Source organism: Gobius niger (genome assembly GCF_951799975.1).
Source record: "Gobius niger genome assembly, chromosome: 21".
Lineage (NCBI taxonomy): Eukaryota > Metazoa > Chordata > Actinopteri > Gobiiformes > Gobiidae > Gobius > Gobius niger.
In genome coordinates, this window is record NC_136872.1 from 4088247 (window position 1) to 4149194 (window position 60948).

The window sequence follows — 60948 nt, forward strand, 5'->3', positions numbered from 1 at the left end:
AATAGCTAGGCCTATATTATGTTCTTAACAATAGGCTACAAGTTCACATTTCAAATGTCTAATCAATGTCAAACATTATTTTTTTTTATCACAAAATCTCTGAAAACAGTCATACATTTTTCTTTCTTCTCCCTAATGGTTATTTTGTGTGTGTTTTTTTTTTTTTTTAACAATAACCACTTTGAGAACATAATAACATCTGAACATCTTCAGATTGTGAAAAGTTAGCCAGCTATATTCTGGCCCAGACGGTTATTAGTCTAGCCTAGGCTATTGTATATTCCCGGGTATAGTTTGGCCTAGGCCAGAATATACCCCGGTTTAATCTGGTCAGGGGTTCATTTGACCTGTTACACCGGCAAAAGTTTTTCATAGCATTGTTTTCTCTTTTAAAGGAATAGGCCAGCGTTTTTACATACTGAGATATGTTCTTACCTTAGCTTTGACGAGTTCTTTAGGACCTGTCTGATCTTCCCCCGTGCCTTCAGTCACGTAAACACAGCGCAGACGGCGTTAGCATTTAGCCTCTCCCTCTCTCCACTATAGCTCCAAAACAGGTCAAGATAGAAGCTACCAAGCTCTTCCACGTTTTCCCTATTTAAATATGGTTACGTGAAGTGTTCCACTACAAAGTATAAGTACACAAAATCAAACAATGTGGATTTTCTAAGCGGATAAAAGGGGGAACTATATTGTAAGGCGTAGTAATACCAGGAGTAGTTCGAAATCCGCGCAGTAATCTTCACTTCACTGCGCAGTAATCTTCAGTTTACTGTGCGGATCTGTAAATTCCTGGCCTGTCTTGAATGAACTGCACGTTTGAGATCTCCCCACAGTGGATCAATGATACTGAGGTCAGGAGACTGAGATGGACACTCCAGAACCTTCACTTTATTCTGCTGGAGCCAATGAGAGGTCCACATGGCCTTGGGCTTTGGATCGTTGTCATGTTGGAACGTCCAAGTGCGTCCCATGCGCAGCTTCAGGCTCCAGTGTTCTTTAAAAACATGCTGCATTCATCCTGAAATCAGTTTTAGACAAGTTCCCTGTAGCTCACACATCCCCAAAACATCAGTGATCCACCTTTGTGTTTCACTGTAGGAATGTTGCATCACAGGCCCCAAAAATTCCCATTTTGTTTTCATCATCGCAAATGACATTGTTTCAAAAATGTTGAGGCTTGTCTCTGTGCTGTTTGGCATGGCGTAAGCCGAAACTTTGTGGCATTTGCAAAGTAATGGATTTCTTCTGGCAACTCGAACATGCAGCCCATTTTTCACTAAGTGCCTCTTTATTGTGTATCTTGAAACTGCCACACCACTTTTATTTTTTTCGAGAGTTCTGTATTTCAGATTAAGTTATCTCTTTGTTTTTCTTTTCATCCAGAATTTTCCTGCCAGTTGTTATTGAAATCTTTGTTGGTTGACCTGACCGTGGTTTGGTTTCAACAGAATCCTCCATTCTTTCTCTTAGAGTTTGAACACTTTCAGTACCTTGGATATCATTTTATAACCCTTTCCCATTTTATACAGTTCAACTACCTTTTCTTGCCTTTCCTTTGACAATTCTTTTGCTTTCCTCATGACTCAGAAACCAGAAACGTCAGAGCAGCATTGGGTGAAAGGGTCTGTCAGGAGCCCAAAAACTCACTGACCTTTTATATAAACACATTAATTACAAACACAGTTCACATGCCTTTAATAGCCATTCAAACCCGTTTGTGTCCACTTGTGTGCATATTATCAGTGTGCATATTACCAGGGTATGCAAACATTTGATCAGGGTCATTTTGGTAGTTTATTTTTTACATTTTGATTTAAAAAGAGTGAACTCAACCACTAGCGATGAGTGAAAAAAGAAAAAAAAATGGTGTTATCATTCATATTCTATTGTAATATTACAATTTGCATATTCATATGTAAACATGTGAGCACAACTGTACAGTAGATATAGCCTTGGTCAGGGTAAGCTCTATACCTGCTCAAAGCCACCTCAAAGAATACTGACATTAGGTGATGGTGCTCTTGTAACAATCAGATACTTTTTAATGAGAGCGATTTTTAAGCTGTTTCACTGAAAACAGAACATTACCTCAACAAGGAGTCAGAGGTCGACAGCATTTACAGTTGGATCATCGACTCTGAACCGCGGTGAGGCTTAAAAGATGAAAAGTAAAGTGAAACCACATGTTCAGACGTGTCCATGTTCAGTGCTGCTGGACACTGGAGTACAGGCAGTCAGTGTGGTCAGTGACTCTCTGTCTCCTGGACGCAGGGTGGATGTTTAAGGCAGCATAGTTCAGGGAGTCCACTTCTTGGTCTTGGTGCTAAAGAAGATCAAAGAGATGTCAAGTCCAAGGGTTCACAAATGACTCCTTTTTTTTCTTTCCTTGTACAACCAGGATTAAGTCTGAAATTGCGAATAAACTTAAACATGACTAAATGTGTGTAAAGCCTGAATAAATTATGGCAAAAGCTTTTGCAAACCTTGATATTAAGGCGAGACGCTGCAGGTGAATCCTTTTTTTTAGAGTGGATTTTTGACACTTTTGTTTCGTTCTTGAATAATTTGTCAAATTTTCTCTTGTTTTTCTGTGTTCAAAGCTCAGTGAATAAGGCTGGGAATTAAAGGTCCTATATCATGCAAAATCGACTTTTTGTCACCTATTCTGGACACACCTGTTCTTTATTCTTATCTAACCATAATGTTACGGATTCACTTTTATAACCAACGCGAATCCCATCACGTAAACAGCGATGGACCAGAGTGGTGAGTTTATCACAACGCGTGTTAGCTTGTGTGCTAGCTTGTGTGTTAGTGTGTGTGTTAGCTTGTGTGTTAGCTTGTGTGTGTTAGTGTGTGTGTTAGCTTGTATGTGTTAGCTTGTGTGTTAGCTTGTGTGTGTTAGCCATTTATGAAGCTGTGTTGCAGATGTCAACTCCTTATAACTGCATCATGAAGTAACTTCACTTATTGCTGTTTATTTATAACAGTAAAGTTGTATGTGCAGAGAGAGGGGGCGGAGCTAACTGAATCAAAGCGTTGTGTCTTCCGGGTTTGAAAAATACCTCCAGAAAACACTTATATTAATCACAAAAATGAGTGCTCCATAGTGGTAGAGGTACAATATATCATATAAATGTCTATACTTAACTTTGGAATGGTTAAAATAGCATGATACAGAGCCTTAAAAAAAATTCCTCACTGAGTCGAGGACTGCAAATGTGGAGTCTCTAGGAGCTTCTAAAGTGGAGATGTTGCAAATGTGTAAGGAAACCCTAATTTGGAGAAAACCGACCCTAAAGCACATGTGTCTGCATATTTCTCCACTTTCACACGGCAGGTTTCTCGAGGAAAAATCTATGTTTTCACCTGCCGTGCCCCGCCTTAAAAGAACATTTTGCAACTCTTTTTTAAAATATTTGTGCATATTTGACCATGTAATGACCTCGCAGCTGTATGAGTGGTCAGCATGGTGCCTTTCATTCACAGTGGTCTCTAGGACGCTCCAGGATCAACTGTTTGGAAGGTTTTCTCTGCTGACGGAGCCTCTCACCAGAAACCCTATAAAACAATTGGTCCTGGAGCGTTGTAGAGACCACTGTGACGGAAAGCAAAAGCACCATGCTGACCACTCAAACAGCTGCGAGGTCATTACAAGGTCAAAGGACAAATATCAACTTTTTTTGTGCATACAACGTTGTATAACCTCTGAAGTAGTAGAAAGTGTTCACAACGACTCACCGCTCTATTCCCAGCAGACGATCCGTATTGGCATTTGAATTCTGCAATTTCAAGCAAAATATGAAAGAATCCCAATTTTACCAACACAAAATCCCATCGGGTTGCTTTAAAGTAAATGAATTAAGGTATTTTTCATTTTCAGGAGGATGCGATTGTCAGGAAAGCAGGAAACCAGTAAGACATGCAGGAGTGAATGTCAGCCTGAGAGACACTTTGATCACATTTTCAGGGTTTAAATCATTACTAGATCTTTACCTGTGGAAAGACTGTGGTATTTCTTCTTCATTGTGCAGAGCGAGACCCCCAAGACCACAACCAGGACCAAGCAGAACGCCAACGCTCCACTCAGGACGTAGAGACTGTAGTGTTGTCCTTCTGCAAGACCAGAACATGTTTGAATGACTGATACTAACGATCATGATCATTTATCAACTGGTTTATTGATTCACATATCATTAAATCTGTAAATGTTCATGATCCTTTTCTAAACATCAACCTGCCCTGGGACTATGGATGTAAATTCACATTTGGTTTAACCTGCAGCCCCAAGCATCTTTCCTGACTTTGTCTTGGTGTTGTCTTGGTGTTGTCTTGGTGTTGTCTTGGTGTTGTTGTGCGATGTCCCTGAACAAATAACAGTAAGCATGGAAGGCTGCTCTTAAATAACCCATTGAATTTGATATGGGTGAAGACAGAGTTCATTGTGAAAAATTCGATGAAGGGAGCGTCCCAACACGAATAGGGAATAGTGACAATGAAAGGAATGTTGCACTGTGATAACAGACACTGTGATAACAGACTGGCCGTTAGAAAAGGCACACACGGCTCACTCAACCATAGCAGGTTTGTGACTGAAACAGGTCAGGTGTGGACACAAAACTCCCATCCAGTTCCTTCCATTGGACCTTCTCCATCCACCATGACCTTCCTTTACATCGTCAATCTGCTCTATTGCACAATTATGTCCACACTCAGTGCACCTGTACATCTATGCTGTTGTTCTATGTCAAATTGGTGTTGTCTTTATCATAGTATACATATAATCTTGTTACACATGCCTTTATAGTCTTACACTTTTTTCAAAGTTTATTATTTAGCTAAGTTATGTGTTATATGCTTTATGTTTCTTGTTGCAAGATTGAGTGAAATAAATTCCCTGGCAATAAAACCAGTTCTGATTCTGATTCTGACCACTCCCTTTTCAAATATGGAAGTTCGTACGACCCAGCAGTATAAACAGCGTCCCCAGACTAACGCTGTGGCTCTATATGTCAGTTATGACTTTTTTTGTTTTTAACTGCCAGCCCAAAAATGTTGACTCTTCGGATTACATAGCTCACCATTTCCAGTCTGTGAGGAGTAGATGCTAATTTGCAGTTCCAAAGATTTAGTCCAAATGACAAAAGAATGGTTGTTGTTCTATAATTGTAACTTACCTTTTATCATGACCTTGGTCCCGTTCCCGAACAGGACGTGTCCACAGGCGGCCACAGCGCAGTAGTAGGTGCCCGTCTGCTCTGAGCTCACGTTGTGTATGGGGAGGCTGTAGACGCAGGAGTTTGTTGGACGGTCTGTAGTTCTTTCGCACTGATCTCCGTGGCTGTAAAGGACTCCTGTGGACGACTCCTCAGACTGTTTGAACCAGTGAACTCTAGGTTGTTCTCCACAGCTCCCAGTGTGGACGCTACAGTTTAGAATCACTGACCGTCCTTCTTCAGTGTCCTCATGAGGTTGTTGATAGATCTCTGCTTGGAAGTTCAAACTCTTTACAATCACAGTGTAACTTTTCAAGATGTCTATCTTATGGAGCACACAGGTCAGACACAGGTAAACCGCTGAGTCGGACACTTGCACGCTCTTGATTTGAAGGTCATTTGTCTCACGGCCCAAAATGAAGCGTTTGCTGCTTTTGAACTCCCCGTGCAAACTGTTGATATTGTGATATTTTGAATTCGTAGAGACGAGTGTGGGTTTCACGCCTAAACTTTGCTTGTACCAGAAATGTCTGGCACCGAGCTCTGAAAAATCTTCATGGAAGCAACGTAAAGTAATGTCCTCTCCAACAGTAGCTGAGAGGAAATGGCTCCTTTCTTGAGCTATAAAAGAAGTAACAACATAACACTTTACTTTATGTAGAAGGATAAACAAGGAACTGACAGCAATGGTAGAGAATTGCTTACCTTTACCCGCCAGCAGAAGAGCGACGAACAACAGCAGTTCAAATGGTCTCATCTTCTTAAGGGCTGCCACATGCACAATGCAAAGTATTGATACTGTCTCTGCTTTTTCCAGTCAAGCTTGCGTTTGATTGGTTCATATAAAGAGACTCCTTGCAATGAAGTGAACACGTCATGGGCGCTCTTGTTCCCTTCACTGGCAGATAGATTCACTGCCGTTATGGAACAACAACATTAAAAGACATTATATTTCTTTCATCGGCAGGTAGCTATTAATTCAATATTCTAAAGTTATGTTCTAGAAATATATGCATGTCTACATTCTCGGGCTGCAGCTGTGCTCATTGGGCAGCAACAAGACCCACTCACTTTCCACTGACATAGCAAGGTACAATTTAGAAATAGCTGCATGTGAGAGGTATATACCGGGGCTTTCTCGTCAGCACTTCAGCGGGCAGCTGTTGAGAGGAAGAGTGGCCTCTTGTCTGTAAAGATCTGTTTCTTTCTCAGTCCCTCCTCTGCTGAGGTGTTGTTGACCCTGATTGAAAGTCTTTAAGAAGATTCTCCAGAGCAGTTGACGTGTCCAACGGAACCAGCTCTTCGACGCATCATCCTCTCTCTACACTTTTGTCTTATCTTTGAGCTTTAAAAGAGACACAGCTCTCACAACTGCAAATATTTTTAAAAGCAGTTCTAACTCTTGTTGCAGTGTGTCAGCCATGTTCCGGATCCTCTGGAAAACTTCCTCCCGCTGGTCATTACCAAGAAGAGGCAGATGCTGAAACCAAGGCACCTGCTCTCCAACAGTTTTTTGCATCCTGAATCTTTCTACACACCGTTTTCAGTTTGTCCCGCAGTGGTGGATTCTGCACTCCTTTGAAAGGATTGGATCAGATTTTTGCTAGCGTTTGGTTGTGACGTATGTAATGCGCCCGAGTGAGTGAGTGAAACAGCGTCATAACTCTTGGGGCATTCCTTGCGTATTCCAAGGCTTCAATTTTAACTTCTGGATATTTGGAGCCGAGCTAGGACGGATTGAAGAGCTTCCATTACTTTCTTATCCGCCGCCATTGCCAAACAACAACCAGCAAATGGGGCGCAAATGCTTGACGTCACCTACAACACCCGCCTACCCCGCTCGCTGAATGGTAGGTTGAAATTCAACCAATGTAACTATTATATAATATAATTGACCGGAGTTTACGGATGGCTAATGCCAGGCTAGGACTTTCTTGATTTCATGATTGCAAAATGCACTTATCACATCAGCTCTGGAGAACACTCAGGAGGTGCAAATGGTCAGGAAGAAATGTGTTCTCAAAGATGAACAGGATAATGTGCAAACAAGGAAAAGGCAAAAGAATATAAACAATCAATGTGCAAATGGTTGGAACACAAGTTCAGGTGTGAAAATAGAAGAAGGCGAGTGCATCAGTGGTCTGGGAAAGAGTGAGAAGGTAGACCGGTGCTCTTCGAAGACTGGGCTGAGCTTTATAAGAATACATTTCCTGAGACTGGCTTGTAGAGTAGCTTGTGCTAAGTAGCGAACGCAGTCAAAAAAAGCAAAATAAAGTCTGAGGCACTCGAGTCATGTAGCAAAAATAAAAGTCCTTTATTGAGTATGGACCGCACAGGTCTTCTGCCCTGACGAAGACCTGTGCGGTCCAAACGCGTAGGCTGGTCCAAATTTATTCTTACAAGTTCAGGTGTATTTGAAGATGGAACAACATTGAAAAATGGTAAAACTAGCCTACTGATTGGCTTGAAACTTAGCCAATAATACCTCCGGATGCAGCAATGTCTTATAAGAGAATAAGAGAATAGAATGAAACTAAAAAAATCCCATTTTGGGGACTGACATTTACAGATAATGTTTACTGTCTTGGGCATGTTTGAATTTGGACTGGCTCGTGGTCTTTCTATCTGAGACTCTGTGACTTCCTGGTTTAAACCACAAACAACTGCTGCTTCTCAAAGGCAGGAAAACCTCTGAAGACTAAAGTAAAGCCCTATAGACACAAAGAAAAGCCTTGCAAAGTTCAGAAACAAATGACAATTGTAATCTTGTTTAGATCTTGTTGCTATAGGACTCATTTTCACAAGTGTATTCAGGGTGTGCTCTGATGTACAACTTGGACCGACTGGGGGTCTGCCTTTCTCACGACTTCCTGTTTCAAACCACAAGCGTTGATGGAAAGTTTCAGGCTTCAAACAAACACCAAAGACTAAAGTTTAAAACGAAAGATGAAGTAGTGATACCTTTGTCTATTGAACTTTATCAGTGACTTTAAACAACTTAAAACTACTACTACCTGAGCATTCCAGGTTTCATGTCATTGATAAAAGTGCTAATACATGCCAGTACCCGGCAAAAGTTTTGAATAGCATTGTTTTTTTTCTTTTATTGCAAGACTACTTCCATTGTAGATTCTCACTGAAGGTGTCCATTATTGAATTTGAAACCAAAAATAGTTGTCTGATTGTTGCTTTGATTACTGCTTTGCAATTTTGACATTATTCTCAATGGGCTTCAGGACTTCGTCACCAGCAATGGTTTTAACTTCACTGTAAAACCATTTGGGACAAGGACCTTATGAAGCTCAGTGAGAAAATGGCAAGAATAAAGGGTGGCCATTTGAAATAATTTATGTTGAAAATAAAGAAAATCTGATACTTTAAAAGTGTTTCCAAACTGAGAGCTGTACATTCTGAATAAAGTACTTGCTTGTTTAAGTATTAGGTGAAATGTCAGACAGAATGACTTTAGCTATTACAGGTTCATAGAATGTTGTTTGCCTGTTTTTTTCTTTTTTTTCATTTAGATCCCATTAGCTACTCTCTCTCGTAGTAGAGATTTTCAGTGATCATCAAGTGGACTCAGTTGGTTCGGTTGTGTGATTGAAAGGTGTAAAGTCACTTCACCAGAAATGGAAATAGAAAACATAAAAAAGGTGTTGCTAAAAAAACTAAAAGTGCATCTCTAGTGTCAGTGGAGTGCAGTTAAGGCGAGGCTTTGAAGGCTCACATAAAGAGTCTGGTTTAGAGCTAAACATTTTCATTCATCAGGTTGTATGACTTTTTTTTACTGGTGTTTAGACTTGCTGGTTCAAACCACAAACATGAAAGCAGATTTCAACAACAGAAGAAACTGGCTCATACGATGGTTCCAACTAACAACCAATCAATGTACATTGTGTCGGGCACTATTCAACGGGCCCCAAACTCGTCAAAAGGGGGAAACAATAATTTGTGATCTGTATCTCTCCCCAATGTCCACCCCATCTCACACTATACTGCCTTTAATACATTTACTTATTGATTTGATATGGGCAGATAAAAAGGGCTGGACACACTGGAGGACAGTCGTATGATGTACTATGTATCTACAACAGAAGCTCATCTGAAACATTGGTTCCTTGGTGGAGTTTATTGAACATTAGAAACACAGGACCAAAAGTAAACATAAAACAGTCATAAATCATGTATTTGTGACACAATATTGGCATTTTATAAAAGTACAATCAAAGCTACTCTTACAGAAATGAACCAAAATGAATAAATTGGATTCAAACCGTGTTTTGTTTAAAAGCATCTTAAACTGTTTCCATCTGTACAGTCAGGAAAGATCTAATCAGGATCTTTTTCTAGTTTTCTTGCTCCACGCTGAAGTAGACACATTCAGTCCACGTGTCGTCCCTTTGTTCTCGCCCTTCGCTCTTCGTCACCTGCTCCGTCGCCATGTACTGGAGGAGTTTGGGGAAACCCTGACCCAAAAACACGCAGAAGATGTAAAGAACATTTAGAATATTAATTACAATATAATTACAATCTGAAATGCAAACCAGACCTTGATCTTCGCTGTAGAATTTCTCTTGGAAGCATCTGCAAAGAAACGAGTCAGATGAGTTAGATACATATTCCAAAGGGTGGAGAAGAACGCAAGACACATTTTGGCTCTATTTACTCCCAGACTATCGCTATGAGTTCAGTAATGTTCTCCTTAATCATAAAAACTTGATTTTAAGAACCAAACTGCCACTGAGTAATTTTCTCCACTGTGAGTTCAGTTCCATCCTCTTTGAACGTTGAAACACTCTCATCCATCGAGATGTTAAAACCAACAGGAATCGTTACAGTACCTGCGTTGTTTTTCAAGCACAGGCAAAACGTGAGTCCAACGACCAGGCTGGAGGTGAAGGCAGTCACTCCACTCAAAACATAGTGGACCAAAGTAGAATCTGCATCACAACAATTTTAGTTATACAGATGCTTTGGAAAACACAGTCAATCGAGAGAGAGAAAAGGTTGAACTCACCTATTATCTTGACCTTGGTCCCGTTCCCGAACAGGACGTGTCCACAGGCGACCACAGCGCAGTAGTAGGTGCCCGTCTGCTCTGAGCTCACGTTGTGTATGGGGAGGCTGTAGACGCAGGAGTTTTTTGGACGGTCTGTAGTTTTCTCGCACTGATCGCCCTCGCCTCCTCCGTGGCTGTAAAGGACTCCTGGGGACGACTCCTCAGACTGTTTGAACCAGTGAACTCTTGTTTTTCCTCCACAGCTCCCAGTGTGAACGCTACAGTTTAGAGTCACTGACCGTCCTTCTTCAGTTTCCTCATGCGGAGGCTGGTGGACCTTTGTTCGGATGTTCAAACTCTTTACGATCACAGTGTAACTTTCCAGGAAGTCAGTTTGATGCATAAAGCAGCGTACGCAGTGGTAAACAGCCGAATCCGAGACGATGGAGTCACTGATGTACAAGTCATTTTTCCCATTGTCATTGTCCTGTTTGACACGATGACTGCGGAGAAATTCTCCATGAAATTCGCTCTTCTTGTCATATTTCAAGAATGAAGACACAAGTTCTGGTTTCCTGCCCAAACTTTGCTTGTACCAGTAAAGCTTGGCTCCCATCTGAATATCAAAATTGTGCTCCAAATTGCAGCACAACTTGATGTTATCTCCAACAGTCGCCGAGAGGAAACGGCTTCTTTCTTGCAGACCATTCATCTGAGCTGTAGAGACAATAAAAGAGACAAAAGCTACTCTTTACATAAATACATTTAAGTCATAGTAATAATGTTTAAGCTGTCACTCACCTGCAGAAGCCAACAACAAGCACTTCATGAACAGTACTTGTAAAGTTGCCATTGTCTTCATTCTCATTCCCCGTCTAACAAAGCATTTTGAACTGGTCTCGGCTTTTATGAAGTGAAGCTCAACCGTGATTGGCTGATTACAAGGGACACTGAAAAATAGGGTGTTGCCAATGAGAAATGAGATGGCTTTGAAGTTGCATTTGCAGCTCGGGTTAACCACACATACATGTCACTGCCATGCGGTTTAATTATTTATTCATGTTAGTCTGGATGAGGAAAAAATGGGTTTAAATTCCCTCTTCATGAGCTTCCTTGACCCAACAGCCATATGTTTAGTGAGAATAGTTTAGGTCAGGGGCTTGTGATCTGCATGGATGTGCATAGAGATTTCTGATATGAACGCAGGAGGGTGTGTTAGTATTTGGGTCATTTTTGTATTGATTCACATTAAAATAAATTATATTTGATGGGCTGCTGTTGCTACTATTTTGGCTATTTCCCAGAGTGTTTGTTGAGTTAGTTTAGTTTATTTGTTAAAGGAATAGTTCACCATTTTTTCATGCTGAGATATGTTCTTACCTGATCTTAGACGATTTGGTGCGTACCTGACTGATCATTGTGCGTGCCCTCAGTCACGCAAAAAGAGCAAAGATGTTTTTAGCATTTGGCCTCTCCCAATGTATTCCTATAGCTCCAAACAGGGTGAAGTTGGAAGCTACCACGCTCCTCCGCGGGCACGCACAAAAACCAGACAGGTACGTATCAACTCGTCTAAGCTCAGGTAAGAACCTATCACAGTATGGAAGTGCAGTGTTCCCTCAGTCACGCAAAAAAAAACCAAAGAGGTTTGTAGCATTGGCCTCTCCCAATGTATTCCTATAGCTCCAAATGGGGTGATGTTAGAAGTGTCCACGCTCTTCCACGGGCACGCACACAGACCAGACAGGTACGTATCAACTCGTCTAAGCTCAGGTAAGAACATATCTCAGTGTGGAAAAAACGGTGAACTATTCCTTTAAGCACACATGCAGTACCGATCAGAAGTTTAAAGGGACGATACAGAGTTTAAAAATGTTCCAGTCATGTCCTAATGTGTAGAATGAGCTCAGACCTGTTCACCACAACTGCCTCTAAAATCCTGCACTGTCACTCAGAAAGATGTGCCGTACATAAGCTGTATATAGAACCTGCAGTTACACATAAGACCTGAGGTGGCAGTAATAATAGTAGTAAATAAAACCGAATCTCTTCATAAACAAACACTTAGGATTCTAGACAGGAAATCATGGCAGTATCATCACTGTCAAATATTAACCAAACATACAATTTGAATATATAATCTTTAAATATATAATTAAGTCAGCCAATCTGAAGATACGGTTCAGGTTTGTCCAATGAACCTCTGATCAGAGTCAGAACAACAAGGCCAATAACAGCATTAGGACAATTGGCATTTTCTTTTCAAACAATCTCAGAATGGAACAAACTCTCAACTGCAATAAAACTATGTAAAGACTTAAAAAGATTGTGCCTGTACGTGAAACAACATTTTCTAGGAGCTTTATATCTGAGAAAGTCAGTGGTATAGAGCCGGCATGTGCAAAGTGCGGCTCAACCTTCTTGTTTTATTGGCACACATGGCCAGAGATGGTATTTTTACTGCAATTTTATTAATTGTAAAGTGTCTTTGAGTGTCCAGAAAAGCGCGATATAAAAACGATGCATTATTATTATTGTTATTATTATTTCCGCTATAGTTCCAAGCCTAAATAAAGGCGTGGTACGGTTTAAACCTCTCTTAAATGCACCCATGTGAATATTTGAATGCATTGATCACCGATCTGTGGCCCTCTGTGCTGTATACATGTCAATATGCTGCCCTCGGTGAAGTTTGGACAGCCCTGGTACAGTGGAACAAGTTTTCCCGTTGATGAACATTACTTTTTTTTTATACAACTGCATTTTATGTTTTTGTAATTGTCGGGGACTGCAGATGGAAATGAGCTCTGTCTGGTACAAAGCATCTTTTCTAAATGCTCCGGTACATGATCAAATAAATAAATAAAAACTTTGACCACACTTTATCTCATTACAAACATGGCCCTCAGCTGGGACGCTTTAAAGCCACACCATCATTGAAAAATACCTTAAAGAGGGGGTATTATGCTTTTTTCAATCACACAGCACCAGTCTATATCACACTACAATGATGAGCAAACCTTCTGTTGGTCTGTAAATGCAGTAAATTAGAATAACTGCCTTGTATAAAATGTCTCTCTCAAAATGGCTGTAGTGAATGTCTTGAAATAGGCCTCTGTCTCTTTAAGAACCTCTGACCCTTTCCGACACGCCCCCTCCACACGCTGTCTGTGGCATCAGTGGGGAGGGGGTTCTGCTGAGGAGCAGTGGTCGGTTACTCGGCTGGTGACGAAAGCTCGGAGGCGTCTCCAGAAGGTGGGGGCGTTCCTAGGAGGACTCAGGCAAAGCTATCCCTAAAATGGCCGCCATCAGAGTTTTTACAGATTACTCAAAAATACGTGAATGTGCCAAGGCAACACTTCAGGCATGTTTTTAATGAGGGAATGACATAATAACATGATGGAAAGCTCGAAAAAGTCAATTTTCTCATAATACCCCCCCCCTTTAAACAAACATGTGATTTTGCTGTGAGCGGCTCAGCTCTCCTAAGACGTGGCATAACATAATGGAGATGTGACTAAAATCAGCAGAATTTGAGATTTAAACAGGCTAGGTTCCCATCCAAATTCATTCTTAGATTACTCACTGCAGTAATAGCATGTATTGTGTCAAGCTGGTCACTAGGAGCAGGTTTTTGTACTGATGGCAATAGTAAAGTCCAAAATGTTACGCAGTGTGCCTTTAAGTTTTGCAGCGCCATTTTTGAAATTTGAAATGTGAAGCAACAAAACAATATGGTAAAAAAAAAAAAAAAGTGTAATAATTCTGCACACAGTGTATACAGTGGGGGAAAAAAAAGTATTTGGTCAGTTTCACATAGACATTGTATTGCATTTTGGCCAAATACTTTTTTTTCCCCACTGTATGTAGTTGTTCTCTCAAAAGAACAAACTGCAACTTCACTTAAACATACTTTAAAAACAACCAGGTCAACTTCTTTAGAGTGTGCCAAACGCCAACTTAAAGAACCGAGTTTTAAGACGAGATTTAAACATGGGTATAAGAATGTCTTATGAATAAAGTCAACTCATTCCACAACTTAGTGCTCAGGCGTTTGAGAAGGTTTGAACTTCCTCTGCCCACGCAGTAAACTCATCTACATATCAGGTTTGCAGCGCTAATAATACACACAGTTTCTAAGATATTATTGAGCCAGCGGATGTCTGCTCTCACAAAGCCTCTTCTAAAAAAAAGAAAAAAAGGTGTGACTTTGCAAATCTCAGGCCAAGGCAGCGAAAAGGACTTATGTAAGTTTTGAGAAATTGGGCGGGCAGTGGTCGCAGTGAGCATCCTGTTTGGTCGGATATTTCAGCCTAAAGTGTGAGGTTCATAGAAATTCAAGTCAGAGATGCCTGCGACGTTGCTTCTGTGCCTCCTCGGCCTGCTCCGTGGGGAAGTCGGTGAGTCTTTCTTTTTCAATTTACTTCAAAATCTTTTCCAGTTTGACGCAAATGTGTGTACTTACTTTTCTCCATTTCGATGCAGTTCACGGGTCCCGGTCTCCTCGTCGGAAAGCCATTTCGGTGACGGTCGAGATCGGCGACGCCCTGACGCTCCAATGTCCGCACGAGCTCCAGATCTACAAGTATTACTGGTACAAGCAGAGTCTGGGCGCGCTGCCGAGGCTCGTCTCCAACATCTACCTCGGCGCCGATAGCAAAGGGCTCGAGAACGAATTCAAAGCAGACGCCCGCTTCAAGCTGGGCATGGAGAAAGACCGGAACCATCTGAATATATCCGACGTGCGACCTTCCGACTCCGCCACCTACTTCTGCGCCACGAGCTCCTCCATGAACTTCGAGTTTGTGCAGAGCATTACGGTGTTCGTCAAGGGCGGCGCGATGGTGGTCCAACAGTCCCCGCTCGAGGGAGTTCGACCGGGACGTTCGGCGGTTCTGAAGTGTAGCGTCAACACCGGGATCTGCGAAGAACAACCAAGAGTTCACTGGTTCAGGGAGTCTGAAGAGTCCACCGCAGGAGTCCTTTACAGCCACAGAGGAGGCGATCGGTGCGAAAGAACTACAGACCGTCCAACAAGCTCCTGCGTCTACAGCCTCCCCATACACAACGTGAGCTCAGAGCAGACGGGCACCTACTACTGCGCAGTGGCCGCCTGCGGACAAGTCCTGTTCGGGAACGGGACCAAGCTGAGCGTTGAAGGTAAGATATGTGTGTGATATTAGTCATCCACTGCAGAGGAAAGGGAAACTGTTTAAGGCGAGACACTGCAGGAGAAAAAGGAAACTCTTTAAGGTGAGACACTGCAGGAGAAAAAGGAAACTGTTTAAGGCGAGACACTGCAGGAGAAAAAGGAAACTCTTTAAGGTGAGACACTGCAGGAGAAAAGGGAAACTCTTTAAGGTGAGACACTGCAAGAGGAAAGGGAAACTCTTTAAGGCGAGACACTGCAAGAGGAAAGGGAAACTCTTTAAGGTGAGACACTGCAGGAGAAAAGGGAAACTCTTTAAGGTGAGACACTGCAAGAGGAAAGGGAAACTCTTTAAGGCGAGACACTGCAGGAGGAAAGGGAAACTCTTTAAGGGAAGACACTGCAGGAGAAAAAGGAAACTCTTTAAGGCGAGACACTGCAGGAGAAAAGGGAAACTCTTTAAGGTGAGACACTGCAGGAGAAAAGGGAAACTCTTTAAGGCGAGACACTGCAAGAGGAAAGGGAAACTCTTTAAGGCGAGACACTGCAGGAGGAAAGGGAAACTCTTTAAGGTGAGACACTGCAGGAGAAAAGGGAAACTCTTTAAGGCGAGACACTGCAGGAGAAAAGGGAAACTCTTTAAGGTGAGACACTGCAAGAGGAAAGGGAAACTCTTTAAGGTGAGACACTGCAGGAGAAAAGGGAAACTCTTTAAGGTGAGACACTGCAGGAGAAAAGGGAAACTCTTTAAGGTGAGACACTGCAGGATAAAAGGGAAACTCTTTAAGGTGAGACACTGCAGGAGAAAAAGGAAACTCTTTAAGGTGAGACACTGCAGGATAAAAGGGAAACTCTTTAAGGTGAGACACTGCAGGAGAAAAAGGAAACTCTTTAAGGTGAGACACTGCAGGAGAAAAGGGAAACTCTTTAAGGTGAGACACTGCAGGAGAAAAGGGAAACTCTTTAAGGTGAGACACTGCAGGAGAAAAGGGAAACTCTTTAAGGTGAGACACTGCAGGAGAAAAGGGAAACTCTTTAAGGTGAGACACTGCAGGATAAAAGGGAAACTCTTTAAGGTGAGACACTGCAGGAGAAAAAGGAAACTCTTTAAGGTGAGACACTGCAGGAGAAAAAGGAAACTCTTTAAGGCGAGACACTGCAGGAGAAAAGGGAAACTCTTTAAGGTGAGACACTGCAAGAGGAAAGGGAAACTCTTTAAGGGAAGACACTGCGGGAGGAAAGGGAAACTCTTTAAGGCGAGACATTGCAGGAGGAAAAGGAAACTCTTTAAGGGAAGACACTGCAGGAGGAAAGGGAAACTCTTTAAGGGAAGACACTGCAGGAGGAAAGGGAAACTCTTTAAGGCGAGACACTGCAGGAGAAAAGGGAAACTCTTTAAGGTGAGACACTGCAGGAGAAAAGGGAAACTCTTTAAGGCGAGACACTGCAGGAGAAAAGGGAAACTCTTTAAGGTGAGACACTGCAGGAGAAAAGGGAAACTCTTTAAGGCGAGACACTGCAAGAGGAAAGGGAAACTCTTTAAGGGAAGACACTGCAGGAGAAAAAGGAAACTCTTTAAGGCGAGACTGCAGGAGGAAAGGGAAGCTCTTTAAGGTGAGACACTGCAAGAGGAAAGGGAAACTCTTTAAGGCGAGACACTGCAGGAGAAAAAGGAAACTCTTTAAGGCGAGACACTGCAGGAGGAAAGGGAAACTCTTTAAGGCGAGACATTGCAGGAGAAAAAGGAAACTGTTTAAGGCGAGACACTGCAGGAGAAAAAGGAAACTCTTTAAGGCGAGACACTGCAGAGGAAAGGGAAACTCTTTAAGGCGAGACACTGCAGGAGAAAAAGGAAACTGTTTAAGGCGAGACACTGCAGGAGAAAAAGGAAACTCTTTAAGGTGAGACACTGCAGGAGAAAAAGGAAACTCTTTAAGGCGAGACACTGCAGAGGAAAGGGAAACTCTTTAAGGGAAGACACTGCAGGAGGAAAGGGAAACTCTTTAAGGCGAGACACTGCAGGAGGAAAGGGAAACTCTTTAAGGGAAGACACTGCGGGAGAAAAGGGAAACTCTTTAAGGTGAGACACTGCAAGAGGAAAGGGAAACTCTTTAAGGCGAGACACTGCAGGAGGAAAGGGAAACTCTTTAAGGGAAGACACTGCAGGAGAAAAAGGAAACTCTTTAAGGCGAGACACTGCAGGAGAAAAGGGAAACTCTTTAAGGTGAGACACTGCAGGAGAAAAGGGAAACTCTTTAAGGCGAGACACTGCAAGAGGAAAGGGAAACTCTTTAAGGCGAGACACTGCAGGAGGAAAGGGAAACTCTTTAAGGTGAGACACTGCAGGAGAAAAAGGAAACTCTTTAAGGTGAGACACTGCAGGAGAAAAGGGAAACTCTTTAAGGCGAGACACTGCAAGAGGAAAGGGAAACTCTTTAAGGCGAGACACTGCAGGAGGAAAGGGAAACTCTTTAAGGCGAGACACTGCAGGAGAAAAAGGAAACTCTTTAAGGTGAGACACTGCAAGAGGAAAGGGAACCTCTTTAAGGTGAGACACTGCAAGAGGAAAGGGAAACTCTTTAAGGCGAGACACTGCAAGAGGAAAGGGAAACTCTTTAAGGCGAGACACTGCAGGAGAAAAGGGAAACTCTTTAAGGCAAGACACTGCAGGAGAAAAGGGAAACTCTTTAAGGTGAGACACTGCAAGAGGAAAGGGAAACTCTTTAAGGTGAGACACTGCAAGAGGAAAGGGAAACTCTTTAAGGCTAGACACTGCAGGAGGAAAAGGAAACTCTTTAAGGCGAGACATTGCAGGAGGAAAGGGAAACTCTTTAAGGGAAGACACTGCAGGAGAAAAAGGAAACTCTTTAAGGCGAGACACTGCAGGAGAAAAGGGAAACTCTTTAAGGCGAGACACCATCAATCCATCCATTTGTTCCGCTTTATCCGGGGCCGGGTCGCGGGGGCAGCAGTCTTAGCAGAGATGCCTCCCACGCACACCTCCTCCAACTGTTCTTGAGGGGACCCCGAGGCGACACCAGGCCAGCTCGGAGACATAGTCCCACCAGCGTGTCCTGGGCCTTCCGCGAGGCCTTGTCCCACTAGGACATGCCTGGAACACCTCCCGCGGGAGGCGACCAGGAGGAATCCGAAACAGATGCCCTAGCCACCTCAGCTGGCTCCTTTCGACCTGAAAGGCGAGACACTAAAGGCAAAAACTATTTTCTTTTCTGATAAATGTTGCCTCGTCAGAACAGTAATCCAACTCTCATGCAGCACATATTCATTCTTTCCTTGCGCATAAAAGAGGCGTGAAAGTGAGAGTAGCTCGGCCCGAGGTCGTCCGCCTTTACACTCGCTCTTCCCCATAGGTGAGTGAATCAAATCAAAATCAAATCAAATGTATTCATATAGCACATTTAAAACAACTGTTGTTGACCAAAGTGCTTCACAAAAGGTCTACAGTACAGAAAAAAAATATATAATAATAAGAAACAAAACGCAATATACAAAACAGCAAAGCACTAACAGCTCAGATTTGGCCAGATATGCGCTAGACAGTGTTAAAAGCTTTTGCATAAAAGTGTGTCTTAAGCAATGATTTAAACTGGTCCAGTGTCTGTGCAGCTCTAATGTGGAGAGGCAGGTCATTCCATGGTTTTGGAGCTGCATCAGAGAAAGCCCTGTCCCCTTTGGTCACATGGAGCGAGGAACCTCTAAAAGTAGCTGATCAGCAGATCTCAGAGCCCGAGCAGGGGCGTGACGTACCAGAAGCTCGGGCAAATAGAGAGGAGCAGCGCCATGGAGACATTTAAAGACCAAGTAAAAGTTTAAACCTTATCCTATAATACACAGGGAGCCAGTGTAGAGCAGCTAACACAGGGGTGATGTGCTGTTGCTTTCTGGTCCCTGTAAGGAGACGAGCAGCTGCATTTTGTACCCCCTGGAGGCGACGAATTGAACGCTGACCGAGACCAGTGTACACAGAATTACAATAATCAAGTCACTAAGTTATAAAAGCATGAATGGCTTTCTCAAAGTCACAGGCAGGTAGATAGTTTTTTACCTTGCTTAGAGTTTTAAGGTGGAAAAAGGTTGATTTGACAACATGATTTATATGTTTCTCAAATTTAAATTCATTGTCTACAAACACACCGAGATTTCTTGCAAAAGGTTGACAGAAGGAAGCTAGAGGGCCAGTGTCGCTGTCACAATTGTCGAGAACATTAGAAGAATTTCCAAATATTAAAATATCTGTCTTGTCTTTGTTTAGACTTAAAAAGTTGGCCTCCATCCATATCTTAACTTCTTGAATACAATCCAACAAAGGATTCAATGATCTCTTAGAGCTAGACTTCAGTGGCATATGTATCTGCAAATCGTCAGCATAAAAATGATAACCAACTTTGTGTTTCTCTAAAATCAGACCAAGGGGTAGAAGAAACAGAGAAAATAACAAAGGGCCTAAAATGGACCCTTGAGGCACTCCACAATGAATAGGTGACACAGATGAGAAACTGAAAAACGTCTTTTAAATATGAATCAAACCATTTCAGAACAGTGCCTTTGAGGCAGTTATTTGATTAAGTGCAATTAGCAAAGGCTTCATAGTGTTTGCAAATGAAACATGATTGTTTGCTGTAATACTAGCTTTGGTATAATGATGGTTTAAATGATATTCTCTAAATGTTCTTTTAGGTTGGGAAGCCACATCCGAGACTCTGTACATCTTGACTGGAGCGCTGATGCTGACCACCAGCCTGCTCTTCAGCGTGACCTTCTATCTCTGCTTCAAAAACAGCACAGGTAAATAACATGAGGGATTATTGCATCATAGCACACTATTACAACAAGCATCTCCAATACCTTTTCACTTCTGCAGAATCACACGAAAGAGATTCAGCTTCTTCCACAAAAGCAAAGGTATTGGGTTTAATTTGAGCAAACAGTGTAAGTTGAGTGGCAAACATCTTCTCATTGGTCTCTTATCAGGGTTCTCCAAAAGTCATCCGGTACACGGCCGGAGAGCAAGTGACTGTAGAAGCCAGAAGACGAATGGATGAAACGTGGAGTGAATGCACCTACTTCTCCGTTGATCAGTGAGAAGAATGAGACTAGAGAAATTTCAAATCTTCAGGACACTGGACGCACTGCCTGATGCATTTGTTTGTCTTTTGTTGCAGAGTGTAATCATAACAAAGTGACTTCTAATGTTCTGTCAGCATGTGTCCAAAGGCACGTAGATGGCACTTTTACTTTAACAGCTGGATGCATTACATTTATTTCAAATACTGATATTCTGATACTGAAACCGCACCACAAACAGTGCCTGCTGTGCAAAAACACCTGATGACAGCCCAGTCCGTTTGGAGCTGGATCCTAATCGCTGAACTTAGGATCCAGCAGGCCTGACCTTGCTTTGCTTTTTCATTCATGGCTTATGTAAACATTGCATCACCATAAATATTAATAATGAAAACTACTGTGTAAGCTACCTTCAGTTCTGTTGAACTTGCGTCTGTCCTCGTTGCATTAATATGTCATCAAATGATCTGTAATCTGTCAAAAACACAATTACAAATGTGTGTCATTTTCTCAACCGTCTAGTGCTGTCTGCCTCCAATAAACAACGATATCAAAACAGAGAAGTGACGTGATGATTCCTGCCTGATAATCAAATGATACTTTCAAAAACTATGTGTCAAACAAAGATGATTTAAATAGCCAGAATGCTCAGTCCAGCCACAAGGGGGCAGCCAAGATAAAACATAGAGGAAAAGAATTCCACTCGTGTCCAGCAGAGGGCACTGACACAATTAGGCATCAGGATATTAACAACACATTATAGCCATGTGGTAAATGGTCAGTCTGCCCCGGGGCGACTGTGGCTACAATTGTACCACATGACTAATGACAACAATGGAGAAGGAGAAGAGCTTTATTTATACAGCATTTCACAGACATGGCCATGTAGCACTTTGAGAAACTTTTGAAACAAGTGTAAGCCGTAATTATCATTTATTTGGCTACAGTCCTGTCGGGCTTTTGACCAAATTAGCACTATTTTAAAGGGACACTGCGCAACATTTTGGATTATACTGTTGCTAGCAGTACAAAACATGCTCCTTGTGACCAGCTCAGCACAGAAAATGCTATTTCTGCAGTGGGTGATCAAAGAATAGATTTTGATGAGAACCTATTTAAAGCTCACATTCTGCTGACTTTAATCACATCTCCATGGAGACGAGCTGGAGACTCACCCACTCCCGGTAAAGCTACAGTCATGTCTGAGGAGAGCTGAGCCGCTCACAGCAAAATCACGTTTGTTTTTTACATTTATGTTTGTATTTAATTGTATTTATTGGGTGAAATGTTGAGCGGTGTGGCTTTAAAATAACAGCTCATTATTATTCTTTTATTGAAAAATGTTTTGTCAATAGTATTTTCCTGTTTACGTTACAGCAGGGGTGTCAAACATACGGCCCAGATGCTTTAATCCGGCCCCTGCCCTGTAGAGCAGTGTTTCCCAACCAGGGGTATGGGACCCCTGGGGGTACTCGAGGACCTAGCAGGGGGTACTTGAAACTATTTCAGATTGAAAAAAGGTGGAAATTGAACATATTTTTTATAGGAAAAGCTATGTTTTTCAGTAAAATGTGTTGCCTTGGGAGAATGTTAGGTTTATTTTGACCGCAACATTGTCCTTTTTCTTACAACCACCATTTTTAAGTAATTACTTTCTAAATAAACTGCAACATCCCTGAGGTAGGGGGTACACGGACGACCATTGAAAGGCCCAAGGGGTACACAAGACAATAAAGGTTGGGAGCCACTGCTGTAGAGCATAAAATCCAGAGTAAGTAGTAAAAAAAAGTAAGTTTTCCTGTGCGGATCTATGAATTTTTAAAGAATAACCCGAATGCTCATTCTGACCACTAGGGGGCATTAAATTAAAAAAAGAGTTCCACATGTGTCCAGTAGAGGGCACTGACATAATAAGAGCTCAGGATATGAACAACACATTACATAGCCACGTGGTAAATGGACAGTCTGCCCCAGGGCGGCTGTCGCTTCAATAACAGCTTACCATTACCAAGTGTGGAGTGCATGAAAAATGACTATGTAGTACTTTGAGGAACTTGTGACACAGGCTTGTAAAGTGCAATACAAGTGTAAGCCGTTGTTATTGATGAAGCTACAGTCAAGTTGGGGCTTTGACCAAATCACAGATTATTATTATTCATTTATTGGGAAAATGTTCTCTATTGCTGGGTTGCAGGTTCTAGAATGTGATGATGTCATCGGGCCCAGCGGGGGGCAGGAGCCAGTTTTTCCTATTAACAGCATTACACTTTCACAAGTCGTAGCTCAAAAGAAAATTTATGAATTAGGAAAATTATCATTAATATCGGGTCGGTGGGGAGTCCTTGCCTCAAGTGGAGGAGTTCAAGTATCTCGGGGTCTTGTTCACGAGTGGGGGACGGATGGAGCGTGAGATGGACAGACGGATCGGTCGCTGTATCGGTCTGTCGTGGTGAAGAGGGAGCTGAGTCGGGGCAAAGCTCTCGATTTACCGATCGATCTACGTTCCCACCCTCACCTATGGTCATGAGGTTTGGGTAATGACCGAAAGGACAAGATCGCGAATACAAGCGGCCGAAATGAGTTTCCTTCGCAGGGTGGCTGGGCGCACCCTCCGAGATCGGGTGAGGAGCTCAGTTACCCGGGAGGAGCTCGGAGTAGAGTCGCTGCTCCTTCACGTCGAAAGGAGCAGCTGAGGTGGCTCGGGCATCTGTTTCGGATGCCTCCTGGTCGCCTCCCGCGGGAGGTGTTCCAGGCATGTCCTAGTGGGACAAGGCCTCGTGGAAGGCCCAGGACACGGTGGTGGGACTATGTCTCCGAGCTGGCCTGGTGTCGCCTCAGGGTCCCCCCAGAACAGCTGGAGGAGGTGTGTGTGGATCGGGAAGTTTGGGCATCTCTGCTGAGACTGCTGCCCCCGCGACCCGGCCCCGGATAAAGCGGAAGAAAATGGATGGATGGATGGATGGATCATTAATATCAATCACTGGGTCCATGATCTCTCTGTACAAGACCAACAATTTCCTCAAAAACAAAATAAATTTTCCTCCATTCAATAGCATTGGCCTTTAGAACGCTGTGATGTCACCTGCAACCCAGCTATTATATGCGACCCGCGACCCAACATGAGTTTGACACCCCTGCATTACAGTATATGTGGACCACAACTTGTGGGAGCTAAATTTTGACCCAACATGAGTTTGACCCCCTGCTCTAGTGCACAGTTGTTTAGCTTCATCTTGAGACTCACCTGTGATTGGCTAAAACAAGGTGCGCTTCATCCAATCAGGAGTAAATGTCTCAATAAGACCATGTCATCTGTCCAGATTGATTTTAAACTCTTAACACTCGCCTTAACCGAGCGCATTCTCTCCAGTTTGGCTTTACCCAAATCTAAAAGCTTCCAGCCTATAGGCCAGAGTAATATCCTTTGAAAACTAAGACCCACAAAACTGATAGTAACTTTTTTGACACTTTGTTGCCGCGTTTCTGACACCTTTTTGAAGCATTTTTGTCACTTTTTAATTTTTTTAGTTGTGTTTTTGTGGCTTTTCTTTATTGTGTTACTGTTGTGTTTCTGGCGCATTTTCACACATTGTTCAAGAAGCTTTTAGATTTGGGTAAAGCCAAACTGGACAACATAAGCTCAGGCCCAAGGTCAATGAGATCTTCTCTGTAATATCTGCATGATAGCGCATACTGTATATCCCATTTGTGCTGCCCAAAGAAAAAAGGAATTGATAGGGTTCAATTAAAGGAAGGTTAGAATTGCCTTTTTCTGCATGCGTCTTTTCCACCACATGCAGAGGGTCTTATGGAAACACTGTCTATCTCTTGCTCTACATTATTCAATGGTTTCAGACCCTCACTGTCCAAGTAAACAGGAAACTGCAGATGCGAGGCGTGCAAAGGTGTGAACAATGTGTCAAAAACACTGTGCACGGAAAAAAGAGGGCAGGGATTTATTGTATATGGAAGAAAACTAAAAGAACATGCCCACTTTTCATTCACTGCACACGAGATGAAAAAAAAGTGAACATCTTCATTTACAAGACACTGATTGACCAGATTCTATGGCTTTCCTGCAGCGTGTTGTAGCTGAAACTCTATGACAAGAACAAAGATCGACAGAGACAGAAGCTTGGTTTCAAAAGCGTTGTTGACGCTATAGAAACCCAGGCTCGCACATCCTCGGCCGTACTTCGCGCTTTGAAGCCTTGGGTCTTTGCAGCGTAGTGGTTTTGAGCAGGAAGTCGTACTCTATAAGTTTTGGAAACAGTCACCACCGCCAGTCCGAGAAGCGTATCTGAAGCTACCTCAGAAGGCTAAAAATATCCATACCCAAAAGAACACCGGTTGTTCTTTGAAATGCTTCTGACGAAATAGTAAACAATACGCTCGACATCTAGAGCTCTACGGCACTGGTGATTATTATCAATTTGAAACCTTCCAGCAACTTTGTGAATAAACAGTTGGCAATTCTGATTCTGAAAATTCACATCCGGATAGCAACAAGAACTGTCATATGACTTGTTGTGACCATAGAAATCACAAAAATGTCCTTAGTTCCATTGTCACAATACGGACGGCACGACACCATCTTGGCCCGTAATTATGTCAGCCATGTTTGCATTCTTGCCACATTTTAAACTATTTTATTTTATGACGTTGAATCAGGCTGTAATTGGCCGATACAAACAGTAGACGGCAGCCTTAACATCAAAATGACTACGTTATATTATAATATTTTAATATTTTTCCCTATTTCCTAGTGGGCTAATTTTAACTGCCGTTAATGTTTGTCAAACGAACGATAATCCAATGTGATTGTAACAATCAATTAGTGACTGTCCATTGATAAAAAACAGTTCCAAACTGCACACTGTCTGCTCGGGTCCATCCATCGCGGGGGCAGCAGTCTTAGCAGAGATGCCCAAACTTCCCGATCCACACACACCTTCTCCAGCTGTTCTGGGGGGACCCCGAGGCGACACCAGGCCAGCTCGGAGACATAGTACCACCAGCGCGTCCTGGGTCTTCCACAAGGCCATGTTTCACTAGGACATGCCTGGAACACCTCCCACGGGAGGCGACCAGGAGGCATCCGGAACAGATGCCCTTAGCCACCTCAGCTGGCTCCTTTCGACGTGAAGGAGCAGCGACTCTACTCCGAGCTCCGATTTGGATTTGCTCGGGTCGTGAGCCAAAAAGCTTTTGCCTGTGGGCTTCAAACCCCGCAACGCTAACGGCCGCTAACACCATATGAAAGGTGAAGGCAGCCTGTTACTACTGTACGGCGAGGTTTCACAGTATTTATACACTTTTCTGTGATTTCTTCATCATGTAGCCTACATATCATTAAATTATGTTAAATGACCATTGGATGTGTATTAGTGAATCTGATTTAGCATTTAGCATTTAGCTCAGAGGACACTTTAAGACGCAAATTTGTATCTAAAGCTAAATCTCCAACACCTGAAAACATCTGAATCACTCATAATTTGAGTTGTTTGGTGGCTAGCGCTAACAGCTACAGGGACAATACATTGAGCAGGCTAACAGAATCTGAAAAGTCTACCGGACTAGCTTATTTGCTAACTGTCTGTCTAAAGGAATCCAATTTAATATTTCACATCATACTGACATAAAAATGGTCAATTTGCCGATAATAGCATTTAGCCACTGCTAGCACTACTTAAGCTGGTGTTAGCATAACATCTGCATGTAGCATACTTTCACAGGTCGTCTTCAGGCTGCTTGTTTCTTCTAGTACAACCATTCTCAAAGTCTAGGACCTCCTTCTTATCAACCCGGAATTCTCTATTAATATGTTTACTCTATTCAAAGGATTTTTTTTTTTTTTTTATAACTATAGGCACAATACTGGTTTAAAGTGGTATAATGTAGATAAATGAATGTTCCCTTTCAAAATCTTTTTTTGTAGACAAGCTTTGGGGGGCCTCCTGACCCCACCAGGGGAATCCGGACCCCACTTTGGGAACCACTGCTCTAGTATTTGCCTTAGCTCCTCTGAATAATTCCATAAACCCCATCAAAAAGCAGTGTTGGTCCAGAGTGCAGCTCACAAAACTTAGATTTTTTTTTATCAGTGTCTGTCTGCCTTTATTAATGTGTCTTCTACTGTTTGCATCTGTGGGGGCTCCACCCACAATTACTGCGGTCTATTTGTAATGGAAATAGTAGAAGGGAAGCTGTGTACTGTGGCCAAACAGTGCGAGGTCGAAGTGCGCTACGTGGAAACACTGCGGAAGTCACCAAAAATAATAAACTCTTAAAATTGCAGTCTTATGATAGTTAACTTATCCAGGAGACTAATATACAAAATGCTAAAAGAGCCAAACTTTGCAGTAATCTACAATGTTTCTGGTTTAATGCATAAAAAAGACGCCCCGCGTGGACAAAGTGTTTTGCTATTATAAGGATATTATATTACTAAATTATATCTTTCTTTGTCATTCACTTTTTGTAACCATTCAAGTATTTGTGAAGGCCAGATTACAATATAAAGGTCTCAAACATCACATCTTGGCTACAGAAGAGAAAAGTGCATGTGACTTTGTTGGCTACACCTCATTGTGCAGTGTCTCCTTCAGTCAGCCAATCACAGGTGAGCCAGAAACTGAAAAGTAGAGATGGTATCGAAATTTTCCATTTTACACCAGAAAATGAGCATCATGGCACGTTTGCAAGCGCAGCTCCTCTGCTGTTTGATGCTGGCTTCTGTGGGTGAGTGCAGCTTTAAAACTGTTCCTCCTGCAACTTCAGCACTTTTTAAAAACTGTAGATTTTCCCTCTTTTGTCCTCTCTACAGCTCAGATGAATGGTCTGCAAGAAAGAAGCAGCTTCCTGTCATTAACTGTCGGAGATAACATCAAGTTGAGCTGCAAGTCTACAGGTGATATTCAGATTGGAGCCAAGCTTTACTGGTACAAGCAAAGTTTGGGCAGGAAACCAGAGCTTGTGTCTTCATTCTTGAAATATGACAAGAAGAGCGAATTTCATGGAGAATTTCTCCGCATTAATCGCGTCAAACTGGACAATGACATTGGGAAAAATGACTTGTACATCAGTGACTCCATCGTGTCGGATTCGGCTGTTTACCACTGCGTACGTGGCTTTTTGCACCAAACGGACTTCTTGGAAAGCTACACTGTGATTGTAAAGAGTTTGAACATCCGAACAAAGGTCCACCAGCCTCCGCATGAGGAAACCGAAGAAGGACGGTCAGTGACTCTAAACTGTAGCGTCCACACTGGGAACTGTAGGGAAAAAACGAGAGTTCACTGGTTCAAACAGTCTGAGGAGTCGTCCACAGGAGTCCTTTACAGCCATGGAGGAGGCGAGGGAGATCAGTGCGAGAAAACTACAGACCGTCCAACAAACTCCTGCATCTACAGCCTCCCCATACACAACGTGAGCTCAGAGCAGACGGGCACCTACTACTGCGCTGTGGTCGCCTGTGGACACGTCCTGTTCGGGAACGGGACCAAGGTCAAGATAAAAGGTGAGTTCAACTGGAGAATTGGCTAAACAGTTTGTCAAATGATTAATGTTGCTTGCTTTATTACACATAATTCATGGACATCAGTGAATAGAGTTCTTCCCATGTGTGGATTACTTGGGTTGTTGCCAACATTTGGCAGAAAACGATGAGTAAATCATGTCAGTAGCTCTGCTGAAAATGTTTTGCTTCATGCATGATTTTGTAGCTGTCCTCAATGTGGGTAAGTGAGGGTGTTACAATTGTTGTTTTTTGTCTTAGATATTCCCTGATATTTCGTTAAATTGGTCTCTAAAAAGGAACAGGCCACCATTTTTTCCATACTGAGATATTTTCTTACCTGAGCTTAGACGTGTTGACCTGTCTGTTTTTTGTGCCCATGGAAGAGCGTTCCAACTTCACCCCATTTGGAGCTATAGGAATATACAGGGAGAGGGCAAATGCCAACAACATCTTTGGTCGTTTTGCGTGACTGAGCGCACGCGCAAAGACCAGACAGGAACGCAAGAACATATCTCAGTATGTAAAAACGGTGGCCTGTTCCTTTAAGACATGCACACTGCAGGATAAGATGTTTCATTCTTTAATAAACTATCAAACACAATCGCCTGCATGAGTACATACACAATTTGATCAACTGAATAAAAGTTTAAAGTTCCCATGCCATTTCCTTGTCAGTTTTGGGAAAACATTGAAGACTCCAGGTCTGCTAGCAAAGACAGTGCCTTGGGTGCGCAGTTTTCTACTATCAACCCTAATCATTGTTGGATACCTCCCGCTAGGTACTGTAGTCCTGAAGAACATCCTAGCCCAAGTTCTGGAGATGTTTCCACACTGGTCGCCCCAGCCTAAAGCCCGAAGTGCAGTTAAAGGGATGTTTAAGGATTTCTGACATAGGGCCTCATTTCCTAGTTATCCAGAGTGTTGCTGGTACCTGGAGATATTTTTTTTGTAATTCATGCAGTTCTTATGTTCGAAGAGTTTCGTGGCGCTAGGCTAATGCAAAGCTAGTGCATGTCTATGGTATCAGCTAGCCTGCATTAAAAACAGTCTGACCCGCTCCACAGTGCACCTGAGGCAAATCACTTATAACACCCGACTAACCATATAAATGTTTGTGTCCATAGAATATTTTTTTGAATATAACTGACCTTGCATCACATGAATGTTTGCATTTTGAGGGACTATTTTCTAGCAGATCACTCCGCCGCTGCGTAGTTTATACAAACACGAAGCAAATGCTGCTCAAATATAAGGTATTTTAAATGCAAAATCGTTAAAATTATTCTATGGACACAGACATTTATATGGTTAGTCTGGTGTTATAAGTGATTTGTCTCAGGTGCTCTGTGGAGCGGGTCAGACTGTTTTTAACGCAGGCTAGCTGACATCGTAGAAATGCGCTAGCCTTGCATTAGCCTAAAACCACGAAACTCTTCAAACATAAGAACTGCATGAATTACAAAAAAAATATCTCCAGGTATCAGCAACACTGGATAACTATAGGAAATGAGGCCCTATGTCAAAAATCCTGAAATATCTCTAGCTTTAGTTATCTAGACTAATGTGGATTCTCAACTGGTGGGGACTGAAAAGCGGGTTGCTGAACCATTTGATGTAGATTGCAAGGCTTTTGAAGAGAACATTGCATAGAATTTGTTTTATATATATTTTTTTAAATAAAAACATGTTGATCATTTCTTTTCAGCTTTATAAACGTACAGTTAGTGTGACACAGTATTTTGTGGGACAGCCCTTGTCTGTATTTACTACAAGCAATTATGGGGCAGATAATCCAGGACACATTTAAATGAAAGAAAATAAACAATCTGCTCATCCGTGAGTTTATTTAGCCAGGATATTTTCCCTGTATTGTCAAAACCCCTTCTGCCCGTAGAAGAAGGTACAATTGGGACTGAACCAAACATGCCAAGTGCTACAAGAAATAAAATAACCAAACACTAATGATTCATTATTCATACTTTTTCCTTTTTCACTACACTGACTGAGAAATTCGAAGCAGTTCATTTCATTGTGTTGTGGTTTTGTAGGTGTGGACCTGGTTGTGTACGTGCTGAGTGGAGCGTTGGTGTTCTCCTCCGTCCTGGTCGTGGTGCTGGTGATCTCACTGTGCAGAGTGAAGAAACGATACAGCAGCCTTTGCTCAGGTAACAAACAATCTGAGTAGAAATGATCTAAATATAGCCGCTGTTGGTTAACCCAGCGACTCTGTGGCTACGTCTTCACTCAGTCTGTCGCAAAGATCCATTTCCCTTTATCGCTCAAGCTCTGTCACAGATTTTTCTTCTCAGAAAAGTCATTGATTTAATGGTTTCAATGGTTTCTGGGCATTTGGGGATTTTTCATGGCTAAATGTGTGGCTCTGAGCAAAGGAACATCACAGGGGAAAGATAGATAAAGTTACTCAACGTAATGTTATGTAATACTCCTTCATTACATTATCCAAATACAAGGAAGATTAGAGTCAGATCCAAGGACATGATAAATACCGTCAACTCAATCTTCTAGCTTAAAACAAATACAAAAATCTGTTGTGTGTTTCAGTTTCTCAATGCTAGACAGTAAAGGCTCTTTCACCTAAGATCTTCATGACATAATGATGCCAAGTTAAACAATTCAGCCGTGAACAGAGTGTCTTTCCAAAGATTCCCAATCAGAGGAAGAGCAAGTCTATCGTTGGTCAAACATAGTTGTTGTTTTCAAAGAATGACTGGTTCTCAACAGCCTTTTGGAGGGAACATTCCCTTCCGTATTACCTTTTCATAATTGAATAATTGTATAATTGTTTCAGATTCCGGATCTTTTAATGCTGTAATCAACAGGGATGGGAATTGATAAGATTCTATTGATATCAATGCCATCAATAACTTTACCTATCGATTCTGTTATCCATGCCTCACTAGTCTGTGTGTTGGGGAAAAGCAAGGAATGAATGTGCTTTAGATAAACTCTATCAAAAAAACCGCATTGTTAGTTTTCCCAAGTAAAAAGTATGAATGAAATAAAGCAAGTTTCCAAATATACTGTGGCTCCTGCTGGCCCGCAGCCTGCCCGGCATCCTTTAAAATATAATGGTCACATTTGTACATAGCTTTTAACAGGCGTCTGAAATATAGTGGCAAAGTTATTACGTTAGTTTTACCCCTGTTAAGCGGAGGTCACGGTGCAGCTGGCCTCCCAAGATTCAGACGTAGCAAAAACATGGCCAGTTCATCATGTTTTTGTAGCACCTAAACAACAGGACTCGGTCTCAGCCATAGACATATTATTAATAGACCGTCATTCCTCACTCCTCCCGTACTACAATGATCACATTCGAGGGGGAAATCACGGCGGATTTACAGACTCTTCCTCTTCAGCTCTGACGAAGCATGTTCCTAAAAAGGGCATAAAGGCGGGATCTTCACTGTAGACTCGGCCCTTGCGTGACGTGTAGTTCGGTCATAGCCGCGTAGCTCCAATGCTAACAGTCCGACCCTCATTAATACGAGAAAAAATGTTTAAAAGCTAAAATGTTTCTTACGAAAACCAGCCTGGTTTCTTTAATTGAAGCTAACCCAGCATTATCACAGGAGGAATATCTAGCTGTAGAAAGTTACTAAAAATTAGGCACCAGGCTCTAAAGTTGTTTTAACGTGTCTAAAGTGCAATGCTTTCCAATGGGAACCTAGCGGCTATATGGAGGTACTACAGCAATGGTGGCCCCTAGTGTTGTCGTCACAAAGCAGAGCAGCCAGAGGTCATTGGTCTCAGCCCAAACCCAACAGATTTTCATCTATTTCTGCTTTATGCCCACGACACTGGGGGCCGCCATTGCTGTAGTACCTCCATATCGCCGCTAGTGCCCCATTGAAAAGCATTGGACTTTTTCAACACTAGACTAGGCTAGATATTCCTCCTGTGATAACGCTGGGTTAGTCACAATTTATGAAACCAGGCGGGTTTTCGTAAGAAGAATTTTAGAAATCTCGTACCTAGTGAGGGTCGGACTGTTAGCATTGGAGCAGCGCGAGCTACACGTCACGCAAGGGCGGAGTCTACGGTGAAGATCCCGCCCGTATGCCCTTTTTAGGAACATGATTCGTCAGAGCTGGGGAGGGGGAGTCTGTAAATCCGCCATGAATTCCCCCACGACCGTGGTCATTATGGTAAACGGGGAGGAGTGAGCAGAAGCTGTCCATTAATATATACGGTCTATGGTTGCTACTTCTGTTGCAGCCCGTTAGCCAGAGCTGCGAGAGATCAGCAGATCCGCTCAAACAGTGCACTCATAGGGGGGACAGGCAGAGGTAGACCCGCTCACAGTGCACTGAGGGCGGGGACAGGCAGAGGTAGACCCGCTCACAGTGCGCTGAGGGCGGGGACAGGCAGAGGTAGACCCGCTCACAGGGCGCTGAGGGCGGGGACAGGTAGAGGTAGACCCGCTCACAGTGCCCTGAGGGCGGGGACAGGTAGAGGTAGACTCGCTCACAGTGCGCTCAGGGCGGGGACAGGTAGAGGTAGACTCGCTCACAGTGCGCTGAGGGCGGGGACAGGTAGAGGTAGACTCGCTCACAGTGCGCTGAGGGCGGGGACAGGTAGAGGTAGACCCGCTCACAGTGCGCTCAGGGCGGGGACAGGTAGAGGTCGACCCGCTCACAGTGCACTCAGGGCGGGGACAGGTAGAGGTAGACCCGCTCACAGTGCGCTGAGGGCGGGGACAGGTAGAGGTAGACCCGCTCACAGTGTGCTGAGCAGAGGTGCACTCAGACTCAGTTTTGGACCCGGGTTCAGAGCACAGTGGCATGGGGAGACAGCGGGCGTATGACAATATTGATGTAAATAAAGTTTGGAAAGAAACTCCAAAGTCAGCCAATACAGCGCAAATAAACGGAGCATTTGCAGCAGGAAAACGAAAACTTAGAATGGACACGTTTATAGAAATGGACTGTTTAAATTGTTGCACAAAGCGAATAAAGTCACGAACAAAGTGTTCTGCAACTTTATAAATGTTGTAAGAGTGCTTATTGATGATGTTCGTTTCATTCATTTCGCAGTTTTGTCAAACTCCGCCTACCTTCGCTTTGAGGGCTATGTGGCCCTGACCCGACCCCTCGCCGCAAAATAGAATTGGGACGGCCCTTTGTAACGCGCAAAACGGAGGGGAAGGGCAAAGAGGAGAGGCCGATGTCTCCCTGCTCACTTCAAAGCAGCGTCAACAGACTCGGAGACCTACGTCATTACACATGTGTGGGGGGAAAAGAAGAGTGTTTTCAGAGGAGGCGCATCGATAAGAAGGATCGATAATGAAGTAGAAGTACAGTTATGATGCTTTACTCAAACAGAACCAGGTCTACTTGAAGAACCGGTTCTCGATTCCCATCCCTAATCTTACATTACACAGGCTCCAACTGCAAGGGTTTTTGGGCATTGAAATGTATTATATTATTTAAATTGCTAATCCTTTTATATTCTTACATAGGTTTCCTTGGCTCTGGAAGAAAAACAATCCCTCCACTGGAATCCATTCTGATAGTGATGATAAAAAACACTTCACAGGGTTCAGGCATTGATCACAAGGCAGACTCTCAATCATTTCCCCCTGACCCACATTTCTAAATACAGCCAGTTTATTGTGACTTCAGTGTAAACCTCGACTGACTGAATTTACATTTGCGTTACAGAACTGAAATGCCAACCCAGAACTGCAGCTGCGACTAGAGGCGATGTGAGTGGGAAACCTTGTTATTATGATGATTTGTGTGATTGATGTGTTTTTAGTGTTCATTCCGGTCTTCTTACCTTTTTGCCAGGACGTGACCCAAGAGGTCGACCCCCTGAACTACGCGGCCCTGAACATTCACCCTGCCTCTCAAAGACTGAGATTCACTGAACAGACTGACTGTGTGTACTCCAGTGTTCACCCGGACTGAACAAACACTTCCTTTGTGTGCACACGCTCCTTTGTTTTGTGATATTGTCCCTGCTTGTCTTGTTGATTTGTGGGTTTGAAGATGAAGTGGACGTGTATTACACTCGGTTGATTTAAATGCACGTGTGGTTTTGTTGTTAACATAAAAATCTGTTGTTTTTAAAGCTCTCATATAAGCGTTATATTCAGTTATTTTTGTAGGACATGCTCTGTGATTTTGCTGAAGGATGACAGGCTTTTTTGTCATTCAATGCGCAAAGTACACAAAATGAAATAGTCACAATCTCTAAAAACTGGCGCTTAATACAGAAGTTAGTGTGAAAAAATAAATTGGTAAAAATAGTGCAAAAATTACTGTCGTCGGAACACTGAAGCATGCACAAACGAAACAAAGGTTGAAACAGTAGGATTTTTATGGGGAAAAAAGGCCAAAAGTGGGGCCCGCGGGTAAAATTTGGCCCGCCGAAACAATTCTGTTGGTCCGCCAGAGAGTGACCTACTTTTGCGCTGCGTGTGGTAAATACTAACTCTCTTCCATTCATTCTCAATAGTAAATATGGATGCAGTACACTTTTTGACCACCAGCGTCAAATTGGGGGTGCTGTTTCACTCCTTTCACAAAGTTAAAGAGGGGGTGTTCTGCTTTTTTCAATCACATAGCACCAGTCTATATCACACTACAATGATGACCAAACCTTCTGTTGGTTCTGTAAATGCAGTAAATTAGAATAACTGCCTTGTATAAAATCGCTCTCTAAATGGCTGTAGCGAATGTCTTGAAATAGGCCTCTGTCTCTTTAAGAACCTCTGACCCTTTCCTCCACACGCTGTCTGTGGCATCAGTGGGGAGGGGGTTCTGCTGAGGGGCAGTGGTTGGTTACTCGGCTGGTGATGAAAGCTCGGAGGCGTCTCCAGGAGGTGGGGGCGTTCCTAGGAGGACTCGGGTAAACCTATCCCTAAAATGGCCGCCATCAGAGTTTTTACAGATTACTCAAAAATACGTGAATGAGCCAAGGCAACACTTCAGGCATGTTTTTAATGAGGGAGTGACACAATAACATGATGCAAAGCTTGAGAAAGTCGATTTTGCATAATACCCCCACTTTAAGGAAACACTGTTGTGGTGTCAATTACAGAGCGCTGTAGCATCAACTTTCACAGTTTATCAACTTTTATTGCAAAGGTTGTTGACATCAACAACAGTACATGTTAAACATGACTTATAAAAGAATTGATGCTGAACTGACACTTTCAAAGTAATCTAATGTGGCATTTTCTTTGAGTTTCTTTGAGTCTACAGGTGTTTTTTTTTTTTGGGGGGGGGGGGGGGGGGGGGGGGGGGGGGGTTTGCACTAAATTCCCACAATGGTTGATTTTGTTTTGTTGCTTTTGCCATATTTACCACTTGTTTTAATATAGCATGTTATTTGCATAGATAGAATCAAATGCAAATGCAGGCTATTGAAAAAATACAAAGTAAATAAAATAAAGTAACTTTATAATTTGCAGTCATATGTGTTTTTCGTGCTTGACATCGCCGTGTTTGGCCCGCGAATCACAAGCACTTTTTCATTTTGGCCCTCGGAGGTAAAACGTTTGGGCACCCCTGCACTAATGGAAGATTTTTGAAACATAGAGAAGACAGACCTGATGACGCTGCAGTTAATGGAAGATGTGACAAACCACATCCCATCATGCACTGGCCAATCAGGCGAGATCTTGACTGACTTGAAGAGCAAAGGGGAGTTTGATATCTTTCACAAACGCGATGGCGACTTCGCTGACTCTGGTGTGGATTTTGCTTCTCTTCATGCGCGATATGGGTGAGCCGCTTCATTACTTGACAACGGATCAAACTTCATCTCATACATGTTGTCTTTTTTCCAGCATGTGTGCCTGTTCAAGAGACGCAGAATGTCCTCTCCGTCACACTCGGTGAGAAGATCGTTTTAAATTGCTCTGTACATGATGGTCAGCATGATGATAGAGTGTTCTGGTACAAGGAGATTTTTGGCATGACACCGAAAGTCATCACTAACTTCAAAGTATCCAATGAAAGAGGGGAACTTCATGAATACGACCGTCGCTTCCAACTTGACAACACAGACAAGAGAAATGATTTGCATATTAGTGAAGTCAATCAGTCTGACTCGGGCGTGTACCACTGCATCGGTCTGTTTCAGAGTCAAATTAAATTCTTGAATAGTGTCACTGTGACGGTCAAGGCCAAGCTGAGTGTAGAAGGTACAACATGCTCCTCAAAATTGCTCGTAAATGAGCGTGGAATGACCCTTAGACTCATGTCGTGTGTTCTCGTCTCATAGATGAAGGCTACTACGCTGAGTACCTCTTGGGTGGAGCGCTGGTTCTCTCCTGTGGCCTGATCTTGGGACTGGCTTTCTCACTCTACACCCTTAAAAAGAAATACAACAGCCTTTGTGCAGGTAAAGTTCCATTGAGTTTTTTAGTATTATTTCTTTTTAGAAAACCAGGAGAAACAAATTTAAGGCAGTAAGAGCGCCTTCGTTTCGTTCACAAAGTAACATAAAGTCATATGTGTGTGCGCATTTCGTGACCAGCGCACGTCAACCACATCAGATACAGAGTGACGGAAGCCTCTGCGTAAACGTGATAGTATCATTCTCTGTGATGCATTATCTTTGGGAGGAAGTTTATAACGAAAAGTTTAAAAAAAAAGCAAAAAAGAATGATGCCTCGATGAGCATCAGCCTTATCGAATATTAAAGTGGAGCTCTATTAAATTATTTATCCACTATAGGCCTATATTGTGACTGCAGTTATTTTCGGAAAAAACAAGAAGTATTTAGGCCGACTACTTTGCACTCATCAACTTTCATAGCCTGACAAAGGGAGGAAAAAGGTAGTGAAGCTTTAACCACAGCATGTTCGATATAACACAATTGGTTGAGGAACTTTGCTTGCTTCCGGTGTAACGTCGAGATGCACTTCTTTGTCAAGCTGCACTGACAGTATCAACACGCATGTGCACATGTCTTTGTCTCTCATTAAAAACGAGTTATTAACAGCTGGTAAACTTTGTCTTGCATAATATTACGTAACTAAAGAGCAGACGACTCTTTCCTCAGCAAATTTTAATACAGTTAAACGGTCATGCTTTCTGATTATTGACAACACTTTTTTTGGTTTTTAAAGCCCATATTTTCAACAGACAGATTTTTAAAGGCAAATTTTTTTAGCAGCTACGTCATTTACTAATTACATGTAGAATAGACTGCCTAATTCGACAGTAAAATTTATGAAATCATGTTTTTTGCTGAAAAAGTGGAACTCGATGGCTGAATGTAAAATGACTCGATAGTTCTGCACATGCGCAGCAACGAGAAGTAGTGCAACTCGACAAGCCGTCTGTTTCGATTGTACACCGGTGTGGAACCCCAAACTAATTTACAGTGTGAAAGAGGTCTTCTGGCAACCTTCACACATACTGTAAGTGTAACTGTCAAGATAACGTTTTATTGAGGAAATGCGGTGTATTCAAACATCATGACATAATAACAATTTCTAAAACTTTGTGCACAGTGATGGACACAGCCGGAGTTTCCATGTCCACCGGCCCGAATGGAGAGGTACGTTTTTTGATAACAGAAGTTTTGATGGAAGTTAATTTATACATCATACATCATTTACACATTTTCTAATTTTCAGGATGCAGACAGCCTCCACTACGCAGCTGTGAGGATCAACCCTCCAGCGAAACAGAGAAAACCTGAATCTTTCGACTGTGTGTACTCCACAGTGCAGCCGCACTAGGAGGGATATCACGAGGGTGGACTTTCACCACTTTTTAACGCAGGACCTAAGACTTTCCTGTTGTTAGAAGAGAATTCGTGGATGATTTAAAGGTTAAAAGTTTGTTTTATGTATGATGTTTTATCATTTTCTGCAATCTGTTCAATAAAGGACATTTAATGTGAAAATGGCATCTTTAAAAATGTGAATTATCTTTCATATTCGATGAAATGAAGATCCAGCAGGAAAGTGGTGACCCTATACAGGAGGCTGGTGCTAGATCTGCCAGACATGGGGCACTGAACACTTAAACCCATCACCAGCCCATTTGGAAAGAAACAGGGATAAAAGCCTTTTCAACATTGTCATTCACCTAAATAGTATGACTGACCCGAGCAATTTATGAAAGGGGAATTACAGATTCCCCTCCTGGAGCCGCCCCCTTAATGTGGTGAAGGGGTTTGAGAACCTGAATGATCCTGGGAGCTCTTTGTCGGTAGGCTCTCCCAGGGCAAACAGGTCCTATAGGTGGCGGTTCAGAAGCCCCTTATGAGAGACCAACAGGCCTGTTTAATCGTGAGGCCGTCCTCCCTTGGACCCACCACCTGCAGGAGGAGCCATAAGGGGCTGGTCCAATGTGATTTGGGCAGCTCCAACGCCAACGTGGAAGAAAACGGATGGATGGATAATTACAGATTGAGAATACAAAAAAAGTAGCTGTTTCTGCCAGTGGAAAAACAGGAATGAGTTGGTCCTGTGAAAAGTTTGAAAAGCACTGAACTAAAACTTCATGTATTTCTTTGGTCATGCTTGGTGCATCACTTTACCGCGGTTTCTCGGATCACAATTGGCAGAGTGCAGTGTCTCATCAGGAAACATTTGGAAATACACATTTAGAACATAAAGAAGAATATATAATTTCTGAGGAAAATATAGAAGAAATTAGCTGTTTAAAATGTGCACCAAACCTGATACACTCCTGATATATTCCATTGCTTTCTCATAGTTAGCTGTTTTGAACATTTCCAGAATATGACTTAATAACATCAACATAATAACACAAGTGAGAGGATAATTACACTCATAGAACATAGATAATACAGACCTGATGACACCGCGGTTAATGGAACATGTGACTAACCACATCCCATCATGCACTGGCCAATCAGGCGAGATCTTGACTGCCTTGAAGAGCAAAGGAGAGTTTGATATCTTTCACAAACACCCCGATAACCGGCACGCGATGGCGACTTCGCTGACTCTGGTGTTGACTTTGCTTCTCTTCATGCGCGATATGGGTGAGCCGCTTCATTGCTTGACAACGGATCAAACTTCATCTCATACATGTTGTCTTTTTTTCCAGCATGTGCGCCTGTTCAAGAGACGCAGAACGTCCTCTCCGTCACACTCGGTGAGAAGATCGTTTTAAATTGCTCTGTACATGATGGTCAGATTGGAGTGTTCTGGTACAGGCAGAGTTTTGACATGATACTGACAGTCATCACTAACTTCAAAGTGTCCGGCGAAAGAGGGGAACTTCACGGAAGACTTGGAAACGACCGTCGCTTCCAACTTGACAACACAGCCGGTGGAAATGACTTGCAGATTAGCGAAGTCAAGCAGTCGGATTCGGGCGTGTACCGCTGCATGGGTCTGTTTCAGAGGCAAACGATTTTCTTGCAAAATGTCACCGTGATGGTCAAGGCTAAGCCGAGTGTAGAAGGTGCAACATGCTCCTCAAAATTGCTCGTAAATGAGCGCGGAATGACCCTTAGACTCATGTTGTGTGCTCTCGTCTCATAGGTGAAGGTTGCTACGCTGAGTACCTCTTGGGTGGAGCGCTGGTTCTTTCCTGTGCCCTGATCTTGGGACTGGCTTTCTCACTCTACACCCGTAAAAGAGAAATACAACAGCCTTTGTGCAGGTAAAGTTCCATTGAGTTTATTTCTGCTTCCAATAATGCGGAGCCCAACACTGACTTCAAAATGCTCGAATTGCAAAACGTGAAATGATGCACGTAGTAGTCAAGTAGTCAAGTATTGCTGCTGAAATAAAGGCTTTTTCAGTCTTCTCACAAAGTAAAATAAAGCAATATGTGTGTGGAAAACTGTGTGCATTTCACGTCAACCACATCAGATACAGAGCGACAGGAGCCTCTGCGTAAAGGTGATAGCATCATTTTCTGTGATGCTTTATCTTTGGGAGGAAGTCAGTAGAAAAAGGTAAAGCTTGCGAAATGATCAGTGAGAAAAAGTCCCTCCCACAAAAAAAAAATGATGCCACAATGAGCATCAGCCTTATAGAATAATAATGTGGAGCTCGATCCAATTTAAGCTGAGAGACAGAGTGTTCTCTGGATCACCGTGGTTCGATGGTAAATGCTAGAAGATAGCAGATACTCTTACAAAATAAGTGCTCTTCAAACTTGTGGGGCCAGGCAGACCAAATGACAGAAGAGATGCCACAGCCCATCTCTTTTGTCATAAAGCTGTTACTTATTAACACTATCTCTATTTATCCACTATAGGCAAGGGCCATATGTCCATTCTGGAAGAGCACAGAAGGGCCACTGGCTCTAGGGCCACCAGTCCCGCCTCAACCAAGCTTTACCCAAATCTAAAAGCTAAAAAGAAAAGCATCAAAATAGCGAGAAAAAGAAGATGAAAACATGAGAAAAACACGGACAAAAAACAACAAAAAATGCTGGAAAAAATAATTAAAAAAACAACAAAAATATGACAAAAATGTGGCGACGTGACCAAAAGTTTCCGTCACTTTTGTAGGTCTTAGCTTTCAAATGAGGCGTTACATTGTTGACCAGTCGAGAAGCTTTTAGATTTGGGTAAAGCCCAGTGTAAAAAAAACATGAATCTAAATGGAGTATGGTGCGCCACAAGGTTCAATTTTGGGACCATTATTATTTATTATTTATATTAATGATTTTGCTTCTGTTTCTACGACCACCTTTCCAGTTCTTTTTGCTGATGATACCAATCAAAAAATAATAATAAAAAGCCGAACTGGGGAAAATGCACTCGTTCATGTGAAGGCGGGGGGTAAGAGGTTTAAACATGTATTTGTGGAAGTCACATTTACGGGCCAGGCTGGTCAGAGTCCAGGGCTGTTTTTCAGTCCAAGTCCACCCCTGACTATAGGCCTGTAATGTGAAAGCAGTCATTTGCATAAAACACTTGAGATGTGCTGGAGGTATTGTGGGAGCTAGAAGCATTTTGGGGCAGCAGCCGACTCACATACTGTACGTCTAACTGTCAGGATAACATTTTATTGAGAAAACATCATAAAAAGGTTACCACAAACTGATCTCTGAACAGAAAAATACAGTGTATTCAAACGCCATTGTGACAGAATAATAGTTTCTAAAACTTTGTACACAGTGATGGACAGAGCCGGAGTTTCCATGTCCACCGGCCCGAATGGAGAGGTACGTTTATTGATAACTGAAGTTTTGATGGAAGATAGTTTATACTCTGATTTTCAGGATGCAGACCGCCTCCACTACGCAGCTGTGAGGATCCACCCCCCAGCGAAACAGAGAGAAACTGAATCTACCGACTGTGTGTACTCCACAGTGCAGCCGCACTAGGAGGGATATCATGAGGGTGGACCACTTTTTAAAGCAGGATCTAAGACTTTCCTTTTGTTAGAAGCGAATTTCTTGGTTGATTTAAAGGTTAAAAGTTTGTTTTATGTATGATTCTGTTTCTTCATTTTCTACAATCTGTTCAATAAAGGACATTTAATGTGAAAACGGCATCTTTATGTGAAATATCTGTATCTCTATTCGATGAGATTAAGATCCAGCAGGAAAGTGGTGACCCTATAGAGGAGTCTGGTGCTAGATCTGCCAGACATGGGGCACTGAACACTTGAACCCATCACCAGCCCATATGGAAAGAAACAGGGATAAAAGCCTTTTCAACATTGTCATTCACCTAAATAGTATGACTGACCCGAGCAATTTATAAAAGTGTTATTACAGACCTGAACTAAAACTTCATATAATCTTTTTGTAATACTTGGAAGATGGTTTTGCAACTTTCTGGGACAAACTGGTGCATCCATTCGGAACAAGTACTCCAGGCACTAAGCTTTCTCTTAAACTTTTTGCATTTCTTCATTATGGGGTATTGTGTGCAGATTGATGAGGGGAAAACAAATGTAATCAATTTTAGAAAGAGGCCGTCTCTGCACCACATCTCTGCAGAGATGGTCGTCCGTCTGTAAGGGTCTCCCATTTCCTCAGAATGACGCTGGAGCTCTGTCAGAGTGACCATCGGGTTCTTGGTCACCTCCCTGACCCCTGAGCTCTCGGTTTGTACGGGCCCAGCTCTGGGAAGACTCTTGGTGGTTCTGAACTTCTTCCATTGACTTTTTTTTTAATTTATTTTTTTATTTACGCACCAGTTGTCAAGTATTTACAGTGAGTACATACATATATGGGACATAGAACAGGGAATCCCAACAGGGGAGGGGATAAAAACAAAAATCGGAAAGAAAAAATAAATACATAATAAGAATAATAAAAAGAATAGCGATAGTAAACATTCCATTTTCAAATGATGGAGGACAATTGCTCTTCGGGGCCTTCAATGCTCCAACATTTTCTCTGTCCCCTTCCCCAGATCTGTGCCTCGATACGAACCCGTGTCGGTCTACAGTGTGTAATTTACCACAGGTGGACTCTGGTGAAGTTGTAGAAACATCTCAAGGACGATGGAAAAAGGAAGAACCTGATCTGGGATGGGGGGGGGGGACGAAGGGTGCTAATACTTATGTGCATGTGATATTTCAGAGTTTCATATTTAATACAAAAGAAAAAAAAGAAAACGACTTGAAGGGGAGAGAAGGGGGGCTGATACTTTCCGGATGACGTGTATTTTGCAGCATCCCAGTTCTCCTCAAGGACGGGTTTATCAGCACATTTCACCACTTACACGGTCACTTTTTCGGGTCACTTTATTTGAAATGCTAGAAAACTCGCCTGAAAGTTCATGAAATTGATACAAATGCTTTATAATTGTGTCTGAGTCTACTTATATACTGTATATTACTAGAAAATCTGCGTAGTGCCTTCAAGGCCTGTTTTAGATCCTTTATTGACCTGGTTTAGTCCTGCATCTGTTTGACCTTGATCTAGGCCTTTTAGAATCCTTTAAAAATCCAACCCATCCGGCCTGAATCTCACGTCATGTTGTGCCCAAGTGTTCAGTCTTGTCCACACAGAAATTAAATAACAATGTCAGTCACAGCCAATAGCAAATGCTCTACCGGGTCAGTTGAAGTCTGTGGTTTCATTATGCCTCGTCCGGGATCTGAAAAGTCCTCGTTGATGCGAGTTGCCTTGAACACAGCAATAATATCTGACCACGTTTGTGATTGTTTCCTACCAGTTCACTGTGGCAACCCTCCACAGGAAGAGGAAGTGAAAGAAATGCATGTTTAACTTGCAATTTTTCGCTGATATTAAATCTTTTTTTTTGTTCTCACTCTTCAACACTCTACACTTTCCACTCGTACAACGTTCAAGCCCCTACCGTAGGCGTATAAAGAACATGCCTATCACAGGTTGCACACTGTTGTCACCGCTTGCCGGCCAATCAGATTCAAGCTTGTGTCTGCTGAAAAAGAACAGACCCATCATTGACTGCCATTGGGGACGAGAACACAGCACGGAGACAATGGCCCCTCTGCAGACGGTTCTGTGCCTCGTCCTTCTGCACCTGGACATCGCTTTTCTCGGTGAGTTTTGGCCGAGCTGACGGGATTTCAGTCTCTTTTATGGGAGCTGAATGTTTGGGTTCTGCTTTGCACTGTTACAGTATGAAAGTCTATGCGAGCACATGGAAGTGTATGCGAGTAACAAGTATCTCTAGCCCTTCATCCACCCATCTTTGAGTAAGCCTGGTTCATTTCTTTGGTGTTGTTTTCTACTCCTGAAGCACTCCGATCTGGATTTCATTGATCATTTTATTGCATGCTACATTTCTACAAAAGCATTGTTGTTGTGAGGACTTACATGTGAAATCCTGGCCAGCTGAGCTTCCCCCTTCTTACTCGAGGTGATATTTGAAATGATTAAATGTAAAATATCGATGCTGAAGTGCCCGAACAAAGCCACAACTATGCACTGTATTATAAATTCACTTTAAAGCAATGGTCCTCAACTGTTACGGCTTCAGGACGCACCATCACTCCAGGAACAGTTTTTTTTCTGACAAATAAAAACCCTTTGCGGTTTGAATGTGTTAAAATACAATTTCCTTGTAGATTATTGATGATTAAAGTATTAGATAAACCTACTATACAAAACAAATGTGAAAAAGAACAGACTCGGCTTTTTCAGCAGATAAATATTGTGAGAAATGTTCCCCGAGAACGACCAACTTTTGAGTCCTTGACCCACCAGTTGAGAAACGCTGCTTTAAAGCTGGGTTAGACAACGTTGGGCAACAAATCTGGTCCTCCAGCTCAGAACCTCTGGCCCTCAAGATGATTTTTGAGGAATACTGCATAATTCCTTTAAAATGTCTTAGCAGAACACCCGTTTTACTATGTACACTGGCATTTGCAGAAAGTGATGCTTTACAGGCGACAATCGGAGGGTCCGAAGAAAATCGTCCCTTCACCAAGCAAAGTCGCCTACCCCTGCTGTACTGTACATTTGCGATGTCTCTTGTCTATTCTATGCTCTAACCTTGGTCTTTTTAAATGTTTCAGTGAAGAGCAGTGACTCTCAGCCATCGGCGTACATCAAGAGTACCTTTCTCCTAGTCACAGTTGGACAGAATGTGACGTTAAATTGTTCCTATGTAAACGATATTCGTGCAAGACTTTACTGGTTCAGGCAAAGTCTGGACAACACTCAGACCATGGCGTCTTCATACTTCGACAAGACGGAATTCCACAACGAGTTCACCAAAAACCGTCGCTTCTCCCTGGATATCGAAAACGGTAAAAACAACCTGGGAATCACAAACGTGCAGATCTCTGACTCGGCCGTGTACCACTGCGTCTGTTCTGTGGCTCATCAACTCCAGTTCTTGGCGACGGTTCAAGTGATCGTGAAGGAGCTGAATTCAGGACTTCGGGTTGACCTGAGAGAAACGGAGACGGTTGAACCAGGAGGATCTTTGAGGCTCGACTGCAGCGTCCGGTTTGGAACGTGTGACGGACGGTACGCGGTTCACTGGTTCAAACAGTCTGAGGAGTCTGCCCCAGGAGTCCTTTACAGTCGCAGTGATCAGTGCGAGAAAACCACGGACAAGTCCTGCGTCTACAGCCTCTACCTGAGCCCAGAGCAGACGGGCACCTACTACTGCGCTGTGGCCGCCTGTGGACACGTCCTGTTCGGGAACGGGACCAGGATTGAAATCGGTAGGTTAAACGTGAAATTGGAAAGTCAGGGTTTATAGCAGCAAGTCCAATGTGCACTCTTTAACACCTAAATTAGTAGTGGGTAGTGAGTACGACCCGCCTCTGTTTATTTCTTACCATAAACAAGTGTTCCATCAAACAGAGGAATAAGGGGAAATGTGATATTTTAAAGCAGGGGTGCGAGAAATCCTGTCTTTTTATTGTGTATTTGTTAATGTCCTTGCAGAACATCCCACTTGTTCATATATGATGTAAAACAGTGATTCTCAACTGGTGGGTCTGGACTCAAAAGTGGGTCACGAGCCTATAGAGAACTTTTTTCAATGCTTTCCATCTGAAACTACACGGAAACACACTGGTTATTGGGTTGTTTTGATCCTAAATTTCAGTCTTAAAGGCAAATCTACGTCTTGTTCAATAAAAACATGTGTGTTAAATACAATGTTTTAAAAGATATGTGACAAATTATAATTTTATTTGGGTCGCAGCTTGTCATTACCATAATGGCGGGTCCCGGAGCCGGACCACTTTAGATCCACTGATGTAAAACCTTGGCATTTGTAGAAAATGGTTCTTAACTTTAGGCCACACTGGTGAGGATCGGCCCTTGGGTGTTTTGGCAATCATGAAAATCGTCCCTCCGTGATGCAAACTTGCCTACCCCTGTTTTAAAGCAACATGGATACAAGTTGTTCTTTGTAGTTCTGGGATGTAAAGGTTTACCACTTGGCCACTCGTAGAGCAAAGTGGAACTGGGTGATTGGAGATTGGTGGTTCGTTGGTCAATAAAACGTTCATGGGTCAGCTGTTCCAAACCCAGAAGTTGTGTCATAGCTCATGATTCAATCTTTATTAAAGGTGGCAAGAGCGGCAGTTGGAAAGAGCGATCCTCCTTGGACAGCTGAAGCCTGGACTGCTGTCTTTGGGCAGTCTCACGTTTTCAATCAATAGATACATTTTGCATTTTTTTTTCCCATATCAGGTCAGATTTTCGAGCCAAGTGGATCTTTTTTAATTGATTTTCCACTAAATTTTAAATAATAATTGAATACACATTACAAATGAATTTTCTGTTAAGCATATTTCACACAATAAACGTTCCAAAAGTTGATCAGTGGAGACTTAAATAAGGACAATACCCAACATTTGACCGAGGGGTAACTCAATGAACTGATTGAGCATTCATGGATCAGAAACAGTTTACAAAACGTAGACGCCAAATTTGTAGTGACATGAGTTCATCATTTTGTTTCTATGAAGGAAATGAAATAAAGTGAAGGCTTCAGCCGAGGTGTGGCATAGTGGCAATTTCTTAAATGAATCCTTAACGTAACCTCCTGACCAGATTCATAACTTTGCCGGAACCGGGACATCACCGACTCGTTCTCATTCAGATGCTTTGCTTTGTAGCCAAACATGAGGTCCTCTTTCCAAAGATTTATGTTGAAATCCAACTCAGAAGCAAGAACGTCTGTGTCGAGCGGAAAAAGGAAAACACAGAAAGAATGATTAAAAGCTATGAAGAAAGAATAAAAGAAACAAGAAAGTAAGAGACAAAGAAAGAAAGAAAGTGTGTGAGTGTTTTCCCTCCTTGAATCTTTTTCCTTTTCATGTGGGCCTGGATGTTTTTGTCCCTCTCTACCTTCGCCCTGTATTCCATCCAGACATTCTTCTGCTTTTCGTCTCGTGTTTCTCGTGCTCCTCCGCCGCTCCTCTGTTTTCGGCTGATCTCGCTTCAGTTTCTCCATCTCCAGCTGCGCTTCAGACCTTCCAGAGTCTTTCTGACAGGACCGGCTTCTCCAAGTCAATGATTGCTTAGACACTTCTGTGAAGGTTCCTTGACATCTCCTCGCAGAATGTCGTTTTCCTCCCGCCACTTCACAGCCTCCTCGTCACGGGCCATTTTTATGTGTTTATTCATTTGTAGCTTGTGAATAATCTGGTCAGGTCTTTTCAGTTTCTTAGAAGTCGTCTGCATGTCCTCGGCATCCATCAGCTCTTTCTCCACGCAAGAGATGGTGTCAGGTGTTTGCTTCTTACATATTATGAGCTCTTGTGTGAGGGTACGAAGCAAACTCTCCTCCAAAGCACTGATTTCTTCTAACTCTTTCCTCTGGTGTCTTTAGATCCACTGGTCCACTGTCTTTTTACGAAACATTTCCTGAATTATTGGCAGCAATCGTGACGTAACGGGCACTTGAAGTATATTGGAAATGAAGAGTTAGAGTTAGTTTAGAGTTTCTTGACGTTTCTCAACATTCTCAAACTTCTAGCACCATACTGTAAAAAGAACATCACCCTACATACGTTCACCTAAACTCTCTGACTTTCTCTTTTGTGGTGTGTGTCTTGTTCTGTGCAGCTGCCGTTGACCCCGTCGTCGCTGTTCTGGCTGGGGCCCTGGCTTTCACCTCCGTCTTGGTGGTTCTGCTGGCCTTTTCACTCTGCCTTGTGAAAAGGAAATTGAAAAGACAGAATACAGGTACAGTACGTCATACTTCTGGGTAACACTGAGTTGACATTTCGATATATTAACCGTGTTTGATGAATGTGACTTACAGTGGTGGTTTCTGACGACAGCAGGATGTCAGGAAATACTGAGGTACAGAATATATATTTCAATAACTACTTACAGTTTATCCTGTTACTACTACTGTTCACCACAACTGCCTCTAAAATCCTGCACTGACGCTCAGAAAGTTGTTACTTCGGGTCTGAATTGGCATCATGCACGAGCTTAATATAGAAGGACAGTTACATGTATGACCTGAGGTGGCAGTGGCGAGTATAAAATGGCCAAGTTTCATCTTTTTTTAATCATTTGAATCAAAGCAGGTCTACTAAATGAGTAAACCATTGAATCAGGTCAAAAACAGGAACTAAACCAGTTCTAAACTGCTGATTAAACTAAGTCTAAACCAGATCCAAACCAGGTCCAAAGGGGTAAACCACTAAACCAGGTCTAAATTGGGACTAAAGCAGCTCATTGTATAGGTCACTTTGACAATCAAATATTTTGACTTTTAACCCAATTTAAAAAATGTAGTGGAGTAGAAAGTACAGACACAGGCTCTAAAATGTAGTGAGGTATAAGTAAAAAGTATTCATCATAAAATGTACTTAAGTAAAGTAAAAGTACTTATAATGTGTACTTTTTACTTGTGCTTGTACAACAGACTCCAAACTTTCCAGGCTTGGCCTTAACGATATTTCAAAAACTAAACAAGATCCAAAAAAATCTGTCACTAATATCTCAATAAACTGAAACCATTAACCTGTGTCTTTCCATTATTTACATTTCATCGCTGAAAATATATTGATATTTTTTGTATGCATAAAATGACAATAATGTGCAATGATAGTTTTTCTTCATATTTCTAGTAATCTACAGCAGGGGTTTTGAATTAAAATATCACAAAATTGAATATTTTGGGCTTTAGTCTATGTTATCAAGTTTCCCTTATCAAAAACAACCTGACAAACACCATCAGTCTTCATAAATGACCCCTGCTGTTTGTTTCTAACAGAATCAACAGGACAACCTCCATTACGCCGCTTTGAGCGTTAATGCGAAGTCCAGAAGACCGAGGAACGCTGACCAGACTGACTGTGTGTACTCCAGTGTGCGGTAGCAGAGGCTAATGTCCTATTCAAGATGTTTTGTGATGTTTGCTTTGAGACAAGACTGGATGCAATCTTTTTCGCTAAAGTGCTGCCTTTTTTGTACAGACATTGGACTGTTAAATGTTGCTTCTTTTTGTATTTCTGCATCCATCCGTGAAAGGCTGTAATAGAAAAGTGATCCTATTTATCAGATGTAATAAAGAAAACCTCCCGAAGTGCTGCTGTCGTCTCGTGGGTTCCTCGTGCACCACATTCAGGTTGAACAGATTAATATTCGGGATCTGGAGTCCCCCTGAAAATGTGTGTTTGATCCCTGAGCCATGGACCCTGTGGAGTTTACATGCTCTGCACCTTGAGGACTTTAATCATTTGTAGCTTGCTTTTCTCAAGACAATAGGCATGAGCTGGTTACCTCACTTCCATCAGTCTACCCCAGGGCAGCTGTGGCTACATCAGTAGTTGAAAAAAATGAAACAGAGTATTTTAAACATGAGCTGCTGTTCCTTGTAGTGTGAAATATAAATCTAAAATAATATTTTTATTTTTGTTAGTTTCTGGCAGTTCTTCTGTCAGTGGTTCCCCTGTAATGCCCCAGCCCCTGTATACTCGGATTCGCCCCTGCTCAAAGTAGATTCCGCGTAGCCTTCAGTCCCGCTGTCACTGGGCTGTGTGCGGATGCGTAAACTAGCCACTAAATGCTGTAAACTTTGTGTGAACGCCTTAAAACATCGAAAAGCCCCATGATTCCTGTTGATTAATCCAGCTCTTACGCATCGTGGTTCTGGAGGCTCCGTTTGCGCTGTAGGTACAGTCCATTGTTTCAAGTAAGTAAGTAAGTAAGTAAACTTTATTTGTATAGCGCCTTTCACAGACACAGAGTCACAAAGCGCTTCACAGTGTTAAAACATAATTAAAAAAACAGCATATTCATTGCAATAATTCAAAATTCAAGTGGTGTCAGTTCAACGGTTCAAACGTTTTCCTGTTCATAAATCTCCTCCTCTTCACTGTCTTTCGAAAACTTTTAAGGCATCCAAAGAAATATTTCCTCTTGTCTTTTCGCGCTGTATTGATTAGACGAGCTCCGTCTGGAAACCGAACACGCATGTGGCTAATTACCATAATGTAAACATAGAGGCACCGCCTTTACCAAATGAATCCTGATCTTTCGACAGTTTCACTCAAATAAATAATAACTATAAAGTCACAGCAAGTCATTGAGAGTCACTGGCCTCAAGTCCAAGTCAAGTCAAGTCTTTTCGGAGCTTTGGTCAAGTAAGTCTCAAGTCCCAAAAATTGCGACTCGAGTCTTACTCGAGTCAAGTCATTTGACTCGAGTCTCCCACCTCTGCTGTCTACTATAGAATCAGATGTGTTCATCATCGCAGAGGGAAAGGTCTTTCATATCAGTCATGATGAATGAGGAATCTGCCTTTGTCTGCTGCTATTTGTGTCTTTGCACTTCCATATAGAACACAGTGAGTGTCTTCCTTCTGCTCTGTGTGTGCAACTTTCACATTTGAGTTTGTTTTGAGTCTTAATGAAGAAAACAGTGTGCGGTGTTTAGGGGAATGTGTGTAGTGACTCACAAACAGTCTTATCAATTGAGAGAATTTTTTTTTGTGTAAAATTATTTCACCAAATTAACAAATGAATCGTGTTTAATTACATTCTAAAAGTGTGATTAATCTTGAAAAATGAATCGATTGGCAGCATTAGCATGTACTTTAGCATGCATAGTTGGATGGATGGTTCTAACGAAAGCAAAACATGCTAATGTAAATGCTTATAGCAGTTATAAAGTGCTGGGTGCTCTGGAGCTTGTATCGCTCCTCCTGAAGCAGATTGCTTTGTAATACTGGTCAGTAGGGCTGCTCGATTATACAAAAAATAATAATCACGATTATTTTAGTAATAATCGAAATCCCAATTATTCAAACGATTATTTGTTGCATTAAAAAAAAATCTTTATTTTCATTTTTAATATTATTTAAAAAAACAACTATTCTAAACTAATCCTATAGGGATACCTGCCCCCTGCTGGCCAGCCCTCACACCTGTCCAACAGAGCCGCGCAGCCTGATGACATCATCACACAGCGCTAATGTTTTTATGTCAAACCAAAGCCTGAGCCTTTAGCTCGTGAAATGCGAAGGGAACAGAAACAATCATCACAGCTGCATGAAGTAATAAGTTTGTTTGAGCTCCGTTGATCTGCTCCTGAAGAAGAGTTTTAGACTTTTCTACTAAACAAAACCAGTGCCTGAGCAAAGGATGTCGAGGCTTCTTAAACAGCTGTTCTCCTTTCAGCACAAGGTGAGCTCTTAACAGTGGAGTTAGGTATAAAAAATATTAGTATGATATTATTTACAGTTCTATCACGCTGCGCTGGTTCAGCTGATCAGACGCCTCACACAAACCGCACAGGACGGACTTTTTGCGCTTTGGACGGACGAGCGGGAGGGCATCCTTAATAATCGTTTGTTCTCGCTTATGCTATTTTTGTGATCGTCCAGTGTAATAATCGAAATCTTAATCGAGTTTCAATTAATTGCATAGCCCTACTGGTCAGAGCCTGATTCGGTAACAGCTGGTCACGTGACTAAAGAGTCAATTGTCTCATAAACTGCCTATGCCTGAGTGGCCTATCAGTGTCTCAAAGCTGGTTTCTCAGGCTCAGAGCGTTTCACTGTCCTCGGCGAGGCGCTAAACCATGGTCCCTATAGCGATGTAGATCATTAATGAATAATGTGCTGCATTTCCCGCATTTCCTATTTAACCGCATTCATGTGGTGAAAGCGTCAGCGCCAGGCGATGGTTCAATCAGAATAAACACTTTCCCTATTCTTTACAAAAGTTGGCTTTGAAGCGTCAGATGCAGAGTTGGCTTTGAAGGGTCAGATGCAGAGTTGGCTTTGAAGGGTCAGATGCAGAGTTGGCTTTGAAGGGTCAGATGCAGAGTTGGTGTTGAAGGGTCAGATGCAGAGTTGGCTTTGAAGGGTCAGATGCAGAGTTGGTGTTGAAGGGTCAGATGCAGAGTTGGCTTTGAAGGGTCAGATGCAGAGGACAAGGCCGTGGGAACCCAGGGTGCTCAAGGTGCTGCAGCCTCCCCGGTGTATGGTTTGTGCATTGCTGGCAATATTAATGAATAGGAAATAAAGAGTTTTTGGATGAAATTTTGTACCTCAGCGCCCCATAACTAAACTATGTTCCTACGGCCCTGGCAGATGACATGGTTCCCTGCTTTTTTTCCTCAATAAAGTGCACATTAACCTTCATACTTTGGTATTTAATACAACCAAAGTGTTATCTGTAACGTGATTGGTTACACTTAACATCCTGTGCTCAACAACGAGGCTAGTTCTGCTTAAAACGACATGGAAAACACCTAAATAGGTGTTGTTTGTGCAGCCGGACGTTGACCAGAGGATGTGGTTGTCATCAATAACACAAGCAGTGGCAAAGTGAACGGTGTCAACTTGCACTTCCTCTGTGATGCGTTATTCTCTGGTCCGACGCTTCAAACTCAAAGCGCTCGCTCGCCGCTTAACATTTTGTGCAAACTTTGGCTTTTCCACGATGCTGATGTTTCTGATTTTGCTATTTGCAGGTGAGTGACTGCTGTTCCTTTCGCTTGGTCGATTCAGAATAGACAGCTTATTTATATTTTGCGCATTTGTAGGTCATCCCTTCACCGGGTCGTGCCTCGGAGGTGGGAAATACTTGATGCCATTTGCCGGCAGTAAGGTGACGCTGACTTGCACGCTGCCGGACAAAGGCGACATGTTGTACTGGTACAAGCACACTGCCGGGGAGAAGCCCACGCTTGTGTCTACCAAATACAACTTCGACCGACAAGGCATGTTTTATGGCGGATTCAAAGGCAACTCGCGCTTCCAGCTGGGCCTCGACTACCACCTGAACATCTCGGATCTGCAGGCCTCCGACACGGGCACGTACTACTGCGCCACCACCAAACATTACATTCCAAAGTTCTCAGAGTTGACGAGCGTGGTGGTTCAAGCCGGGGGGGTCGTGGACATCCGGACGGAGGTGCGCCAGTCGACGGGGGATGCGGTGGTCCTGAAGTGCAGCGTCCACGTCGGGAAATGCGACGGACGGCCGAGAGTTCACTGGTTCAAACAGCCCGGGGAGTCTGCCCCAGGAGTCCTTTACAGCCAGGGGGGAGGAGGGGGAGGCGACCAGTGCGAGAGGAAGGCGGACGGTCCGGCAAAATCCTGCATCTACAGCCTCCCCATGGACAACGTGACCTCCGGGCAGGCGGGCGACTACTACTGCGCTGTGGCCGCCTGTGGATACCTGCTCTTCGGGAAGGCCACCACGCTGAATGGTGAGCAACTCTTTCAAAATCTTTTCCTGTTTGGTTTGAAACTTTCCACTGGGACTAGGGCTTCACATTACACCAGTCAACAAGCCAAACACTGGAAGGTTTTTAGTTCACAGATCTCATCCGTACAGTAAAGGCGACTCACTGCAGGCTTTTCTTATTTCTCTTTTCAAGTTTGTTTGTACTTTCACCAGGAAGCACATTTGTCCCAAAGCTTTGTCTCGACATACGCTGCTTAGCTGTTTCACTGAACTTTAAAGGACATTTTCTCTTAATACATGTGAATCACAATCCACATTTTACGCATTCTTTCTTTCACTTAAGGGTGTACTATGCAACGTTTTTTGTAAAAAAAAAAATATATATATATATATATATATTACATTAACACATTGAATGCCAAAAACGGAAAAACTAGATTTTGCGTTTTTTTTTATTTTATTATTATTATTGCGAAACTAGACACTCTAATGCACCTTATGTGTGATTTTGGGAGCTCTGTGATGAACAGAAGTGAAATAAATGATCATCAAAAACTTGTGAAAAGTCACGATCTGGACGTTTCATATATAATATTGCATTTCTTTTCTCGTGGTGTTGTGTAGTGAACAGCTGTAAAGCCGACATATTTGAGATTTTAACATTTCTCTGAGTTTTTGAATGGTTAAAATCGATCCAAGGACGACTGAGAAACATTCTGTTACAGTCTCCAATCCGAGAACCAGGCTGTTTAAATGCACACGTGATAAAAAGGGATCGATAACACGCTGTGTTTTAAAATGTGTCAACAATGTTGTCATTGAGCATTGACTTGAAATGAATATATTTAGGCATTTGCCTCTTCACATAACATTAGTGTCCGAGGAGAGAGGACTTAATCAGAAAGGAGAGAGTTTCATAAAACCCCGTTATCTCCCAATCTAGAAAAAGATTTCCCAGGAACCGAGGCACGAAGAATTAAAGAATTAAACTGTTTTCACCTACAGAGAGCTTAGATTCTCATCTTTCAAACGAGCCACAGCCTGTGTCCATAGCTATAACACAGAATATGCTGTGGTGCTACAAATATCATGAAAAATGATGGATTGTTGGCTCTCCACAGCTAAATCCCCAAAACAGCGCGTCCTCAATGTGTTAATACATGTTTGACCTCTCAGTGTCCCAGTGGATTCTTGGGGGATTGGCAAAGCGCCTTCACTTACTATCCCAATAGCCTGTAGGACGCTCCAGGATCATTTGTTTTTTTCATTTTCACTGCTGATTGGACTCTATCCATGGTTACATGCGCATTCCATTCCGAAAACCTGCCAGAAATCCTAAAAAATCTGAAATAAAATTGTTCCTGAAGAATCGTCAGAGCCACTGACGGCGCCAAGCTAACCACCCATACAGCCACTGGGTCACAGGGTCACTGAAAGGTCAAATACGCACTAAGATGAACTAATTTCAAGCCCAATTTATTGACTATTGACAAACTGACTTTTTTGAAAAAGTACAATCATATACATTATTGTCCAATATGTCACCAAAGCGAAAACATGGCTTTATCCAATATTTATGTCACCCTTAAAGGCCCTGTACAAGACTTTTGAAAAAGATTGAACGAGTTAAACCTGGACTGATTTAACTTGACTGAGGCCTTTTCAAAATCCCAATTCTTTACATCAATGACAAGCCCGTTCAGAGAGATACAGCGATGTAAACAACACCCACTGACTGCCAGCTCACGTCGATGTTTACTGATTGTAAACTCGCAGTCCGCTTCACAGAGTCCGTTTCTGTCTGACATTAATGACACTAATCTTTGAGGGAAAGAAAATCCAAATAATATCCTCTTTTTTTTCTCCTTTTCTTATTCACCTGCAGTGTCTCGCCTTAACGCGGAATGTGACTGTGAGCCAGTGGCGACTACAGAAGACAGAGTGGACAGAGAGGACAGAGAGGACAGAGAGGACAGAGAGGACAGGGGCGGAGTGGTCATAGGAGAAGGCACTGACGAGTATCCGGGTGAGGCGGCGCAATTCTAGACTTAAAGTGGACACATCACACATCAATCTAAAAAAAATAAAAGTAGATTCACAAACATTATTTTGGTGCATTGGTGTTTTCAGTTTTCTATTTCGAAATGATGTCTCTGTAAGAATTAAATAGTATCAATGACATACAGGCACTAGAGCTGGTGAGGACTTTGAATGGGGCTCCTCCTGCTGGCAGCTGTGGGAATAACTTAAAGGGGGGGTATTATGCAAAATCGACTTTTTCAAGCTTTCCATCATGTTATTATGTCGTTCCCTCATTAAAAACATGCCTGAAGTGTTGCCTTGGCACATTCACGTATTTTTAAGTAATCTGTAAAAACTCTGATGGCGGCCATTTTAGGGATAGGTTTGGGTCAGAGGTTCTTAAAGAGACAGAGGCCTATTTCAAGACATTTTGAGAGAGACATTTTATACAAGGCAGTTATTCTAATTTACTGCATTTACAGACCAACAGAAGGTTTGGTCATCATTGTAGTGTGATATAGACTGGTGCTATGTGATTGCATAATACCCCCTCTTTAAAAAGCAACCGCTAGATTCCACATTCTCTGTGTCCGACCCGCTTCGCTCCGCAGCAAATACGTTGGTATTTTAATTGTCAAGAAACATTCCACATCCTCCTCTCCGCTCTGAAGGGCTACATCACCGGCCCGCCGCTCTGTTCCTCCCCGACAAAAATACGAATAAACTCTTTTCGCCAGAGCCGGCTGAATCTGCACAGTTAAGATCGCACTATACAAGAGAGAAAAATCCAGGTTTTCCAAGTAAAATACCCTCTGCATGGACTTTATTGCTCTCATTCATGTAGCTTTTTTTTTCCACCCCTCTGTCCTTCATGTAGGATGGGGTTAAAAAAAACGTGTGAAAGTGAAAGAGAATTGAGCGCGGCGGACTGAAGTGTAGGCCGTGGGCGTAATGTCGCTGCAATTCAGAGGCGTCTGAAGCCGAGCTGAGCGAACAGGCAGAAGATGTAGAATCTGGGCGTAACTTTCCATTTTGATTCACACCGTGGTGAACGGCTTCAGCACGGCCTGACAAACACACTTTGAGCTGTCCATACAAGAAGTACACGCCCCATATTTCATCATAAACAGCCCAAGTTTGTGATGAATGTTGTTTCAAATAATACCCAGTCTTCCCAGCCCAGTAGGATACATTTTCAATATCCTGTTTCGTAAGTTGTGTGTTCGTTTCCATTTTGAATATCCTCTCCATTTCCTCCCATGGGTTCCACAGACTCTCTGCAAATCTACGTCCTGAGCGGTGCGCTGGCCTTCACCTCGGTGCTGGTCGTCGTCCTGGCCCTCGTCATCGGCGTCCTGAACAGGAGGGGTCACACGGGTACTTGCGGTTTTACATTTTTAGAAACTGAAGTGAAAGGTAAAGATGTTTTGTTCAGGAAGGTCCTCTTTTGCTCCGCAGATTCGTACGTGGTTTCAACCTCCTGCAAGACAATCGCCGAGGTACCTGTTTTTTGTTTTTACAATTTTACACCTGAACGTAGGGCTGCTCGATTATTGAAAAAATAATAATCACGATTACTTTGGTCATAATTGAAATCACGATTATTCAAACGATTATTTGTTGCCTTTAAAAAAAAGTCTATCTTTATTTTATTTATTTATTTATTAATCAAAACACTATGATGATATTTTATGTTTTCTGAACAGTCATAAAAGTACAAATGATTTCAAGTACGCCTTGATTAAAGAGAGGTCCCTGTTTCACACCTGCCCCCTGCTGGCCAGCCCTCATACCTGCGCAAGTAAACTGGGTAGTTTTTTTATTGCCATTGTTGGTAAAGGTTCACAAAGTAGGATTTTTTCTTGGTGAGACGTGCAACATTAAACAAAAAACATATAACACAGAGTTTAGATAAAATAAGCTATACACTTTCAACTATAAGGCTTTAGGGGCATGCACAAGAATGTTAAAATAAATAAGATACAAATAAGAGGTCAAATATGGTAGACGACAACAATTGACATAGAACAACGGGTTTGGATTTACATATGGTGTGATATATATATATACATATAAAGTGATATAAAGTGATACAGTGATAAGTGGTGCAGTGGATCTAAGTGCGGACAGGCCACATAGTGCAATAGAGCAGATTACAGTCTGTACTAGGTCTCTTTATCGTTCATGAGTCTGACGGTTGAGGGGAAAAAATGGTCTATCTATGGGTCTTGATGGACCGTAGCCTCCTGCCTGAAGGGAAATAGTCCGTGTCCAGGGTGAGAAGGGTCAGCAGTGATCCAGCCCACACACCTCCGTGTCCTGGAGGTGAACAGGACTTGGAGAGATGGGAGTTTACAGCCAATCACCCTCTCACAGTGCTTGTCCCGGTGTGTAGCGCCGGGGAACCACACGGTGATGGAGGAGGAGAGGATGGACTCGATGATGGCCGTCTGAGATGAGCCCGATGAGGGTTCATCTCATGAGTTCAATGAGGCTTGATTTTAGAAGATAGAAACGACATACTGATCTCTTGTCTTGTGTTTTGTAGTTTGCATTGTGGGAAATTTGCCATGGGAATTAACACTACTGAAGGTTGCTTCTTAGCAGACAGATATGAACTGAAGCACAAACATTAGATTTGATAGCTATACACTGAAGTCTCAAAGAAATCATCTTCTTGTTTGAAGAGGACAATGTGTTAGGCTGTGGCCAGTACAAAGACAAGCTTTTGGAAGTGGAATAATGTTTGTATCGGTCTTACAGTTCACATATGTGTACGTGAAAAAGGATTCTCCCCTGGGGACAATACAGTCCAAAGTCTAGAATCATTGTTGCAATACAGCTGTGCAGTATTACAGTACAGTTCTGTTTAATGCAGCTCGGTGCGGCGTCAGCAGTGATGCGGTCGCTGTATCGGTCTGTCGTGGTGAAGAGGGAGCTGAGTCGGGGCAAAGCTCTCGATTTACCGATCGATCTACGTTCCCACCCTCACCTATGGTCATGAGATTTGGGTAATGACCGAAAGGACAAGATCGCGAATACAAGCGGCCGAAATGAGTTTCCTTCGCAGGGTGGCTGGGCGCACCCTTCGAGATCGGGTGAGGAGCTCAGTTACTCGGGAGGAGCTTGGAGTAGAATCGCTGCTCCTTCACGTCGAAAGGAGCAGCTGAGGTGGCTCGGGCATCTGTTCCGGATGCCTCCTGGTCGCCTCCCGCGGGAGGTGTTCCAGGCATGTCCTAGTGGGACAAGGCCTCGTGGAAGACCCACGACACGCTGGTGGGACTATGTCTCCGAGCTGGCCTGGTGTCACCTCGGGGCCAGAACAGCTGGAGGAGGTGTGTGTGGATCGGGAAGTTTGGGCATCTCTGCTGAGACTGCTGCCCCCGCGACCCGGCCCCGGATAAAGCGGAAGAAAATGGATGGATGGATTAAGGCAGCTCTTTATCACACACAGGCCCCGCCCACTCCTCTTTCAGTATTAGTCAGTGTGGCATGATCTGAGTTAGAGACCAATGAAATTGCCGTTTGTCCCACCACTTATTAGAAAGAGCATTAAGCAGAATGTAGGTTTAGGAAAGTCGACGACGATTTGGTCCTCACGTGTTCTATGGGTCACTCAAATCAATTTGCTTTTGTTCAAAAATAATTCATGGGTAGCTATAAGTTCACCAATTGTTTATTAAAAAAATGCAAAAAAAGCACACCATTTGTGAAAATTCCAAGCTAAAGTTCCCATTGAAAGTTTCCCGAAAATGTATCTGGAATTTTCCACCTCTTTCCAACCCTAATTTCAATCCTTGGTCCATAATCACAAACAGAAAGACTTCCTTTCTCGTTCAGTGAGTGACATTTGTTGTTCTGCTTTTGTCTCGTCAGACTTTTCAAAAGGGGGATGTTCTTTACTACGTGGCCGTGGAGCAGATGAAGAGCGGACCATCCAAAAAGCACCGGGACGACACATGGAGCGAGTGTGCCTACTTCAACGTCAAGTAGAAAAGGCAGGACCGTCTTGGCTAGAGGACGAACCTATTGTACATGTTTTTAGTGGTAGGGGAACTTAAGCAGACACTGGGGGAACACTGTACGGGCCGGGGATCGATCCATGAAACGTCCTGCTGTGAAGTACCTACTCTAACCACTGTGCCACTGTGCCCTAACAGACACTGTCCTGGAAACAGTATTGTGGAACATGTTGTGATTTTAATGATGGGGAACATCCGGTTAATATGGTTTCCTGCAATTGTAATGAATCTAAACAGCACTTGTATTTATGTTGTCTTTATGCACACAGCCTTCACTTGCATTACAAAACCCTATAATACAATGTTTTGTACCGTTACCAAAGCTAAATACTAAATTAAATATTGTGTAATCAGGGTTTAAATCGCCAAGTGTAAACAAACACGCTTTGCCCTATTTCTGCAGTGTCTGTTTTCATTTGAACTTTATGAATTCAATATATTTTCACTTGAAAATTGACCTCACTGTTTGTCTTTTATTTACTGCCTGCCCTCAACAAGAGTCCATTGCGTTTCATTACATGATGAGTTGTTGCACTGTAGGACAGTGGGGCTGATAGAATTCACTACTTCCTGATGAACAGGAAGTAATGAAGTAGCTTGATCTGACAGTACCAAAGCCCGCCAATCACACCCACAGTGGGCCAGACAAGTCTATTCTCTCTTGCTACTGTAATACAGCATATACATTATTATTCACAGATATACATATTACAGTTTTTCTCCATTGGTTTGGCTCATTTCTTGAAACAGAAATGACTCTAAGGTCATTTGGCAAAACAGTTCAGCACAACGCTATAGCTCACCTGCAAAAGATCAAACCTCTCCCCAAACGGTTCACTCATTTGTCAAAACTGCATTTCCTTCTCATTTAAACAGTCAGTGCCCTCAAAATGCTCTGTCCCGTTGGCCGTGTGTGAGCACTGCAAGTCTAAATGTTCAGATGTTTTGTCTCTATGGCAGAGGACCTCATGTCCCTCAGGTCCACCTTTCAGTCTGAGCCCAGTCCTTCATTGACAATGGTTACTATCACTATTTTTGTCTAGCTAACATAATACAATTGTGTATGAAACTGAAAAAAAGAACAACAACAACAAAGAAGAAATAGGATTTGAGGGTAAGAGCAGGAAACTGTAACCATCATCATTCACACAAATAAAGTAACTTCCATACATCAGAGTAAAAAGAAAATGTATTGAGCATAACATACTGTAACATAATACACAACAAAAAACAATGACAATGATATGCAGCCCACAGTGCTGTAAATAAAGCTTTCACAACATATATGGTATTCATGGTATTGTGTTCTTGACTATTTTTGACAGTTGAACAGACTATTGTGCCTGTGATGACTTATACAATGAAATGATGCTGACATGTTTTGGAGCGAACAACCATCAGACTGAGAATCAACAATCAGTTTACATCAACAAGAGCTATTCACTTGGAAATGGTGCTAATTGTCGGCTACATGCACTTAAAGGAGCTATCCTTGATTTGTTCATTTTCTGTTATTGGAATAAAAATTGTTTTGTCCTTTAGTATATGGTAAAAGCCTTTTAAACAGTCATAAAATGTCAGGCTAGTATCAGCATTTTTTTACAGTGAAGTGACAGTTTTCCTCCTGAAAGCTGTGAATCCTGTTTTAAACGCAGTCCCTGTGACGATTGTTGATGTTGTAAATGCATTAGGAAAGTTTGAGATGAGTTTGGACCAGAGAATAGCAATTTGAAATTTGAGTGACTGTTTGACTGTTTTTTGTACAATCAGGTATAGCTCCTTTAATCATTTGCAAATATATCCTGAGACACTGTGACGTGGATTTCGACATTTGCAATTTGATGAAATGAATGAGAAATTTAATTGCCAAGTGGTTTGGAGATTT

General features: G+C 42.6%; 5 protein-coding genes and 2 long non-coding RNA genes across 8 annotated transcripts; 6 read left to right on the plus strand and 1 right to left on the minus strand.

Moving 5' to 3' along the window:
* Positions 1-9565: 9565 nt before the first annotated feature.
* Positions 9566-11071, minus strand: LOC306980715 (uncharacterized protein; the record flags this gene model as incomplete). Its single annotated transcript, XM_079580144.1, has 5 exons — positions 9566-9685; positions 9769-9803; positions 10061-10159; positions 10237-10935; positions 11020-11071. 5 exons carry the CDS (start codon positions 11069-11071, stop codon positions 9566-9568), a joined length of 1005 nt encoding a protein of 334 aa, XP_079436270.1.
* Positions 11072-14465: 3394 nt separating this feature from the next.
* Positions 14466-20470, plus strand: LOC306980716 (immunoglobulin kappa light chain-like; the record flags this gene model as incomplete). Its single annotated transcript, XM_079580145.1, has 5 exons — positions 14466-14618; positions 14704-15378; positions 20066-20173; positions 20250-20290; positions 20360-20470. The coding sequence occupies exons 1-5, from the start codon at positions 14567-14569 to the stop codon at positions 20468-20470; spliced, it is 987 nt and encodes a 328-aa protein (XP_079436271.1). The 5' UTR covers positions 14466-14566.
* A 6544-nt stretch (positions 20471-27014) lies between these two features.
* On the plus strand, positions 27015-30824 carry LOC306980717 (signal-regulatory protein beta-2-like; the record flags this gene model as incomplete). The annotated part of the gene is made up of 4 exons (XM_079580146.1): positions 27015-27193; positions 27279-27971; positions 30020-30136; positions 30781-30824. The coding sequence occupies exons 1-4, from the start codon at positions 27100-27102 to the stop codon at positions 30822-30824; spliced, it is 948 nt and encodes a 315-aa protein (XP_079436272.1). The 5' UTR covers positions 27015-27099.
* A 5002-nt stretch (positions 30825-35826) lies between these two features.
* Positions 35827-37541, plus strand: LOC306980579. The gene is made up of 3 exons (XR_013794037.1): positions 35827-36144; positions 36225-36344; positions 37462-37541. It is a non-coding gene; the product is annotated as an uncharacterized lncRNA (long non-coding RNA).
* Positions 37542-39220: 1679 nt separating this feature from the next.
* LOC306980580 lies at positions 39221-41103 on the plus strand. The gene is made up of 3 exons (XR_013794038.1): positions 39221-39394; positions 39475-39595; positions 41067-41103. It is a non-coding gene; the product is annotated as an uncharacterized lncRNA (long non-coding RNA).
* A 2254-nt stretch (positions 41104-43357) lies between these two features.
* Positions 43358-48698, plus strand: LOC306980718 (uncharacterized protein; the record flags this gene model as incomplete). Its single annotated transcript, XM_079580147.1, has 5 exons — positions 43358-43431; positions 44410-45066; positions 47429-47548; positions 47628-47668; positions 48594-48698. Exons 1-5 carry the CDS (start codon positions 43371-43373, stop codon positions 48696-48698), a joined length of 984 nt encoding a protein of 327 aa, XP_079436273.1. The 5' UTR covers positions 43358-43370.
* Positions 48699-52210: 3512 nt separating this feature from the next.
* On the plus strand, positions 52211-59256 carry LOC306981133 (uncharacterized protein). 2 transcript variants are annotated; one of them, XM_079580687.1, is made up of 6 exons: positions 52211-52300; positions 52373-53041; positions 54905-55045; positions 56314-56418; positions 56500-56540; positions 58918-59256. In XM_079580687.1, the coding sequence occupies exons 1-6, from the start codon at positions 52270-52272 to the stop codon at positions 59032-59034; spliced, it is 1104 nt and encodes a 367-aa protein (XP_079436813.1). In that variant the 5' UTR covers positions 52211-52269; the 3' UTR covers positions 59035-59256. The 2 variants fall into 2 exon arrangements, with proteins under 2 accessions (XP_079436813.1, XP_079436814.1); XM_079580688.1 differs by lacking the exon at positions 54905-55045.
* Positions 59257-60948: the final 1692 nt, after the last annotated feature.

What these genes read in the sequence shown, in the direction of transcription:
- LOC306981133 (XM_079580687.1), top strand. Translation starts at nt 52,270, where the DNA reads ATGCTGATGTTTCTGATTTTGCTATTTGCAG. An exon ending in TCTGATTTTGCTATTTGCAG is followed by an intron (nt 52,301 to 52,372) that starts GTGAGTGACTGC and finishes GCGCATTTGTAG; the next exon opens with GTCATCCCTTCACCGGGTCG. An exon ending in GAACAGGAGGGGTCACACGG is followed by an intron (nt 56,419 to 56,499) that starts GTACTTGCGGTT and finishes TTTGCTCCGCAG; the next exon opens with ATTCGTACGTGGTTTCAACC.